At 37.4% G+C, this 72089-nt stretch overlaps 1 long non-coding RNA gene across 1 annotated transcript; it reads right to left on the bottom strand.

Annotated features, from left to right (window-relative positions):
* Positions 1–14119: 14119 nt before the first annotated feature.
* Positions 14120–45965, bottom strand: LOC133258103 (uncharacterized). The gene is made up of 3 exons (XR_009739818.1): positions 45890–45965; positions 45456–45544; positions 14120–14920 (listed from the first exon to the last, which is right to left on the bottom strand). It is a non-coding gene; the product is annotated as an uncharacterized LOC133258103 (long non-coding RNA).
* Between the last annotated feature and the right edge of the window lie 26124 nt (positions 45966–72089).

The following is a 72089-nucleotide window of genomic DNA, read 5'->3' as shown; positions in this document are numbered from 1 at the left end:
GCAGATGACACCACCCTTATGGCAGAAAGTGAAGAGGAACTCAAAAGCCTCTTGATGAAAGTGAAAGTGGAGAATGAAAAAGTTGGCTTAAAGCTCAACGTTCAGAAAATGAAGATCATGGCACCTGGTCCCATCACTTCATGGGAAATAGATGGGGAAACAGTGGAAACAGTGTCTGACTTTATTTTTTGGGGCTCCAAAATCACTGCAGATGGTGATTGCAGCCATGAAATTAAAAGACGCTTACTCCTTGGAAGGAAAGTTATGACCAACCTAGATAGCATATTGAAAAGCAGAGACATTACTTTGCCAACAAAGGTCCATCTAGTCAAGGCTATGGTTTTTCCAGTGGTCATGTATGGCTGTGAGAGTTGGACTGTGAAGAAAGCTGAGCACCAAAGAATTGATGTTTTTGAACTGTGGTGTTGGAGAAGGCTCTTTAGAGTCCCTTGGACTGCAAGGAGATCCAGCCAGTCCATCCTAAAGAACATCAGTCCTGGGTGTTCATTGGAAGGACTGGTGCTGAAGCTGAAACTCCAGTACTTTGGCCACCTGATGCAGAGTTGCCTCATTGGAAAAGACTCTGATGCTGGGAGGGATTGGGGGCAGGAGGAGAGGGGACGACAGAGGATGAGATGGCTGGATGGCATCACTGACTTGATGGATGTGAGTCTGAGTGAACTCCGGGAGTTGGTGACGGACAGGGAGCCCTGGCGTGCTGCGATTCATGGGGTTGCAAAGAGTCGGACACAACTGAGTGACTGAACTGAACTGAACTGAACTGTACTTTGCAAGCTACTGTATTTGACGATTAAAAATGCTTTATTTTTGTGTTTGTGTCTTATTATTTAATATGGTTTTTATTATTTTTGTGAAAAGCATTAGAAGCTTATTATAGTACAGTACTATATAGATTGTGTCAGTTGGACTTACGAACAAATGGGGCTTTCACACATGCTCTCGGAATGGAACTTGTTTGTAGGAGGGGAACTTACTGTACAGTATAATGGGGCAGTCCAAGATTCTGTTTTTAATAATGCAGAAATGTAAATATATATATATATATATATATATAAAAGACAGTTTTTCAAACTTAAACTCCACAAATTTTCCCCAGGCATCCAAGTAAACATGCCAAGTTGTGTCTGAGTCCAGAAAATTCACTTTGGTATAATTCTGACCCGTTAGTTCCCTTTTTTTCTCATATAAATGATGCGATTTTGTTCAATCTCTAATGGCAGGCTGACTGTGAGTCAAACAACCATTGTGAAAAGACAGTACTGCCTGCGACAGCTGAGAATCCTGTAGCCCCTACAATGGAGGAGGAGTAAGTGGAAGACAAGTAAGAGGTCACTTCTTTGCTGTTATTGATCTATTTACAAAATCTCAAACGTGCTTTGCTTTTTCTGTGATATCAGTTACTGTCAGAATTACATCCTCTCTTCTTGTACTAAGGTTTACTTTTGCATTAGTACCAAAAATGTTTTTTAGACTTAATTTTGTGCATACTTGCTCTATTGATCTGAATAACCAGTGTAAGCATTTTGCCTCTCCAAATCAAGAATATTAATTTGTGTTATAGAGCTTAATATACGATGTTGCCCAACTAACAATGTCCAAATTCACTGGTGCATTTATTTATTTAGCCTTAAAACTAATTTGAAGAATTAAAATTGGAAAGTTGTGTTAGCTAACCCTCAGTGCTGTTTCTCCTTGACCTTAAAAATAGATTTTTGAAAGGGGTGTACTAGATTAACCATCTGTCAAATACGATAGCCGTTAATGTCATTGTTAGCAATTTTAAAATGCAAATAGTAAAACAGCAACTGAACTTTTCATTTTATTTAACATTAATTGAGGAAAATTTTAATCTAAAAAATCAATGGTCAATTTGGTTATGTGAAAACTTTTAAGTATGTTTGGAATAACTGGTTTTTATGAGTCTACTTTCCAACAATAAATTTAAGGAAGGCTAAATGTGGATCAAGTATTTGCCAGGAAAATTGTGCATTCAAAATTGATGTGATATAAGAATAAAATTCAGAACAGACTCTAAAGGAACATAATTTTTAACTATACATATGGTTTGCAATATATTAGCCAGACCTAGAGACTTTCATTGTGTGTATTCTTCAAAAATTTGGTAAATTTTTATGTCCATTTTTTCTAATAAGATCTCTATGTGACTGCATTTAGTTGCCAGTGATTCAGTCTTACATATTAAATAATTTCGTTAAAGCAATCATGCATATATTTCAGTCTTATTAAATATCTTTACACATCTTAGAAATATCAGTGATAAGTAGTTCAAAATATAAGTGATTTAAACTAATCCAATTTAATGACTCTATGTTTTACCTTACTGAGATTCTTGTTAAGCCTCACATGGCTAGATTTGTTAGTTACATTTAAATCTGTTTCTACAAGGAAGCATCAAAACTACTCCTCTGAGAAAATCAGTAGCATTATTAAGCCGCAGGAAGAGCACTACAGCCTCAGCATTTTGGTGGCAGGTTTAGCCTAATCCACTGATTCCATTTTCAAAATATCAAACGCAGAGAACCATTTGAAAATGTTATTTTCCCTCTGGATCAAAATCTGCATTCTCTGCCCAACTGGATAGTGTATCAAATTGACTGAGCATTGTGCCAACACAAATGCAGCTGTTTAGAAGTGGAAATGTTTACTATGTAGAAACTCCAAACTGTATCCCATAATATGTTTAAGATTAAGTCCACCCAGGGAGAAAAGCCTAGGGCACAAGTCAACTCTGCTTGCCCTCACTCCAGAATCCATCACGGCTTCTTCTCCACTTGGTCTTCATTTCCTCTCTTGCTGCAGTGCCAAGAGACACATCTGACCAAAACACGGGTATTCCAGAGCCTGAGATCAGAGCACGGTGTCTCTGATTACTCCGATTGCTGTGTGTGTGTTGTGCAAATGTCTGAGGACAGAAGCATCGGCAAAAGGACAAACAGAGAAACAGCCCTGGCTAGTCCGTCAGAGCTTACTTGCTTTCACTCTCCACCACCCTGCTCTGCCTTCTATACATTTGAAGTTCATTTTATTTTTATTTAGAGAATACTTTATTAGTTTCTATAATCAAACCCATGTATCTAAGACACTGTGCCCCACCCCCACCCCGTACAAATGGAAAAATTACCTTTAACATTTCTAGACCAATATGGGTTAATCTCTGTGTGATGCCAACCCAAAACAGTACACTGGGGTACTTTTTCTAAACTTGACAGCACAGCTAACGTTTCAAAACATTCAGATTCTATATCTATGAAGCAATCAATAGAAGTATGTTATGCATCAATAGAAGATCCCCTGGAGGAGGGCATGGCAACCCACTCCAGTATTCTTGCCTGGAAAACTCCACGGACAGAGGAGCCTGGTGGGCTACACATCATAGGGTTGCAAAGAGTTGGACATGACTGAAGCGACTTAGCACGCACTCATGCATGCATCAATAGCAGTAACAGTTCTTCCAGGTTCTGCAGTCATTCGAAAAAAAAATACAGAGACATTCAGCACTATATATATATATATATATATATATATATATATATATATATATATCTCAAAGGTAAAAGACAAAACCTGAGGAAACAGCAAAGTTCTCTTACTATGGTGTTACCTCCCAGCATTTTCGTTTTTCAATTAGCTTCTCAATTTTCATCTGGCAAGAACATTCTAGAATAACATCTTTAAACACATATGTGATAAAGCGCAGTTCATTTTAAACTCCTTTTCTCCTACTACAAGTGCTTACTGCCCAGTTAGCTGTAAGTCCTATGCTTGCTTTTGTTGTTAATTCTGACTGACTTAATTTTGATTTTGCCTGATACATCTGATTTACATGTCTGTGTTTCAATAATATGTAGCCTATTTTTTAAATTATTTTATTGGTGAACATGCTAGAGGCAAAGAATTCGCCTGCAATACAGGAGACATAATATGATGTCCATTGGATCCCCAGGTGGGGAAGATCCCCTGGAGGAGGGCCTGGCAACCCGCTCCAGTATTCTGCCTGGAGAATCCCATGGACAGAAGAGACTGGAGGGCTACAGTCCATGGAATCACAAAGTCTTGGACATGGCTGCAGCAACATGGCATGCATGCACAAACATCTTTAATGGGCATTAATCTCACTGTTCTATCTATGTGTAGAGATCTAATCATTACTAAGTTGTAAGGGGGAAAAGATAAAAAGAAATAGCACTTTGCTATCTCCTCTTATTAGTTGAAGTTGTCATAATAGAAGAGCTCATTTCTGTTAGCCTTCAGATATTAAAATTAAACCATCTTGGTCTTCGGTAGAGAATGCCAGGTTTAAAAATCTTCAATGTTTTCTTTAATAAATTGTGGATATTTGATGGCTTAGGAAGTATTTTCTCTTTCTTCTGTTTAATATACTAGAATATTATTCTTCCCGTTCTAGTTTGAAATATACTTAAGTGTGAAATAAATAGTAAGATGTCTTTAAATATCATTAATTTTCTGAAAGTTTTAAAATATTGTTTCCCTTCATTTGTTCGAAGGTTAATTCAAACTAGCAGTAAAAGTTGTGATTGAATATTGATTCTACAAGCAGAATTAAAACCTGAATGCATTTTATTTAGTTTTCATAATTAAAATATAGACAATGAAATTATATAGAGCTATAATTGTACTTCTATAGAAAAATATCTGCCAAATTAAAGGGAAAAAGTAAATGTATCATACTTTCTCTGAGCTAGAAGAACCTCTTGCATGCACTTGCAATTTTTGTCAGTATTAAAAGTCTTGGGGATGAACCAAATTACAATGTGTTCTTAAACTTTAAAAGTTTAAGAAGCTTCGGATTTTTGTTTGTTTAACTTTCACAGCAATGCTATGAGGCAGGCATTATCTTCATGTTAAAAAATTATGAAGCCAACTTCCAACTGCAAGAAAGTGCAATTTATTCCTTTGCATAATATCCCCTAAATGTGTGAGCATCAGTATGCAATTTCTATCTTTGGGGAAAGATCTTTACCCTCAGTCATAGTACAGGCAGAGAGCATGGAGAGGCGAGCTGACTGATGTACTGAGGGGAAGACGCTGAAGCCACATAAGACAAGCCCCAGTTCCTCTAGAAGCAAAAGCAGGACAGTGCTGTTTACTAAAAGTGTACCTAAGGCACTCTTGGGTCATCATAACCACCCTGGGCAGGCAGATGTTTTGCTGTTTCAGTTGCTAAGTAATATCTGACTCTTTGTGACCCCATGGACTATAGTATGCCAGGCTCCTTTGTCCTTCATTGTCTCCCAGAGTTTGTTCAAATTCCTGTCCATTGACTTGGTGATGCTATCTGAGCATCTCATCCTCTGTCACCCACTTCTCCTGCCCTCAGTCTTTCCCAGCATCTTTCCCAAATGTTTTGGCTCTTTGCATTAGCTGGCCAAAGTATTGGAGCTTCAGCTTCAGCATCAGTCCTTCCACAGAATATTCAGTGTTGATTTCCTTTAGGATTAACTGGTTTGGTCACCTTGCGGTCCAAGGGACTCTCAAGAGTCTTCTCCAGCACCACAATTTGAAAGCATCAATTCTTCAGTGCTCAGCCTTCTTTATGGTCCAGCTCTCACATCAGTATTTGACTACTGGAAAAACCATAACATTGACTATAGGGACGTTTGTCAGCAAAGTGATTTCTCTGCTTTTTAACACACTGTCTAGGCAGATGTCTCCCTGGAAGTAGGAAATGGCAACCCGCTCCAGGATTCTTGCCTGGAGAATCCCATGGACAGAGGCACCTGGTGGGCAAGGGTCCATGAGGTCAGTCACACAGAGTCGGACACAACTGAGCGACTAAGCACAGGCAGACATCTACACGTTCACAGAAGCCAGAAGAGCCATTGCTGTACAAATGGTTTGGGTCAGCACTACTGGGGACAGGCAGGCAGTGCGAGGTGGAATTAGGGAAATCCTACGTTCTCAAGGGTGAAATCACCTATGGCCACACTGTTTTCTGAACCCCAACTGCAAGTTATTTCATGGAAATGTTTGAAAGAGCCTTATCTGAAGACATTGAAAGTTCCCAAATGAATTCATTGCTGTCAACTTGATTACTATGTCATTTTTTTTTTTTTTTCTTTTTCATGGCCATACCTTGTGAGTTGTGAAATTAGTTACCTGACCAGAGATTGAGCCCAGGACCCAGGAGTGAAATCCCTAAATCCTAACCACTGGACAACCAGGAAATTCCCACCATGCAATTCTTAGGGGAAAAAAAAGGTGAGATGAGCTGCCGCTGGCTTTTTTCCCCAGGTATTATAATTACATTGATTTAAGTACACATTGTCCTTTTTCAAAAGTATGTTAATTTGTTATCTTGATAAAATAAATCATACAAGAATTAAAATGAGAATCACAAAGATTAGATAATATGCAAATGGACCCATGTCAGGAAGCAGTGAGAGACAGAACATACACTCACACTCAGTATCCCGAAGCTTACACTTCTAGCATAAGACACTGATGCCTGAACTCCTTTTTCTGTACACACAAATGCTAAGGAATAAAAAATTAAAAAATTATTAGATTAAGGGCACAACATTCAAAAGTGCATTTGGCATTTTAAAGGAATAATTGATTCAAAACAAAAAATATGTAAAGACCTAAACACTTGACATTTCAGGAAATTATTTTCAATTTATCACTGAACCTTAATCACAGAAAAATAATCTTCAACTGTTGTCACTTCGTGGAAGGCTAGGAAATAGTTCTGTGTTATTATCAGAAAATAAGCACTATATTTCAGCCAGCAATAAGGCAACGTTATTTATTTATTTTTTAAATTACAAGTATATTTGAAGACATTTTTAGTCTTTGCAATTTTTTTTTCAACTTTGATTCTACAAAGTTGATATGCCAAAACTTAGACGTTCAAAACCACTTAGTGATCCTCTGAAATGAGCTGGATGCTGGGTAGATGCATTTGGGTAGATGCATTTTTTTTTGGCTAATAGATAGACATATAGTCCCAAAGCAATGTATACTTAAGGGAGCATTCTTCCCAGAAGAAATCAGGGAATTGGGAGTTGTCGGGGTGGTGATATCAGATGAGAAATGTGGAAGATGGATTCACCCATGTTGCTGCAGAAGTCAGAGTGTGAAAAGGCAATAAGGATTGTCTGTGTCATGACACCTGGGCACAAGAGATCATGGTGTTTTCAAGCATGGCAAGTAATTCATTTTGGGTAAACCTTGGGGGAAAAGTGATATCACTAAAATAGGCAGAGGCCAGATCATAAAGACTGTTCTTTGTTGGTGCTATTCAGTCACTCAGTCATGACTCTGCGATCCCGTGGAGGTGTAGCATGTGGCAAAGTCCTCTTGGAGACAATAGCCTCACCATAGAGCCCCGGCTGGGCAATCCACAAACTGGAGAACAATCATACCAAAGACTGTTCTAGGATAAGTTTAAAACTCAAGTCACTATTTTTCAGACAATGAATCCATCGAGTTTTGCTTTTGTTTTTTTTAATAAGAAAACAGTGTTAAGAGGAAATATATTGATCAGTATATGGCAACCCACTCCAGTGTTCTTGCCTGAAGAATCCCAGGGATGGCGGAGCCTGTTGGGCTGCCATCTATGGGGCTGCACAGAGTCAGACACAATTGAAGAGACTTAGCAGCAGCATATTGATCAATTTGGAGAGTAAGACTGGAAACATGAAGTGCTGACATTAGATAGGATTAGATAATATGGGCTTCCTAGATGGCACTAGGGGTAAAGAACATGCCTGTCAATGCAAGAGACGTAGGAGACAAGAGACGTAGGAGACACAGGTTCAATCCTCGTGTTGGGAAGATGCCTCGGAGGAGGGCATGGCAACCCACTCCAGTATTCTTGCCACGAGAATCCATGGACAGAGGAGCCTGGAGGGCTATTGTTCATGGGATCGCAAAGAGTCAGGCATGACTGAAGAGACTGAGCACCACAGATAAATATGGATACTCTTTAGTTCAGTAAAATCCTCTTTTAGTCCAAGGAGATAGAGAGAGGAAAGGAAATTGCCCTCAGGGGTCTGGCAACTCAATCTTGTGTACTCTAGTCATATTCTCTGAGGAAGCAAATATTGGCTCTCAAGTGAGGCTTTATGTCTAGTGTGTTTGTGGAATATATTTATGAGTCCACGTATAGGCTTTCAGTCATCTATTCAAAAATATCTACAGGCCATATTCTATATACCACAGTTTATTTATATAGATGGATATGTCCCTTTATTTTGGGTGACTCTTAAATATCTGAGTGAAGGTGGGCAAAAGTATACTCTGAACTCCATCCCTGAGAGAAGGATTAAATTTTCATTTTTATACTACCATGTGTAAATTCATGAGGCTGGGATGAATTTTCTTGGAGAAAAGAAAATAATTAAGGCAAGATTTTTGTTGATGAAGGAGATTAAATGCATATTGTTAAGAAGGGTAAGAAGGTTGAATGGGACACTATACAAAAGACATTTTGAGCTGAAAAATCTTTTGTTTATTAACAACAAATCTATCATTAACATTGCATTCCTAAAGCAAGTAAAAAAGATGATGCATTTTAAACTTAAAACTGAGGCAGATTTTTTAAAATTAAAAATATGATTCATAACTACAATTTGTAATTATAATTTACTTATTTAAGAATACAATGTTATCTCTGAATAATTCTCAAATATTCAAAATGCACCATATTTTAAATCTATGACCATTACTTTGTTCTCAGATATATCTTCACTGGCATGAGTACAGATTACTTCCTTGTGCATATAAATATAATTGAATAGAGAGTCCTGAGTAAAACCTTCTTCCTATTTCTTAACAATAAGCAGTGTTGCTAAGTAAGAGGGAGACACAGTTTGATGCCTTCCTCGACAAACTCCGGGGCACGACTGCTGTATGCCACGGCTTCAGACAATCCCTGCTTTCCTGGAATCACCTCTGGACATCAGTTTCCAAATGGAGACAAGTCCAAAGGATTTCCACGTTCATCTTGCTTCAGTTATTTGTGATCATGATCTAGATTACAAAGTGGTTCATCAAGGAAGGTTTTACAGCAGTCCCCTATGTCAACAGGTTGAAGCTCCACTGGTGAAACGAATGGTGGAAACAGATGGCTGTTTTTCCTAGGGGTGAGGTAGAGGGGATCTTTTTCAGGTGACCCAAGTGGCTGATGACTCTCTTGTTCTCTGGTCTATGAATCCAAGGAGAGAGGCACGGCCCACTGCCCGCAAAGCTAAGCATCTCCAGCGCCACCAGCATAGAGGGGGGGATGCTGACCTATCGAGTGATTTCGCACCTCAGCCAGGAGGGGGCGCAAGTCCTTCTCCCGATACTGAGTTCTGAGCATCCTCCACTCTCAAGGGAAACAGGCAGGTTTTACTCAGTAAAGATCATAAGGGGCAAGCTTTATTTGAGTCTGTCATGCCAGATGAATGGCAAATCAGCATGGGTGATTTGATAGTCCATTCTTCAAAAAGAGATAAAAAGAAATTCAAAGCGAGAAAAATTTTAGGCTTTGTTAAGGAAGAAGTACCCAGAATAATTGTGGTAGCCAGCTTCTCGATTTTTATTTTCTGTCTCTGTCTATATCAGAATCTTTTCTCTGTTGCGGTTGCTGCCTCCATGTCCCTGGGGCACTGAATGTGACACACTCTCCCAAAGATATAAGGCACATTTTCAGGATCTTTAAATGTATTCGTTGCTGTGTGTGTGCTAAGTCACTTAAGTCGTGTCCAACTCTTTGCAGCTCCATGACCTGGGGCCCACCAGGCTCTCTGTCTATGGGATTCTCCAGGAAAGAATATTAGAGTGGGTTGCCGTGCCTTCCTCCAGGGGATCTTCCCCACCCAGGGATAGAAACCGGAAATCCTTTGGACTTGTCTCTTAAATCTCCTGGCAGGTGGGTTCTTTACCACCAGCGCCACCTGGGAAGCCCATTTGTTGCTGACCACAAGCCTACAGTGGTTCTGGAAAACTGGAAGTATTTTCTTTCTTCTCGTCTTTCTCATCAGCCCTTTGGGTGTATACACACTTCCTTGTAGAATCTCACTTAAGGCTGGAAATAGTAGGCAACACACTTCAGTACATATCTTATTTTTATTTTTATCTAGTCCCCAAATCTATGGTCATGAAAAGCCATTTCATGAGTCTAAGATACAACTGATATTATATTATCTACATTTATTTGTCCAGATTGACTACTTGTCTTCGCTTTCAAGTCTTGCCAGCTTTATTTTCCATCAGGTCTCTGTCCCCACATAGAGCAGATATGGCCCGGGAATAAATGACAGAGGGGATAAAAGAGAAAACACTCAAAACAACCCTGAATGAACCAGCTCCAACCACCCCTGAATGATTTACCTTTCCCGGAAAGATTATTAACTTCAGTTACCATAGGTCATATACCCATCCTAGAGGGATGGTTGAGTTGAATGGTCAAGTCGAATGCAGGCTCTCAAAATGAGGTAAGGGAATGAGATGAACTGACAAAAGTTGGGGGATTTCCAAAACGGAGTCTCAACTAAACTCAAGAAGTATTAATAAAACACAATGTAATTGAAAGTATCGGGCTTCCCTGGTGGCTCAGCGGTAGAGAATCTGCCTGCTAATGCAGGAGTCGTGGGTTTAATCTCTGGGTTGAGAAGACCCCCTGGAGAATGAAATAGCAACCCATTCCACTATTCTTGCCTGGGAAATCCCATGGACAGAGCAGCCTGGTGGGCTACAATCCATGGAGTCTCAAACGAGTTGGATACTTAGCATCTTAGCATCTAAACAACAGCAACAGCAACAACAATTGAAAGTATTATAAACATTAAGCATTTCTTAGCTATCACTATGCAGGTTTAAGTTTTCATTTTTATTTTTATATAAACATTTACATATTAGTTTTAATAATATGAATTATTGCCTGGAAAAATGCATTTCAAATTTAATATTTTCAAGAAAGAATTTGTGAAGCTTTTGCATGAAATATAGAACCAGGAAAATAGCCACTTTTCTTTTTTGCGAGCAACTTTTTGGCTACAGGTCTCATGTCACTCTCCTTCCTGACCATATGCAAAGCTGAAGATCGTTAACTTATATTAACTCAGTGCTGTATCGCTAGAAAGACCCTGTATACGTGATAATCATACTATCAGAGAATAAGGAAGATATATGCGTGCTGAGTTGTTTCAGTCGTGTATGACTCGTTGCAGCCCTATGAACTATAGCCCTCCATGCTCCTCTGTCCAAGGGATTCTCCAGGCAAGAACACTGGAGTGGGTTGCCACGCCCTCCTCCAGGGGATCTTCCCAACCCAGGGATCGAACCCATGTCTCTTGTGTCTCCTGCTTTGGCAGGTGATACCACTTAGCACTACCTAGAAAGCCCCAAGGAAGATACACATTCCCACCTTATAATTGTTTACATGATTTTCTTTTTTTCCGTGGGAATCCAAACACTTTAATAAGCAAGCTGAATAGTAATTATATGTGCTGCAGACCTAGGAATTCAGGCATGGGATAAGGCTGAGCAGAGGGAACTAAAAAGAGGGAGCTGTGAGCTGCCATGGACAAGGTGTCATGGAGTGTCATGTATATTGAGTGTATTGAGTGTCATGGAAATAAAAATTCATCCATTTTTCAGTATAGACACTGGCTGGCTCTGTAAGCCATGTGCAATGTCCTGCGGGCATATTAAACAGCAAAGCTTACGCCTAGCTTTGTCCCCTGCACTCACAGAATACTTTAATGAATTGAGTTGAGTGAGCTTAGCAATACTATTTTTTCCTGACAAACATCAGCTATTTTTTTTTTAATGTTTGGAAATAGCAAATCCTTGATTAAAGACCAAGAACATTCCCCCTCCTGATGTTTAAACCCATGCATATTGTAATGTGGAATTAATGTATCATTTCTGATTCATTTAATCTTATCTCATCACAATGTTATAATAACAGTGCTGCTTTACAGGCCAAATTGCTGTTCAGCTTTTAAATTAGGCATTTAAAAGAATCCAAAAATAATATTTTAACCAGGTATAAAAACAACTTGAAATCTGCCTGGTCTAAGCTAGTTGAAAACATGGATTTCGTGATTTCACGTGGGCTCCATACCACACATTCCTCTGTAACTACAGAACATAATCTTGCCAATCAATGCTAGGGGATCTCTCTCAGGGTCTTACCTTTACAACTGGTATAATGCCTGTGCACAGTACAGTCTAATTATTATAAAATTTTGGCTGTTTGAATTGTAAATATTTACACAAATTTTCCCCATAGATAAATTACTGTCTGAGATGTAAGTCCTTGGGACTTTCATTAAATATTTCAGCTATTTGTGGTACATTTCGTAAAATAATTCACTCCAGTATACCCAACATCTCTGGAAAATGGCATACGTTGCTTACTGTTGGGCAGTATTCTACATACTAGCGTGCACAGGAAATTATTCTGTTTTTCAGAAAAGGTCTAAATCGAATGCCTCAAATTGCTGATTTTCTATCTTTGCTTGATAGGTAGGAGAACTAGAGCATGTAATGGATGTCGTTAAAAGTATATTAACATGGAGTATGTTATATGGCAGAAAGAGAAATTTTGAGCTAATCCCAAATGATGTTTTTATCACTGCATGTCAATTAGATTAAACTGCTTTGGTAGGATTTATACAAGGAAAGGAAAGGCCATTGGGTGGCAAAACATGTTTCTGATTCATTATCTATACATCATTCATTATCTATACATCATTCATTCAAACTGGGCAATAAACAAGGTTTTATTGTTTTTCTACAGTGTGTTTGTCAGAGTGCTTCAAAACAGAAATACTAACCACATGTTGGTGATAAGAGAAAGAAAAAGAAAATTAAGACACTCAGTCATGTCCGACTCTTTGCTACCTCATGGACTGTAGCCCACCAGGCTCCTCTGTCCATGGGATTTCCCAAGCAAGAGTTCTGGAGAGACATGCCATTTCCTTCTCCAGGGGATGTTCCCGACCCAGGGACTGAACCCGAGTCAGATGCTGCAGGCAGACGCTTTATCATCTGCAACACCAGGGAAACCCTGTTGGTGGTAGAGATACTCATACAAACACTGAGAATTTTAATTTTTCTCAGAATTGTTCTTGGTATTTTTATGGAATACAGTAGCACACACAAGTTCAATTTATTTTAATCAGTCGAGATTTTTGTATGGATTAGACAAGTGTTCAGAGCAGTTCTGAACTTTAAAAACTAAGCATGTGAAAATGAAGAGCCTCATTTAGGGGATTAAAATTGACTAAATAAATATATCGTCATTTCTAGTAGATAGAAGAAAAACTCAGTAACTCAATCATTCCATATGATCAAGCTGGTAAAGAATTCTGAAACATATCAACAGATATCTGCAAGAGTTTTGCTAACTTTTACTTGAAAAAGTATGTGATAGGTGGGTGGATGTAGAACACCCACATCTATTACCTTGAAAAGTAAAGTGCTTGGAGCATGGATTCCCTGCCATTAGAATTCAACAATTGTGCCAATGCAAGAAATGAAGAAAACAATTTTTAAGAGACATACAGAATAACGGTATGAAGGAAGAAAAAGAAGTATTTACTCAAGTGCAGTTAGTCCAGAAAGCACTGCAGTGAAAATATGATTGTGGGGTCTGTATTCATTCTTTTTCAATGACTTTTACAGTAATATTTTATATTTATGTGGGGAAAAAAGGTGATTGCTGTAACTGCCAGCAGTAGAGACTCAGGCTGGGACCTGAAAAATCAAGCTGGTCTTTCTGCTTCTCACACAGGGCCTAATAATAAAGCTTCTTAGGAATTACTTCATTGACAATTTAGTCCATGATGTGCAAGGAGGTATACAATTCGACTTACTCTCCTGTAACTATATTGACTCTTGAGTTCTTGCAGCAGCAAAAACAGCTTGTTCCTGTGTAGAACAAACAGGCTTATGGCTCAAAATAACACCAATAAGAGATATGTTGAGAATGAAAGTGTCAATTTCATATAGTTTCTTTTCCTCATAAAACTGCACTTATAGTCCATCTGATACATTTTATTTCTCAGTGATACAAAGAAAAATATAAGATTCAATAGAGCATCACTGAGCCCCAGAAAAAGCAGAATAAAAATAAAACCTCAGTCAAAACAAGATAGTTTGAAACTCTTTCTTAGTGGTTCCCCATATTTAAGTTTGTTACCTCAAAAATAGAAATAAAAGGAGAAGGAAAAGTAGGATTTATTGGTTTGGTAAGAATTGAAATGGCATTTTCTTTTCTTGATAACATCATGGGCTCATCCACTTTTTTTTTCTTTGAATTTGAAAATTTAGAGCAAAATTTATACCTGTTTTGAGTATTAAATAAGTGCAACTTATAAAAATTTTAATACTCAGTGATAATATAAATGAAGTGTGTTCCATACTTTCCTTAGAAGGGCATTTTGTTATATGTTTGTTGCAAAAATACTTGCCTTATGTTTTTAAAAACATTAAAAATCTAGAAATGCATCATAATTCAAATAGAAATGCAGATCAATATTTATTGGATAAGGTTAATTAAAGAATCACATGTTATCAACAGAAACCCATAATTTGCATGTCAGATACTGGAAGGATCATGCGTTCAATTATGATTAATCTACATCATATCTGGAATTTTAATTTTTGAAATACTCCTGAATTAGGTAGGTGTCCTAAGCTAACTATCTGCAGTTGTTTTCTCAGTTTCTATTACACCTGCTAAGGAAACCTGCCCATGCTCATTCTAAACACCTGTTTGGTCTCCAGCTGGCTCTGCTGCTCTTGTTTCTCCATCTTTCTCTGTTCCTTGCTCCTCCTCCCCATCTTCCTCCGTCTTCTTCTTCTTCTCTTCCTTCTGCTCCTCCTCATTCTTGTCTGATATTTCCATCTTTTAGCTTTCCTAAAATAAAATAGATCAACAATTTTATTCAGTAACTTTTTGATTGCTAGAACTTACCTTGCCTAGTGGTATAGTGATGCTGCTGCATCTCATCAGTCGTGTCCGACTCTGTGCGACCCCAGAGACGGCAGCCCGCCAGGTTCCTCTGTCCCTGGGATTCTCCAGGCAAGAACACTGGAGTGGGTTGCCATTGCCTTCTCCAATGCATGAAAGTGAAGAGTGAAAGTGAAGTCGCTCAGTCGTGTCCGACTCCTAGCGACCCCATGGACTGCAGCCTACCAGGCTCCTCCGTCCATGGGATTTTCTAGGCAAAAGTACTGGAGTGGGGTGCCATAGTGACAATGCACTATAATAAGCAAAGGTGTAAAGGATGTCATATGTGTAACTTGTATGTGCAGGGTGCTGGGGTGTGTGTGTAGTATGCACTTCATTCTTTCCTTGAGACACATTCTGAAATGCGGATTTGCCTGATGAACATTTTTAGAATTTTTGATGTATGTGGCTAACATTTCAGAAACGCTGTGCCAATGTAGTCTACCAGCATTGTGGGAGTACAGATCTCTGACTGACTTTTCAATTCTCCTCCTGAACCCTCCACCTCCTCTCTCTTAATCTAGCCATGAAAACTCTCATCACGTCCAGTATGTCTTTCAGGTTTGTTTACAGTAGTTTTCGTGAGCACGTTGAATTTGTTATACAAAGTCTTCCTTTGGAGATTCTATGGTATTTAGAATTTTTGTCATTTAAAAAATATTTTTGAATAATCCCTACACTTATTTCAGATTATACATGTACATCAGTTTCCTACGAAATTCATTTTGATATATGTTATGTATTAGGTATTTAACTATGTCATTTCCAAATGATTAACAATTCTTCCATTATCTTTTATTAAATAATCTTTCTCTAATGGCCTTCTTGTCTCACTAGAATCATATTTTAAATTCTTAATTATAATTTAGAGAGCTTCTGACTTCTCTGAAAAATGTGACTACTCTACCTCAGTGGTACTTAATCTTACCAAATCAAATTCTTTTTTGTAATGTTCCCTTACAATTCTGAAATAAAACTTCTATTTAGTATAACCTCCTTCACACATATCTTTTTAAAAAATCAATAAACTGATGCAATTCTAATACAAATGAAAAAAGAGAGACTCATGTTAAAATTGCATATATATTTATATGTCTTTTTTAATGCTTCAGCCCTACTATCATAATGGCCATCGTGAAGTAATTAGAATCTTATATCTACTTGAATAAGAGAAGCATGACAAGTAAAACAACATTTAACTTAATATTGTCAACATTTCCTTTAATATACATGCACACACAGAGTTGATTCTCATCACTGATGTTGGTGTGTGCTATAAAGTTCCTGTGAATGCTGAATTGGTAAATACTAATCTATTGCCACTGAGGGAAATAGGGGGTTAGGTTCCTGTGACCCTCCAAACAGTATCATCAGCCAGGATCCCATTTGTATTCTATAGGCTTGTCAGTTTCCTTGTAAGATGAGCCAGTCTTATCAACTTTGAAAATCTGCTCTTACACATAATTTTTCCTATGTAAACCTTAGTTGGTATATTAAAAATTATTTCACAAACTCCTGGTCTGCCTAAAACTGATCCATAAATACTCTATATTTTTGTTAATGTAATAAACAAAGCATAGTGAACCAACTGCTTTGATCATTCATATTTTCTCACTGTAATTTCATATGTCTGGTATGCATCTGTTTGCTTATTTTATTTCATCCTTGGTAAAGTATCAGTATAGTTACAGCATCTGTAAGAAACTTTTAATAAATATCTTCATGTACTATCTCTATAGATTAGGACAACTCTGATGTATGTGTGCCTGGCTATTCAATTACCACTAAAAAGAAAGCTTTATAAAATGAGTTTTTATTAAAAAATAATTGTAACAAGGATTAAAGACTTTCTAATAACAAATTGCCAAAAATTAGATAGAGGAAAGTTTAATCAATAGACTTGAAAAAAATCTCAACAATAGTTTAAAAAAAAAGTCAATTCTTGAAGAAATGATTCTAAGTAAGGAAACAACATAAGTAAGAAATTAAGGGGGCTCCCTGATAGCTCAGTGGTAAAGAATCTGCCTGTCAAAGCAGTAGGTAAAGTTTGGATCCCTAGTCCAGGAAGATCCCACATGCTGTGGAACGACTAAGCTTGTCGCCACCACTACTGAGCCTGTGCTCCAGAGCCCGGCGGTCACAAGTACTGAGCCCATGTGTCACAAGTACTGAAGCCCGGCGGTCACAAGTACTGAGCCCATGTGTCACAAGTACTGAGCCCATGTGTCACAAGTACTGAAGCCTGGGGGTCACAAGTACTGAGCCCATGTGTCACAAGTACTGAGCCCATGTGTCGCAACTACTGAAGCCCGTGTGGCCTAGAGCCTGCTTGTAAAATAAAGAAATATAAAATGATAAATATCTTCAGGTACTAGCTCTATAGATTAGGGGAAAGAAAAGTTTATAAAATGAGCTTTTATAAAAAAAGAAAAGCCTATGTGTAACAATGAAGCCATAAATATATATATATATATATATATATATATATATATATATATATATACACACTCATTTTTACAAAAGTTAATACAACTGAGGAAGAGTTTGATAGAGAATGATTTTAAGTAAATAAAACTGATGGATTCTGTTTTCACTCCACTTGTAATTTAAAGTACAGAAAACTTTCCTCTGGTAATAGTCAAATAAGTGTATAAATAATGTATAAATTGTTTAAATCTATCTATAAAATGTAAAAGTCATCCTTAGCTGATCAGTCATTTGAAATGAGTTATATTCTGTAAACCATTCACCATAAAAATCACATGCAAAAATAAGGCCATGTTTCAGATAATTGTTAATCAAAATTTATTTGCCACATCTAGATAATTGAATGTAAGATATAAAAGACTGATTTTTTGGTGGGGGAAAGATTATGTGTAGATAATGGACAATAGACGTTTGATGTTTATGAACTTTGTAGAGGATTTAAAAAGGCATTTTGTTAATAGCTAACAAGTCTCAGAAAATCCATCAGCATTGAACACGATAAAGCTGGCTGGAACATATGATAAGATCTTTATGCGCAGGTGGAAGCATTTCATTATAGTTTCTTGCTATCTCAACTCACAGAGAACAAAGCCTGTTGGGCGTGCGCATTGAACCAACCAAATGGAATCAATCAAAAGAGTCACACAGCATCTGCAAACATCAGAGAATACAAACAAAGAGAGCGCAAGAAAATGCATCTCAAGGGCTCTGTTTGTAGAGGTCTGGCCTCTCTCAGATCCAGCCAAGCCCAGTGCAGGAGTTGGAGAGGCTTTGCTTAATGCACTGCCTAATGTCTTGGCTCTTCATACCCGACACACTCCATTACAGAGCATACGTTACACGGCCTGTGTACAGATCACTAGCTAGAACTGAAGCAACAATCAACCCAACAAGCACTCCCAACCCAAACAAACTTAAAAATTAATGCTGCAAAGGGAGAAGTGTGTTCTGAATCTCCATAAACCGGTATCTGTGCCAAATTAAAGGAATTTCAAAGGGGCCATGAAGAAGTATTATAGGAAATAAAAAAGAAAAAACGCTCCTTTGGTGTTTCATATTTTAATGGAGGGAAGAACACTTTCCATCCAAAAGTGCCCTCACCACTGTGTACGAGAGTCACAGGTGTGCCCTCAATCACTTGTTTAATCCCCTGCAAATTGTTGACCTTTACAAAACTGAAAGCAATTCTCTAGTCAGGTGAAGTATAAATAGTGGTGTATGAAACAGCCCCTGATTTCAATGAGTTTGGAGACTTGTAGGGAAATCAAGACACATGCTTAGTGTTAATAATGCAAGGTGAGATCATTACACACGAGTTTTTCAAAGTAGAAAAAACAGAAAGTAGAAAAAAATATCACCTTATCTCTGCACCATTTGTAATTTAGTATTTTGCCCAAGAAACAAAACAAATCAAATCAAAAAATCTAAATTTATGCATGTACCATGTATTATGGGGTAAATTATGATGAGAGAAGATCCCCTAGAGGAGGAAATGGCAACCCACTCAAGTATTTTTGCCTGGAAAATTCCATGGACAGACAAACATGCTGGGGTACAGTCCATGGGGTCACAAATAGTCTGACAAGACTGAGCACCACGCACGCATCAAGAGATCTAAAAATGTAAATGTCTCGAATAATGATGTGTTTGTTCCTTATAGACACACATATTTAGCCAGTATATCTGGTTATATAGTGGTGATGTGTAAATGCTACCAACTGCATAGAAATGCTGGTTATGCATGTATATTCAGGGATGATTTCCTTTAGGATTGACTGGTTTGATCTCCTTGCAGTCCAATGAACTCTCAAGCGTCTCCTCCAGTACCAGAGTTCAAAAGCATCAATTCTTTGGTGCTCACCCTTCTTTATGGTTCAAATCTCATATCTGCCCATGACTACTGACATGTTAGCTATTACTACCCTTGTTCTTATTATGATTATGGGTTGAGCTCTGTATACTGTCATTAATTACTGTATACTTCTCACTGACTTTCTATAGAAAAATAAGTTTCCTTCATTTCAAAATGAGAAAATTGAGGGGTAAAGAAATCAAATGTTTTACTCAGATACATATAGCAAATAAATAAAAGAACTACGATCTGAAGCTGAGTCCAAATTATTTCCAAGCCTCTTATACTAAATTCTATGATTAACTGGTTATTATTATAAATGTCAATATTCAAAGCTCTTTAAATAATTTTTTAAACTTGTATGATCGTGTGTCCTTTACAGCATTTAAAAATATACATATTCATTTGAGGTGTAGAATATATAAGTACAGTTGTTGCCTCATTTAATCATCACACTCACAACCATAACTTATGAACCTGGTGTTGTAATTTCATTTTGTAGATGTGGAATGGATGCTTGGATGAATTGACTTTCCCAAAGTTAAATGGCTTTAGCTGTAAATGAAAATATCAAAAAAAGCTGAAAGTTAGTTTCTTGTTGTCAAACACTTTACTGAAACTTTCCATAAAAGAACTCATGTTACATTCCTAATGAACTTTGTCAAGGATGATTCATATTTTACAGAGAAAAAAAAAACAAGAGTCAAGACTCAAATCTGGATTTGCTTAATGGCAATGCCCTTGCTTTCACAGTCTTGTAGAATCACTTCCTGCTTAAGCCTTTGAACAAGTGTTCAGTTGAGACTCAGGAAGTCCTGCAGCCTAGGCCAGAGGTGAGCTTATTCTTGCTTCCCAGGTAACTCAGTGGTAAAGAATCCGCCTTCCAAAGCAGGAATCATAGGAGACATGGGTTGGAACCCTGGATCGGGAAGATCCCCTGGAGTAGGCCCATTCGTGTGTTCTTGCCTGGGAAAACCCGTGGACAGAGGAGCCTGGCAAGCTACAGTCCCCCCCACAGTGCTGCAAGTAGTCGGACATGACTGAGCGAAAGAGCACGTATGCACACTTCCTGTTTATGTCTTTGAACAAGTGTTCATTTGAGACTCAGAAAGTCCTGCAACATCACCCAGAGGTGAGCTGATTCTTGCTTGGAGAATTTTAGGAACAGGTATTAACCTCCAGCTTCTTAAGTCGTAAACTAACTTCAGTGTGGTCCCCGTAGAAAGTCTGATATAGAGCATCTCTCCCTGTTAATGGGCCTTCCAAGAAGAGTCAATTGTCGATGGCTTGCAAAGTACTTAAATGAATTAACTTGCTGTGTGAACTTATTTTCTAATGTCAAGGTGTCCTGGAGGAGGAAATGAGGTAGAAAATGATAATGCTTAACCCTTCCATAAAAGCTGTCATGGTGACATGGGATCCTATCTTAGAGAAATGGTTTGAAGATCGGGGTTTAGAGATTAAGTAAGATAGTGCCACTTACTGTTCATTCTATGAAAATAAAAGGTGATAGATAAGTTTTTACGGGCAAGGGAGAGAAATCAAGAAGAGAGAGGAAAAAAAAAACTTTGCTATATAATTGAAGCATATCAGGATGAATCCTTTTAAGGAAGCGACTTCTTAAATTGGTGAACACTGGCATTAAAAGGATGGCTGCAATCTAAGACCTTTAGTAGGATCATTAATTTTATATTTCATGTTTTCTACTTGACTTATTCATTTTATAAAATTTGCTTAGGCACCATTTAAATGTTAAAAATATTAAAAAATACTGATGGGACTTTATTAGTTAAAATGTTGGAATCATAATGGCCTCTCTGTGTTTTCTTCCCTCTTGTACTAAAATGAAGTAGTTTTTCAGATAAACATCAAAATGGTAAATTACAGTCTCTTTTTTTAGAAGCCTTTTCTCTAACTTCTCTGTGTACCCTGCCTCAATTTCTATTAAATCAAGCCCACTTTCTCTAAAGGCAGAGTTTGCTAAAAGCACTCAGAGCAGGACCAACTTATAAAATGAAAGGAACTATTCATTACGTTCAAGTGTAAGTTTGAATAGCATTCAGAAAATGCACTAAATTGGGGTGAAAAGTCCACATACACATAGCTAACAGCTCATCTTCACGTTAGCAAAAAAGACTTTATGTTCTTTTTGGTGGGGGGTGCATGCCACCAGTTCTCTCTCAAGTGTAATGAATCATGTGTATCCAAGTAGACTTTAAAATTTAAGTAAGACAGTCTTAGAAAAACAAGTATAACACACTTTATAGGAACATTGACATATTATGTGGTGGTAAGCATACAAATCAAAAGGCAAAAAATGTTAAAGAACTAAATAGGAACTCAAAACCCATAGAAGTATCTGTTTTGAAGCAAATTCATTATGTACTGTCAATACGTTATAGCCATCCCATATATAGAAACCTTCAAGTTGCAAACTCTACAGAATGACAATGTGGAGCTCACTGCTGCTGCTGCTGCTGCTAAGTCGCTTCAGTCACGTCCAACTCTGTTGGGATTCTCTAGGCAAGAACACTGGAGTGGGTTGCCATTTCCTCCAATGCATGAAAGTGAAAAGTGAAAGTGAAGTCATTCAGTCGTATCTGACTCTTAGCGATCCCAAGGACTGTAGCCCACCAGGCTCCTCTGTCCATGGGATTTTCCAGGCAAGAGTACTGGAGTGAGCTGCCGTTTCCTTCTCCAGGGTAGTTCCTGGAGAAAAATATCCTCAAAACCAGCTCTCCTGCATTTTAGGCAGATTCCTTACCGACTGAGCCACGAGGGAAGACCATGTCAATGTTTAAGACATCAGTTCAGTTCAGTTGCTCAGTCATGTCTGACTCTTCACAACCCCATGAATCGCAGCACACCAGGTCTCCCTTTCCATCACCAACTCCCTGAGTTCACTCAGACTCATGTCCATCGAATCAGTGATGCCATCTAGCCATCTCATACTCTGTCATCCCCTTCTCCTCCTGCCCCCAATCCCTCCCAGCGTGAGTCTTTTCAAATGAGTCAACTCTTCTCATGAGGTGGGCAAAGTATTGGAGTTTCAGCTTTAGCATCAGTCCTTCCAATGAACACCCAGGACTGATCTCCTTCAGAATGGACTGGTTGGATCTCCTTGCAGTCCAAGGGACTCTCAAGAGTCTTCTCAACCACCACAGTTCAAAAGCATCAATTCTTTGGCGCTCAGCTTTCTTCACAGTCCAACTCTCACATCCATACATGACCACAGGAAAAACCATAGCCTTGACTAAACGGACCTTTGTTGACAAAGTAATGTATCTGCTTTTGAATATGCTGTCTAGGTTGGTCATAACTTTCTTTCCAAGGAGTAAGTGTCTTTTAATTTCATGGCTGCAATCACCATCTGCAGTAGTTACATTTAGAAAAAAAATATGCAGTGTTTAATGGGACCTATTTATATTTGTTTGTTGTTTATATGAAATTCAAATTTGATGGGATGTCATGTATTTATGAAGTAAAGTGAAAGTCACTCAGTGGGCGTCCGACTTTTTGCAACCCCATGGCCTATACAGTCCTTGGAATTCTCCAGGCCAGAATACTGGAGTGGGGAGCCTTTCCCTTCTCCAGCGGATCTTCCCAACCGAGGGATTGAACCCAGGTCTCCTGTGCTGGCAGGCAGATTCTTTAGCACCAGCGCCACCTGGGAAGTCCAATTTTGTTGGACTAGGAATAAATTGGACTTACCAACATGCTCTCAGAATGGAACTCATTCACATATAGGAGACTTACTATAGAAGGAAACCGAGTCAACGTCAATTTTGAGCAATTTCTTGGAGGGAGAGGGAGAGCAGACGTTTTGAGTGTGTTTTTGAGCCCAAGGAACACGTTCATGTGCCCACGATTGTCCTCCCTTCCGATGCCAGTCGTATTTCTGATGTCTCTGGGCTGTGCAGTATTCCACGTGTGCATGATTATAGATACATCTCAGCTGTTTTCTGCATCATGGAGATGACAAGAGACATCATCTCCAATTGCTCTAACCCTTGAGCTTTGAGGAAATCAAACCAGTCAATTCTAATGGAAATCAACCCTGAATATCAGTTCCTTCCAAAGAACTGATGCTGAAGTTGAAGCTCCAATACTTTGGCCACCTGATGCAAAGAGCAAATCATTGGAAAAGACCTTGATGCTGGGAAAGATTGAAGGCAAAAGGAGAAGGAGGCAGCAGAGGACAAGATGGGTAGACAGCATCACCAACTTGGTGGACACGAATCTGAGCAAACTTCAGGAGATAGCGAAGGACAAAGAAGCCTGGCATGCTGCAGTCTATGGGGTTGCAAAAGAATCGGGCATGACTGAGCAACTGAACAACAGCAAACAGCTAGTATAAGCACATTTCTCTGTACTAGCTCTGATTGCAACTCGTCCCTCCCTCTTGGTAAAGTACATCAGAATGAAAATGAAGTGATAATTTGGTAAGGATAACCACACATTTACTGGAAATATTTTAAAATGTTAGAAGGAGGTTGATTCTTAGTAGAAATAATTTATTGTTACTGCAATAAGATTGTGGCTCACTCATATGCCAGGCCATGGAAGTTGTGACCAGAGAACTGATTTAAGGACACAAGAAAGATAAAGGCTGTCAATGTCCCCTTATCCCTGCCTTCAGATGAAAACCTTAACTCTAGACTTGAATCAGGGTTAGTCTTTGACTGATAAAGGGATCCTGGCTTTAAGATAATCTACAACTCAAACAAATTTGGTATAAAGAGCCATGTGTTAACACTAATTTGCATTCATCCTTATGGATAAAAGTCAACAACCATAGGTCATAATAGAAAATTTTTAAACATTCATTATTTTTTCTTAAGAAAAAGTGGACTACAAGTGTCATGATAACAAGGAAGAAAATATTTATCGAATGGTCTTCCTGCTCCAATCAAACCATAATCTGGGAAGAGCTGATTATTTCATTAAGCATCTCCTTAAAAGAAAGTCTGCACAGACTTAGAGAACAAACTTATGCTTACTGGTGGTGGTGGGGGGGGGTGGTGGTTGGGGGAAGTGATAGCTATGGAGTTTGGGGTGGACATATACACACTGCTCTATTTAAAATGGATAACCAACAAGCACCTACTGTAGAGCACAGGGAACTCTGATCAGTGTCATGTGGCAGCCTGGATGGAAGGGGAGTTAGGGGGAGAATGGATGGCTGTATATGTCTGGCTGAGTTCCTTTGCTGCTCACCTGGAACTATCTCAACATTGTAAATTAGCTGTATTCCAGTACAAAATAAAAAGTTTAAAATTTCAAAAACAGAACAAAAAGAAAATAAAAGAAAGACAGACTGTACCAGAGCAGAGCCAAATCACCAGGAAGATGGAGGAATTTAAGATAGGAAAGTGTAGCAAATAAATCTAGGCAGCAGAAATGACATATTTTAATATTAAGTGTCTATGGAAAAGTTTAATTTTATGCTGACTTGTTTATATATATATATATATATGTATGTATGTATGTATATATGATCAAGGTCTTCAGGATAGAACACTACTGAATTTCCCAGTGCAATTAATATAATATTACAGATTACTTCTAAGAAGGTCATAAATTTTGGAAATACTTAAAAGCAGGTTATTTTTCATTCATGATTTATTATTTGAAAAGTTATTCACATAATATATCTAAGGAAAAAAGCATCTCCAAGATTTAAACAAAGATTTTTGATAACTGAGTAAGACTATTTCAGTCGTTGGTATGAAGACACAGCTCTTTAAAATATGTCAGACATATTTTGGTTTATAAAGAGCTACCATGTTTTGGGGCTTCCCTGATAGCTCGGTTGGTAAAGAACCCACCTGCAATGCAGGAGACCCGGGTTCAATTCCTGTGTTGGGAAGATCCGCTGGAGAAGGGAAAGGCTACCCACTCCAGTATTCTGGCCTGGAGAATCTGATGGACTGTATAGATCATGGGATCTCAAAGAGTTGGACACGACTGAGCAACTTTCATGTCCACCTTGTGTTTTATTTGCATTAAAATATTTAAGCATATGACTATTTTCAGGGACATAGTTTTTACACAATGTTCTGATGGACAGGCACAATTATAGTTTAGCCCCTAGGTAAACTATTATTCACCTGCTACTCACCCTAGGTTATTATTCACAGCCTTTATTGACTGAAAGCTTACAGTTTTTTCTCTCCTAGTTCTCAGTAGTATAGTAAATAAATGGAAATCCCTTCTTTGCCCCATGATTTCCTTCTGTTTTATAATCTCGTGGCTATGAAGCTTTCAAGTATAAAAAGGATCTATTTCTTTAGTAGCTATTGTACTATTTATGACCATTCATTCACTATTCAACTCTGAAAATACTGAATTTAAGGTCAACTCATTTGCTATTAATAGACTGGTTTTGACAAAACTGATTCGTATGTTCTGAAAACTATTTCCATAAAATATATGAAGAGGTATTTCATTGTGTGTAAGTTTTTGGTTGTTTTGTGTTTTGTGCTTTGTTTTTATCAATAGCAGACATCTTGAAAGAAATTGGAAAATGCAATGTTTGAGGAAATAAAATTTTAAATCAGAGAAAAGTAGAATATTTATAATTTAAATTATTCAGAATTATCTTTCCAAATGGATTAGGTTTATTTTAAATAAAAGAAAAATAAAAACTTTAACCAGTTCTTTCCAATCACTTTTGTTTGTGGACAAACTTACAGGTAAATTTGTTACCTGGAACATTTTTTCTTTACCAAAAATTATATATATATATATATATATATATATCACACAGATAAGAATAAGACTAAATATTCTATTAATTTATCCATTAAAGCTAATAGCTATGAAGATTGGAATTTCTTAAAAACTTTTAAAATGAAATTAAAAAAATTTTTTTTGCTTTTCTGTACAGGCTAATTTTGCCTTTTCTAGGGCTTCCCTGATGGTTCAGTTGGTAAAGAATCCGCCTGCAATGCGGGAGATCAGGATTTGATCCCTGGGTTGGGAAGATCCCCTGGAGAAGGAAAAAGCTAGCTACTAGAGTATTCTGGCCCGGAGAATTCCACAGACATATAGTCCCTGGGGTCACAAAGAGTCTGACACGACTGAGCGACTTTCACTTCCAACACTGCTTTTAAGATCAGTTTTCAACCCTGCTCTTCATTTACATTTGCTCACTAAAGCCACAGGTCCCCAGATGGCAGTTCCTTCATGTACATCACTTTTAGAGAAATTCCATGCCCTTTAAAGCTGCACATGATACATATCTAACTCCTTCCCATTAATTTCTTTTCAAATGAATAACTGAAGGCAGAGTATCATTTCATAACTGTATTTATAACTTATTTTTATGTAAGTCTTGGAGTTCTTCAATCTCAACCCATGTGTTAATCTTTTCTAATTTCATAGTATTAGAACGTAGTTGCTGTGTTCTAGGGAGAAGGCAGTGGCACCCCACTCTAGTACTCTTGCCTGGAAAATCCCATGGATGGAGGAGCCTGGTGGGCTGCAGTCCATGGGGTCGCTGTGAGTCGGACACGACTGAGCGACTTCACTTTTACTTTCCACTTTCATGCATTGGAGAAGGAAAGGGCAACCCACTCCAGTGTTCTTGCCTGGAGAATCCCATGGACGGAGAAGCCTGGTGGGCTGCAGTCCATGGGGTCGCAGAGTTGGACATGACTGAAGCGACTTAGCAGCAGCAGCTGTGTTCTAAGAAGCACAGGGTTGATATAAGTTTCCTTGAGCTGACAGTGGGATCTGCACAGGCATGGAAGTATAGATTTGTGAATGAACAGATAAAGAAATGGGTGAAACTGTTTGGATTTAACCAGAGAAATTTTATTTACACAGAAAACAGAAATGATCTTCTAAAAGTGATCTTAAAGAAGGTTTAATCTAGTTCACAGTGAAATCTCTTAAATCGAAATCAGATTTCTATCTCAATGACCGTTTGTCTCCTTGGTTTGCTGTTCTTTGAAATGTCAGATCAAATTTCTTAGAAGGTGTTTGTTTGTTTGCTGTGAGTCAAAGTGCTTTTCCTGAGCGCCCTTTGTCAATATCTTGTTTTGGCGGACAGCTGTGCCCCCTTATCTGGGAGGGCATGTTGCCCAAGACCCCCCGTGGATGACTGAAGCCAGGGATAGCACCAAACCCTATATATACTGTGCCTTTTTCCTATACATACATATCTAGGATAAATTTATAAATTGTGCACTGTAAGAAATTAATACTAAGAACCAATTATAAAACAGAGCAATTTTAACAATATACTGTAATTAAAGTTATATGAATGCAAACTATATTACTGTCCAAATTTACAGCTTTGTTCATCTTAACTAACCCTCATCAAGCACTGTGGCAATAAATTTTGCAGTTTGAATGGGATAGCAAAACAAGCACAAAGTTTTTTTCCTTCTTCACAATTTCATAGATACAAGTTTTATTCTTACTGTAGATCTTAGCATTAGCAACCACAATATACCTTTTTTTTTTCCCTTTGGGTAGTCTAGGACTTTCACCTCTTTACTTACAATAAGCACTTTATGGCTTCTCATTGGCATATCTGAATTGCCAGCATCACTGCTCTTGCCCTTTGGGGCCATTATTAGGTAAAATAAGGGTCCCTTGAACACGAGCATTGCAACATTTAATCTGATGATTCAGCAGCTACTAAGCTACTACTAGTAAGGATGTGCTGGATAAAGAGATGTTTGACATTCTAGGCAGAAGGGAGCAGGTCAAGTCGGATTTGATCACCTTACTTAGAATGGCTTACAATTTTAAATTTATGAATTATTTCTTGAATTTTTCATTTAATATTTTCAAATTGCAGTTGACTATGAGTAACTGAAATTGCAAAAAGTGATACTATGGGTTGGTGGGGGGGGTGGCGGTTGGTGTGATTGTACTTGCTTAATTCCAAGTATCTAAACCTATATTCTAATCACCACATGTTATCTTAACTGTCAAATGTATTATTGATTGTTGAGAAATATCTTGCCTGAAGAATGACTCCCATTCTTCACTTTGATAGAAATAAAACTTTTTTTTCTGCTAAAATAACAAGATCTGACATATTAATCGTATCTTTAAGTATCAACTAATACAAAGAATAATTTGAACCCTGAACTGCTTCTGCGTAATTATAAAATTAAACATAAAATTTGGAAAGTAAAATAATATTAGTTTTTATTTTCTAAATCCCATTTGCTTGCTACAGTGGTGGAAATAAAGTCACTCAAATGCAAGAAGAAGCAGTCTTTAAGTGAATACAGCTTCTGAATCTGAAAAGCCAGGTTCCAATCCAGTATCACTGTTTTACCATCAGTATGACCTCAATCAAGTTACTTGACTTCAACTCATTAATCTCTAAAACAGTCTGAAAATTTTCTTCCTCTGAGGTTGTGAAAATCAAGTGGAATAATGGAGCACAATCTCTGTCTGGAGTTAGAATACATGAAGAACATGAAAAATATTTTTATAAGACAGTATTTGACAAGAACCAGAGTTAAAATGTAAATATATCATGGGTAACATTAACAGTCATGAACATGGTAAACTGTATTTGTTTAGCATGGTTCTACCTTGGAACACAGACGTACTGAGGACAGAAGCTGTTGATTTTTGATAGTATCCTTGAGGGTCGGTGAAGGGAGGACAAATAAGCCCCATGAGTTATTTGACTTGAGGTCTTGTCAGGAGACCCCCCTTGCATTTCTGGAACCTGAAAAGGAGACACACAGATTTCAACAACTTCTCCTGTGGGATACTGCAGTTTGGTGAGGGCAGGCCTACTGTGACATAGTCATACACTAATATACTTCATTAAAAAGGGTCACCCCCAAGGTAAAACTTTGAATGTTAGAGAGAATAAATCTAAGATTATCATCAATAGTAAAAAAAAAGGAACAGGTATCCTATAGAAACATGATTCTTACAGAAAAGGAACAGACACTCACTCCATAAAAAGCATGTCTTGCCCCATTAAAGACTATATTGATTTGTTGTTATTTAGTCGCTACATCATGTCCAACTCTTTTGAGATCCCTTGGACTGTAGCCCACCAGGATTCTCTGTCCTTGAGATTTCCCAGGCATGAATACTGGAGTGGATTTTGTTTCTTTCTCCAGGGGATCTTCCTGACCCAGGGATCAAACCCAGGCCTTCTACACTAGCAGACGAGTTGTTTACCACTGAGCCATGTGGGAAGCCCGTACTTAAAGCCAAATCAGATGTTAGTTCAGTAACGGTAGTAGGACACACTTCAAATATTTTTCAAAGGGCTAATATGAACTGCCATACAACCCAGCAATCCCACTGCTGGGCATACACACCAAGGAAACCAGAATTGAAAGAGACACGTGTACCCCAATGTTCATCACAGCACTGTTTACAAAAACTAGGACATGGAAGCAACCTAGATGTCCATCAGCAGATGAATGGATAAGAAAGCTGTGGTACATATACACAATGGAAGAATACTCAGGTATTAAAAAAGAACACATTTGAATCAGTTCTAATGAGGTGGAAGAAACTGGAGCCTATTATACAGAGTGAAATAAGTCAGAAAGAAAAACACCAATATAGTATACTAACGCTTATATATGGAATTTAGAAAGATGGGAACAATGACCCTATATGTGAGACAGCAAAAGAGACACAGATATAAAGAACAGACTTTTGGGCTCTGTGGGAGAAGGCGAGGGTGGGATGATTTGAGAGAATAGCATTGAATCATGTATATTATCATATGTGAAATAGATCGCCAGTCCAGGTTCAATGCATGAGACAGGGCGCTCAGGGCTGGTGCACTGGGATGATCCTGAGGGATGGGATGGGGAGGGAGGTGGGAGCGGGGGTTAGGATGGGGAACACGTGTACACCCATGGCTGATTCATGTCAGTGTATGGCAAAAACCACCACAATATTGTAAAGTAATTAGCCTCCAATTAAAAGAAATACATTGATTTACAAAAAAAGGGCTGCTGCTGGTGCTGCTGCTAAGTTGCTTCAGTCGAGTCTGATTCTGTGCGACCCCATAGACAGCAGCCCACCAGGCTCCGCCATCCCTGGGATTCTCCAGGCAAGAACACTGGAGTGGGTTGCCATTTCCTTCTCCAATGCATTAAAGTGAAAAGTGAAAGTGAAGTCGCTCAGTAGTGTCCGACTCTTAGCGACCCCATGAACTGCGGCCCACCAGGCTCCTCCATCCATGAGATTTTCCAGGCAAGAGTACTGGAGTGGGATGCCATTGCCTTCTCCAAAAAAGCCTGCTGCTGCTGCTGCTGCTAAGTCGCGTCAGTCGTGTTCGACTCTGTGCGACCCCAGAGACGGCAGCTCACCAGGCTCCCCCGTCCCTGGGATTCTCCAGGAAAGAACACTGGATTGGGTTGCCATTTCCTTCTCCAATGCATGAAAGTGAAAAGTGAAAGTGAAGTCGCTCAGTCGTGTCCGACTCCTAGCGACCCCATGGACTGCAGCCCACCAGGCTCCTCCATCCATGGGATTGATTTTCCAGGCAACAGTACTGGAGTGGGGTGCCATTGCCTTCTCTGACAAAAAAGGCTAATATGTATTAAAATATAGTAGCCTTTTTCATCTTTATGGCTTCTTTAATTACTCTTTTTTAATTGAATGTGTCTAAGATGTATTGCATGAATGATGCTGTGAGATACTCCACTCCAAACAGATGCTGTTTCACACAGAGATAGTCATGATCACCAACTGACTATAAAAGCTCAGAGGACACTTGAAAGAGCACAGAATTGCTTTTCCATTTTAGGAAAAATTTAGTAGGATTGTGGAATATTTTTTGCTAAATCAATATCAAATCCACACCTCACATCATATGAAAACAGCACCCACTCTAAAAACATAGGCTTTGTATAAAGCAGCTTTTATGTATGCGATTCACTACTTTTTTCAAGATTGAACCAATACAAACAGAACTTCATGAACAAAACTCACTTTTTTCATAATGCAAAATATCTCATAGAGTTTTTTGCTTTGATAATTTGTTGAAATCATAATATTTTCTATTTGGATTAAATAAAATATACTATTATTTTAATTTCATCTAAGTTTTTTAAATACAGATATTAGAAAGTTTAAAATTAAACAAATTCTTATTTGTTGAATATCTTTTTACGTGAATGTGTGTGGAAGTCTTATCAAATTCCTTTTCTCTTTTATGATCTAATCTTTCTTGCATTAATCAGTTAATGTGCTGTTACATGGATAGAGTGTTCTAAGGGTCAGCCATCCTTACTCTTGAATGCCTCGACCCAACATAATCATATGTTTTTAATCTATAACACAGGATTGGTCCAATAATATTTTACTTATATCTAAATGACTGCCAACTGATATGACTAGTGTGTAACTTTTCCCTCTTGTTCTGTCCTTCCTGGGTATTGGTGTGAAGGTAACACTAGCCTAATACAGTGAAAAGCTAGCCTGACAAATCTTATGAATAGATATTTTGCTCAAGATAAAATTTGTTAAGTGATCATAGAATCATTAATATTTTCTAATTTTACTTGTATCAGTTTTGATAATGTAAACTCTTGTAGTTAGCATTTTTTTCTTCTACATTATTTAAGTGACTTGTCCTTTCAGGAATTTCTCAATCTAGAATTAGCTAATATCCTATAACAAATCATAATGGAAAATAATTTATGTAAAAGTTAATGTGTATTTATGTATAACTGAATCAATTTGCTGTACAGCAGTAATTAACACATTGTAAATCAGTTATACTACAATATAATAAAATATGTTTAAATAATTTTAGTATGTGACTTTTTGCTAGAAAAATTTTCTCTTTAACACCTTCTATGAATAACAATGGAAAAGAAATGCAAAAAAGCAAAATGGCTGTCTGGGGAGGCCTAACAAATAGCTGTGAAAAGAAGAGAAGCGAAAAACAAATGAGAAAAGGAAAGATATAAACATTTGAATGCAGAGTTCCAAAGAATAGCAATAAGAGATAAGAAAGCCTTCTTCAGCGATCAATGCAAAGAAATAGAGGAAAACAACAGAATGGGAAACACTAGGGATCTCTTCAAGAAAATCAGAGACACCAAAGGAATATTTCATGCAAAGATGGGCTCGATAAAGACAGAAATGGTATGGACCTAACAGAAGCAGAAGATATTAAGAAGAGATGGCAAGAATACACAGAAGAACTGTACAAAAAGATCTTCACGACCCAGATAATCACGATGGTGTGATCACTGACCTAGAGCCAGACATCCTGGAATGTGAAGTCAAGTGGGCCTTAGAAAGCATCACTACGAACAAAGCTAGTGGAGGTGATGGAATTCCAGTTGAGCTATTCCGAATCCTGAAAGATGATGCTGTGAAAGTGCTGCACTCAATATGCCAGCAAATTTGGAAAACTCAGCAGTGGCCACAGGACTGGCAAAGGTCAGTTTTCATTCCAATCCCAAAGAAAGGCAATGCCAAAGAATGCTCAAACTACCAAACAATTGCACTCATCTCACACGCTAGTGAAGTAATGCTCAAAATTCTCCAAGCCAGGCTTCAGCAATACATGAACCGTGAACTTCCAGATGTTCAAGCTGGTTTTAGAAAAGGCAGAGGAACCAGAGATCGAATTGCCAACATCCGCTGGATCATGGAAAAAGCAAGAGAGTTCCAGAAAAGCATCCATTTCTGCTTTGTTGACTATGCCAAAGCCTTTGACTGTGTGGATCACAATAAACTGTGCAAAATTCTGAAAGAGATGGGAATACCAGACCACCTGACCTGCCTCTTGAGAAATCTGTATGCAGGTCAGGAAGCAACAGTTAGAACTGGACATGGAACAACAGACTGGTTCCAAACAGAAAAGGAGTTCTTCAAGGCTGTATATTGTCACCATGTTTATTTAACTTCTATGCAGAGTACCTCATGAGAAGGTACTCTTCTGATACTCATCTGGTACTCTGATGAATAACAATTAAACTAAACTTTCAAATTCTTTTGTTTTTGTTATTTTTCAATTGTATTTTTTAGTATGTGTCATTAAATCTTCAGTTCAGTTCAGTTCAGTCGCTCAGTCGTGTCCGACTCTTTGCGACCCTATGAATCTCAGCACGCCAGGCCTCCCTTTCCATCACCAACTCCCGGAGTTCACTCAAACTCATGTCCATCAAGTCAGTGATGCCATCCAGCCATCTCATCCTCTGTCGTCCCCTTCTCCTCCTGCCCCCAATCCCTCCCAGCATCAGAGTCTTTTCCAATGAGTCAACTCTTCGCAGGAGGTGGCCCAAGTACTGGAGTTTCAGCTTTAGCATCATTCCTTCCAAAGAAATCCCAGGGCTCATCTCCTTCAGAATGGACTGGTTAGATCTCCTTGCAGTCCAAGGGACTCTCAAGAGTCTTCTCAACCACCACAGTTCAAAAGCATCAATTCTTCGGCACTCAGCCTTCTTCACAGTCCAACTCTCACATCCATACATGACCACAGGCAAAACCATAGCCTTGACTAGACGAACCTTTGTTGGCAAAGTAATGTCTCTGCTTTTGAATATGCTCTCTAGGTTGGTCATAACTTTCCTTCCAAGGAGTAAGCGTCTTTTAATTTCATGGCTGCAGTCACCATCTGCAGTGATTTTGGAGCCCAAGAAAATAAAGTCCGACACTGTTTCCACTGTTTCCCCATCTATTTGCCATGAAGTGATGGGACCAGATGCCATGATCTTCGTTTTCTGAATGTTGAGCTTTAAGCCACCTTTTTCCCTCTCCTCTTTCACTTTTGTCAAGAGGCTTTTTAGTTCCTCTTCACTTTCTGCCAAAAGGGTGGTGTCATTGATCATAATGTTGTGTATTTAAAATTTCCACCATGTAAGATATCTTCAGAAGGACTGAAGCTGAAGCTCCAATACTTTGACCTGGTGCAAACAGCCAACTCATTGGGAAAGCCCCTGATGCTGGGAAAGACTGAAGGCAAAAGGAGAAGAGGATGGGACAGGATGAGATAGGTGGATGGCATCACTGACTCAGTGGACATGTCTGAGCAAACTCTGGGAGAAAGTGAAGGACAGGGAGGCCTGGCCTGCTGTAGTCCACGAGGTTACAGAGTCAGACGTGATTTAGAGACCGAACAACAACAACAAATGTATCTTAGTAAACTCCTCTTACTTATAATAATATCACTGTGGTTAGAGCTGTGGTGAATATTTTTTTTATATGCCTAAACAATACAGTCTTCACAAAGGTTCCCTGACCTCATTTTATCTTTATATTTCAGATAAACATTCTAATTCCCAGACTTGGTCATCATTGTATTTGCTATTATCTTATTAAGTCAGTGTCTAACATTGCCTTAATTTTTTTAATTGGTAGAGTGATTTGATTCCAACTTTTTTTACTAATATTAATATTGCATATATAATGTTTATATGCAGCAATGGAAAAATCTACTATATATTTCTACTACTAATTCTCATATTTTTCCACTAACTTTTTTTCCTGTGGATATGTTCTCTTCCTGTATTTGCTGATGACTTATTACTGGAGAAATATCTGTGGTAGTTTTGTCAGTTTTTGTCGTGTTAAACATTTTTATGCTAATTGCTCTCCTCAACACTTCCTGGACCGTGCATGTATTATACATTCCACATCCAACGTCAAGTCTTGGATAATATATTTTTGAGAAGGGTATTTTATTTTATATCATCTTTTGTGCCTAGAACAGAAAAGACATGTTCCTCCTGATAAGTTGGCAGAACTTTCTTAGAGGCTAATTCATTAATTTATTCCATTGTATTTAGTGACCACCTCAATTTTCCTACTTTACGGGCTAAAGATTTTTCTGTATTTTGTTTGTTCCCCAAACCTTTGAATATTTAAACATCCTGAGAATGGCCAAACAGAGACCCATCTTAACACTCTTTTTTTACAGTTACCTTTTCATCTTTACCCTTTGGGAATTTCCCCCACTTTTTGTGTGTGCCATTTCAGTTAATCCTTTATAAGATCATGTATCACAGTTTACCCAGCATTTTCAGATGTTTTATTATTATATAAAACATGTTTCTTTGCAAGAACTTTACTTTCCCGATCCTCATTCAATTTACTCATTTAAAATCCAGCACCATGGCATCTGTTTTCTCTAACGCTTTCTAAAATGGCTCCCATGCTGATTAATTTTCCCTGTCAACCTGACTAGACTAACAGGTACCCAGGTATTTGGTCAATCATGTCAAGATGTCACTGTAAGGATATTTTAAGATGAGATTAACATTTAAATCAATAAACTTTGAGAAAACAGATTATTCTCCAAGATGTGGGTCGACCTCATCTAATCACTTGAAGATCTTAAGAAAAACACTGATCTTCCCCAGAGAAAGATCAAATTCTGCCAGCAAACAGTAACATCTGTTCTTCCCTGGGTCTCTAGGCTCATGGTTTACCTCATCGATTTTGGACTTGCCAGCCTCCACAATAATGTAAGTCAGCTCCTTAAAATCATTCAGTCTCTCTGTGTACACACACACACACACACACACACACATACACACGGATACACCTGCCAATGCAGGAGATGAGGAAGATGCAGATTCGATCCCTGAGTTGGAAAGATCTCTTGGAGAAATAAATGGCAACCCACTCCAGTAATCTTGCTTGGGAAATCCCATAGACAGAAAAGCCTGGCCTGCTACAGACCACGGGGTCACAAACAAATCAGACATGACTAAGCAACTGAGCACTCATGCAGATGTGTACAGTATATATGTCTATATGCACTGATTCAGCTTTCCTGCCTCAAATTTGTAAAATCATAAAGTGAATGTGGAAAATACCTATGACTCTATATGCTGTTTTAACAATATTTTTTAATCTCTCAGCATACTTCCTTAGGTCATAAAATTCCAGAGTTGAAGATTCAATCAAACGTTCAGGCCACTTGTCTCAATTCCACCTCCTTGATTTTGAAGCACTGTATCTGCACTGCCCAAACTGCTTCATCTCTCAATTTTGCTGAATTTTTCCATTCTCATTAGCATACATATTTTCAACTAGATGGTGTTTATTACATTTTTTGAAAGGACTTCAATTGTCAAGCAAGGGAGGGTGGGGTGTTTCACCTAGTCCTATCTGATATGCTTACCACCAGATTGAAGTCTGTGTACAAAAATGTGGTCAAAAATCTAATCTAATTTGGCTAAATCTTCAAAAAGCTACTGAAAAAAGCATAGCGATGGTACTAATAACATAGAAAGTAAATGTATTCTGTTCTCAAATACACGTCAGTGAATCACTGGATGCATTTTTCTGCATCCATTTTACTTTCCTTTGTTCAAAAATGCTCTCACTTGTACTTACGGCAATGGTATCCATATCTTTGGGATAGCTGTTAATGAATATGGAGTCTAACACAAGTTTGGGTCCCCTTTTAGTGTTAAATTTTGTGATAATCATAATGTATAAATGCCATTTTAATTTATTTTTAGGTGTAACTCTATTTTCCATGACAAATACGTGTATTATGTAAACCACAAAATATTAACTTGACTTATTTTTTTTCAGTTTTAAGATTTAAGCAATCTGACAGTTTTCCCTTAAACTGAGTAACATAAAAGGAAGATTTTTTTTGCAATAATTTAACTTTAGTAAATGGAAGCTTTTTTTGTTAATAATTTAACTTTCTTTCTTGTGCTTAAATTCTTACCTGTGATTCTTTTGTACCAAATGCTATTTATAAAGCTGGTGTATTGGTTACCATTAACAAGCTACAATGGTTAATTTTTTCCCTAATTCATACCTGGGGGTTAAAGATTTCAAATTAAATTAGTCATGATCTAAAAGTAATTAAAAGTCATATCCATTTCCAAAGGTTGTCTCATCTTTCATTGCTGACTTCTTAAAGAAAACGGTAAATGCTCTAACAGCTTGGGTTAAATATCTTTTATAAAATCTGACAATTGTTTAGCTAAACCAAGTTCTTCCCCTGGCAATAATCAAACTCCATTTAGACTGTTTAAGCAGCTGAACTGCAGAGATAAATGTAGAAAGACCCCCACATGAGCTAACCTTGTCTTTAAAATGAACAGAGAAGAAATCCCAGGCAGGATTCATTATTTGTAAAATCATCTAATGCCAAGATTACTTATTTTCTAACTGGTTTTTATTTCTGCTGCATAAGAAAGAATCTTAATTTCTATTCCAAGAGTTATCCAACACCCTGTGATCTCTCCATGTTTCCACAAAGATTGAAAACAGGAAGAAATAAATAAAATCCAATATCACTTGATTGTTTCTTCCTTCTTGAAGAAGCACATGGATAAAAGTCATGGACATTGGTGTCAGTGAAACACTGAGGGAGAAAATCCTTCTCAATGTATATGGTTAATTCCTTTGTGTGTGTGTGTGTTTGTGTGTGTGTGTGTGCTTCTTCCAAATACAGCAGAGCTTTACATTGTAATCCAGAGACGGGGAACAGTACATCATATTTGAAAACTAATTACAGGACAGTGGAGAGCTCTGTTTTTTCTCACTGTTTCTTTGTACCTGATGCATCTCCTATCAGGATGCTTCCATAAGCCTCTTATCCTTATTCATCAGAGAGCAGATAGAATTAAAACCACAATCACAGAAAACTAATCAAACTGGTCACATAGACCACAGCCTTGTCTAAATCAGTGAAACTATGAGCCATGCCATGTGGGGTCACCATAGATGGACAGGTCATGGTGGAGAGTTCTGACAAAATGTGGTCCACTGGAGAAGGGAATGGCAAACCACTTCAGTATTCCTGCCTTGAGAACCCCATGAACAGTATGAAAAGACAAAAAGATAGGACACTGAAAGATGAACTCCCCAGGTGGGTAGGTGCCCAATATACTACTGGAGATCGGTGGACAAATAACTCCAGAAAGACTGAAGAGACAGAGCCAAAGTTAAAACAACGCCCACTTGTGGATGTCACTGGTGACAGAAGCAAGGTCCGATGCTGTAAAGAGCAATATTGCATAGGAACCTGGAATGTTAGGTCCATAACCTCAGAAATGCAGATGACACCACCCTTACGGCAGGAAGCAAAGAAGAGTTAAAGAGCCTTTTGATGAAAGTGAAAGAGGAGAGTCAAAAAGTTGGCTTAAAACTCACTTTCAGAAAACTAAGTTCATAGCATCCGGCCCCATCACTTCATGGCAAATAAATGGGGAAACAGTGGAAACAGTGTCAGACTTTATTTTTGGGGCTCCGAAATCAGTGCAGATGGTGACTGCAGCCATGAAATTAAAAGACACTTGCTCCTTGGAAGAAAATCTATGACCAACCTAGACAGCATATTCAAAAGCAGAGGCAACAAATGTCCGTCTAGTCAAAGCCATGGTTTTTCCAGTAGTCATGTATGGATGTGAGTGTTGAACTATAAAGAAAGCTGAGCACCAAAGAATAGATGCTTTTGAACTGTGTTGTTAGAGAAGACTCTTGAGAGTTCTGTGGACTGCAAGGAGCTACAACCAATCCATCCTAAAAGAAATCAGTCCTGAATATTCATTGGAAGGACTGATGCTGAAGCTGAAACTCTAATACTTTGGCCACCTGATAGGAAGAACTGACTCACTGGAAAAGACTCTGATGCTGGGCAAGATTGAAGGCAGGAGGAGAAGGAGATGACAGAGGATGAGATGGTTGGCTGGCATTACTGACTTGATGGGCATGAGTTTGAGGAAGCTCTGGGAGTTGGTGATAGACAGGGAAGTCTGGCTTGCTGCAGTCCATGGAATCACAAAGAGTCGGACATGACGAGCAACTGAACTGAACTGAGCTCTAAGAATTTGTCAAATTTTCACTGACTCTACACAGCCCAGAATAGTTGATCCTTCTTTTCCTTGAAGGGATTTAGTGAATCCTAAAGTTTTATTTTAAAAAATAATTTGGAGATAGCCAGTTATGTTTATCAATTCAAACTTATCTATGAAATATTTGTCCTGGGCTTCATTCTAAGAGTATCCTACATATGCAATTTAACATTGCACCTTCTTAAGATTGTAAAGAATCATAAGATGTCAGAGCACAAAGACACCACAGTGAATTATTTAATTTCAACTCCTAAAATGAAGGAGTCAGGGCTAGCCAACAGAAGAGCTGGGATAAAGCAGGATAGGCCTTCAAAAAACAATCCTTGAATGAACCAACATATGACCTTGTAAATGAATCTGTAAATGAGTCTGTGTATGTGTGTGAAAGTTATTCAGTTGTGTCCTATTCTTTACAACCCCATGGACTGTAGCCCACCAAGCTCCTCTGTCTATAGAATTCTCCTGGCAAGAATACTGGAGTGGGTAGCCATTCCCTTCTCCAGGGGATCTTCTTGACCCAGGCACTAAACCTGGGTCTCCTGCTGCCGCTGCTGCTGCTGCTGCTAAGTCGCTTCAGTTGTGTCCGATTCTGTGCGACCCCATAGACGGCAGCCCACCAGGCTCCCCGGTCCCTGGGATTCTCCAGGCAAGAACACTGGAGTGGGTTGCCATTTCCTTCTCCAATGCATGAAAGTGAAAAGTGAAAGTGAAGTCACTCAGTCGTGTCTGAGTCTTTGTGACCCCATGAACTGCAGCCTACCAGGCCCCTCCGTCCAGAGGATTCTCCAGGCAAGAGTATATTATATACTGGCTTCCTTTGTTTTCTATATCTTAATTTCCCTTCTATAGAGGTCATGTTCATTTCAACCTGCATTCTTCAGCAGAAAATGATCATTAAGAAATGTTGAATTAAAATCTATAAATTGATTATAGTCAACAAATTAAGCTTCTAAAGTATATTTAATGTACTGACTTTTAAAAAATATTTTAATATTTAACTCTTCATTGCTAGTGTGTGCTAGAAATATAGATATCTTTGGTGGAAATACTGATTTTGCTTGTTCACATGTCCTTTCATTTTTGAAAGCCTTTTCTTAAAGCAGCATAATTTTCACTACTGTTTCTAATATGAGATCATATAGAAAAAATATTTATATGCATTTTTGAAATTTTATAACACATATTTTCCAAATGTCACATCTACAGTCTATTAAAAAACAAACAAACAAACAGGAAGAGCTGTTTTATTTTGGAAGAGGTAGGGCCTATTATTTAAAGACAGCATAGAACTATTACTGTCTGAGGAGCTTTCTCTTCAAACGAACATTAACCAATGCCTTATGTCTTATGTCTCATCATTTTAAAGTCTTATTTTAAAGTGTTTTGCTTATTAAAGTTCAGATGAAATGCAGGTAAGTGTACTATACCCATTAATACACATTGATATCACTCCAAATAGTTTTAATACTACTAGTCAAGCTACTCTCATCATTTACTGAAAACATATAAGCAGGCACTGGTCATAGTGCTTCATATGTGATATCGTACTTAATCATCACAGATATCGTATTTAATCATACATCCTAGGAAGCAAGTATTACTTTTATCTCAACTCTCCAGATGAAGAAATTTGAGCCCCAGAGAGATTAAGTAAACTTGCCAGATGTCACACAGCTGCCTAGACGAAGAGTTAAGATTCAAATCTTGGCCGTTTGGTGCAGCTCTCTTATCATTGTGTTAGGTAGAGTTTGATCTGCAACGTAGAATCACTATGAGGGAATACAGTTTAAAGAACACATTGTAATAACTAGCTTTTATTATGTTATGGAAACCAGTTAAACAGTCTATGCTATGGTTGTGACTTCTGCAACTAGTATTGGATCTGAAATCAAGAGGCCCAAGAGGAGGAAGGCACAGTGGAAGGGAATTAAAGGAGAGAGAGGCAAAACTGCAACCCAAGTCTGCCTCTCTGCCTCCAGCCTTCCAGGTGAGCATGTCTCACACAATTACCAGGGGTCCTTCATAAGGAGCTGTAGGCACATGCTTATCCAGGAGTTGGAAGACTGAGGGAAGACATCAGAGTTCTCAGAGAACCAACAGGATAGAAATAGATACAGCTAAAGAAATATATTTGTTATAGGGGTTGACTCGTGTGATTGCAGAGACAGACAAGTCTAGGATCTGTGTTTGCAAGGTGGAGAACAAGGGAAGCCAGAGGGCTAATTCAGTCCCAGTGTGAAGGCCTGAGAACTAGAGAACCAAGGGTGTGTGTCTAAGGCCAAGTTCAAAGGCTTAAGAATGAGGGTGGGGAGGTGATGGCGTAAGTCTCAGTCAAGTCTGAAGGCCTGAGAACTGAGAAACCAGTGTCTGAGGGCAGGAGAAGACAGGTATCTCAACTCAAGCAAAAGAGCAATTTCTCCCTTCCTCTGCTTTTGTTCTATCTGAGCCCTCAATGGACCAGATGAGGCACCCCTGCATTGCTAAGGGTGATCTTTACTCATTCTATCAATTCAAATGTTTGTTTTCATCCAACCTTCAAAGCCTGACACAAACTAGCTTCAGCTTGTTGTCATTTCTTTGACCTCATCCTCTTAACTACTGTCTTCCCTGACTTCCTTTTTTTTTTTCTCCCGCATATTGTTGTTGTGGCTGGTCAGTTGCTAAGCTGTGTCCAACTCTTTGTGACTCACGGGCTGTAGCACCCAGGCTTCCCTGTCCTTCACTAACTCCTGGAATTTGCTCAAGTTCATGTCCATTGACTCGGTGATGCCATCCAACCATCTCATCCTTTGTCGCCCACTTCTCCTTCTGTCCTCAATCTTTCTCAGCGTCAGAGTCTTTTCCCATGAGTCAGTTAGTTCTTCACATCAAGTGGCCAAAGGATTGGGGCTTCAACTTTAGCATAGTCTTTCCAATGAATATTCAGGGTTGGTTTCTTCTGGGATTGATTAGGTTGATCTCCTTGCTGTCTGTCCAAGGGACTCTCAAGAGGCTACTCCAGCACCACAATTTGAAAGCATCAATCCTTTAGCCCTCAGCCTTCTTTATAGTACAAATCTCACATCTGTACATGACTAGTGGAAAAACCATAATTTTAACTATATGCACATTTGTCGGCAAAGTGATGCCTCTGCTTTTTAATACACTGTCTAGGTTTGTCACAGCTTTTCTTCCAAGGAACAAGCATCTTTTAATTTCATGGCTGCAGTCAACATTTGCAGTGGTTTTGGAGCCCAAGAAAATAAAAGCTGCCACTGTTTCCACTTTTCCTCCATCTATTTGCAATGAAGTGATGGAATTAGATGCCAGGATCTTAGTTTTATCAATGTTGAGTTTTCAGCAGGCTTTTTCACCCTCCTCTTTCACCCTCATCAAGAGACCCCTTAATTGATATTTGCTTTCTTTTTTTTTTTTTCACATCACCTAGGCCAGACCACAGCTTTGTGAGTTCTCCAGACAATTATAGCCTCAGGGCCTTTGTCTGCACTTTTTTCTTTGCCTGGAACCCACTTCCCATGGATACATACATAGAACCACCTTCACTCCCTTCATGTTTCCAAACACATTCTGCCTCATAGCATGAGTTAATAGCCAATATTCAGTATTAATTTACATCTTCCCTCATGGTTAATTGTCTCTTCCTAATGATAGCAATTTCTTTCTGTACTTAATATTTTATTCCTAATCTGGATGGTTCTTGACAAATATTATCCACTCCTATAAATATTTAATGAATAAATGAACAAATAAAGAAATGAAAGAAATAAGTCTCAGAGGTTTTCAAATGGGAAATCCTTGCAGTAGTTGGATTTCTCTAAATTGTAGACAACCATTTTCTTCAATTGCAATAAAAAAGGAAATGGAGAGGTGAGTTACTGATGCATAACTGATGAGTTACTGATGAGTTACTGTTTTAGTTTTTAAAATGACTTTTAAAGAAGGCAATGGTAAACATATAGAATGACACTTTCTCATTACCTTGAAGCCTACCATCTTCTTTGAATAATTTCTACATCACAGTATTTCTAGGTATGTTTTTAAAATATCCCATAAATTATAATTGTGAAAATAATTCCTGTCCATGAAACGTTTAGATAAATCCTCTTCATTTAATGAGCTGACTGCATCTGTGTATTACAGTTGAACCTCATATTTGCTTGACTAGAGAGCTCAGATATTGATTTTGCCCTGTTTAATAGTTAAATCTCTAGTTACTTCAGAGACTACTTACTTACCTTCATGATATCCACCCTTGGAGAAAAGAGATCAATAAGGCACTCCTGTCTGTGATCCTCAGAGTTGAATTTCTGCCATTTTCCCCAAAGGACACACATATCTGGAATTCATTTCCTCTTCATTACAACAAAGCTAAGGTCCTTGGCCTTTGGGGAACTACTCAATATTAATTTGTTTAGTTAAGCTTTTACCTAACTGATGAGGTGGAAAGAGTAATTGAATTGGTAGCAAATTCTAATACATATTCATATTGCTGTACTTCTGAACATAGTCATACATTTCCACCACAGCTTCATTTTATTATTTAGATTTTACAATGATGACTACTCAGTATTTCCTTAAAATCTACCGTGAATGTATTTCTCATTTCTGAAATTCTATTTTTCAAACATCCTGGGCAGATTTTACAAGGCACAGCTAGGTTATTAAGCTTTCTGCTGTGTTATGCATTTAAATCCATCATGGGGTATTTTATACATTTACATTAGTAAAGAAAGAATCTGATGGGACATAATTTTTCTATAAAATAATAGCCATGCTGTCCTGAAAACCTAGTGTTACTATGGTTCTTCACTATATTTAAAAATACAACAGGAACCAAAGTGATATTTATTTCAGTAGAAGACTACTAAACATGGGGCCTTCCATGGTCAAACATGATTTCATTCGAAAAATTATTTATTAGACGTATAGGAAAGCCAGTTGCATTATGACTTACCTGTTAAGTGAATAGAATTGGAAAACAGTTGACTATAAGTTTTTTTTTTTTTTTAACGAATCGCCAGTCCAGGTTGGATGCAGGATACAGGAAGCCTGGGGCTGGTGCACTGAGATGACCCAGAGGGATGGTATGGGGAGGGAGGTGGGAGGGGGCTTCAGGATGGGGAACACGTGTACACCCGTGGCGGATGCATGTTGATGTATGGCAAAACCAATACAATATTTTAAAGTAAAAAAAAAATAATAATAATAAAAATATTAAAAAATATTTTTTTTAGATTTCACAGAGTAAATTTGTATTTGATTAGGTTACTAAAATATGCAGTTTTATAACTGTTATAGAAAAATTCTACTTGGCTGTGTTTCCAGTAAAAAATTCTGCAAATATTTTCCCAAGATACTTCAAAATAAACACTTCAAAGTAAATCTTTATGTGTTTTAAACACTTGAATTGAACACTCAGATTGAAGCTTTCAATTTATCTGATACAATGATGCTTTGTGAATAATGACATTCCCCCAAACTTTCTGTTTATAATCCAGAAAAGCCCAAAGACTTATACCACTTCCCTGACTAAGTTCCAGAATAAAGAGCCTGGAATTCTCACAGCAATGAGTCCACTCATGATACCAACATACTTTGTGGACGTCATGGAATTGCATTCAACTTATTGAGTCATCATTTCCCTATTGCTTTCCTCAATTTTATAGTTCAAGTAGAAACATAACAGAAGTATAGAAAAATTATAAAGGTATATTTATTTGACTTAATATGAATAGCAAAAGACTTATCTTGCAATAAAGTCCTACTAAATCCCGTCTGTGTGCTGCGGTCCATGCAGTCACAAAGTTGGACACATACGAGCAACTCAACAACAAACCTAAAGTCAAAACTAATAAATTCCTGCTCAGATGTTAAAAAAAAAAAAAAAGCTTTGACATATGTGCAATGTCTATGTGATGATATTTTCTTTTGCCAATTTTTGACAGAAAAATTATGCCCAGAATTTTGAAAATCTTCCATGGAGTTCACGTGCCCCTAATAAATTGTTGTTCAGTTGCTAAGTTATGTTCCACTCTTTGTGAGCCCAAGGACTGCAGTGCTCTAGGCTTCCCTGTCCTTCTCCATCTCCCAGAGTTTGCTCAAACTCCTGTCTGTTGAGTCGATGATGCCATCCAATCATCTCATCCCCTGTTGTCCCCTTCTCCTCTTGCCCTAAAAATTAATGACAGATCACTGGGCAGCCTAGTTGAGTACATGACAGGATTGTTGCTGTTGTTCAATTGCTAACTCGTGTCCCACTGTTTGCGACCCCATGGACTGTAGCACACCAGGACTCCCTATCCCTCACCATCTCCCGGAGTTCGCCGAAGTTCATGTCCACTGAATCAGTGATGCCATCAACCATCTCATCCTCTGTCGCCCCCTTCTCCTCCTGCCCTAAGAAATAATGACAGAGAATTGGGCAGGTCTAGTAGAGTACATGACTGGATAGTGTTTACTTAAACTGGAACATTTCTGTGTCCCATTTACCCCCAAGCTGAATAAGCCATAACACAATGGGCACCGACCAGTTCTCACAGGAGCTCAGAGTCTGCCATCTGCGTGACAGCTGAAAGTGGCCAAGTCTCGCTTTGTTGTGGCTGTATGCTGTTAGGCCACAGTTAATAACTGAGAATCCGGGTTGAAAGGAAGGACGGGCCCCTGGGATGTCATTCTCTTTATCGCGTCTGTGGAACTGCGCCCGAGCCCTCACCAGGTTTTCTGGGACTGACCCGTGTGTACCTTCTGTTGGTGCCGCTTCCCACTGGGTTAGTGATGTGCTTCTCTGCCCAGGAGGCCTGCATGCTCAATGCTCTTTGTGAAGCTGACACCAGGGCACACAAGGGCTTTTGTTGTACTGTTGGTGGCAGGCGGGGGTGGGGGGATGCTGACCATCTCAGTTAAACTCAGAGAAGCAGGAGAGACAGACAACTTATTGCATATTCTCCTGATTCAGATGATGCTTAAAGGTGATTCTATTCCCAGGGAAGGCAAAGGTCCCTACTTGGTTATGATCAGGATGGAATCCTTTTTATACAATATGAGCCTGGTGACTTCAGATGACTCCTGAAGTAAGAACAGCCCTGCCTTGATTAACCAATGGGAAATGAAGATTTACATCATTGATCATGCTTCTTGTCTTTTATCATGAGAAATAAGCAGCATTTGCCCAATTTTTCTAGTTATCCTAGACAGGGAAAAAAATAATACCATAGTGGTAATTGATCACATATTTTAGAAAAATTTAGAAAGCATTAATGACTATTTGAAAATGTCCCTTGGCATTATTCACTATTCTATGCTCCCCTCCCACAAAAATAGATTTAAGGAAAACAAGAGTATCTTCAAAAGGGCTCTCCCCGTTATTTTGTTTTTAATTCTTTGTAAATGTCTTTAACCATAATAGGATAATATTTGACTGCATATTTTAATATTATGATGCATTGCAGTGCAAATATGAACACAAAGCAGACAACACTCATGAGATTTGCAGTTACACAAAATACAGTCGAATGAACACTATCGCTTGTAAAAATCTGAATATGAGACTAAGTATCTGAGCAAATATTGATGTGTCCTTGATATTTTGAGTGTTCAGTTTTATTTGTAAAATAACTATATCACCATGAATGCCCTGTTTAATACATGGAACAGAAGTCAACAAATACAAGATTTATAATATAATTCAGGAAGTAAAATTTAAAATTACATTAATATTAATGCTCAATCATTTCTCTTATTATTGATCCTCTAGTTTTCAGAAAGTTTATTCTAGGTCAACTATCAGTCTACTTATTTGGGGTTATGCCAAGGCTGTATGATCTGTGCACAATGCTTTAGAACTTCATTAAAGATATTTTAAAATGCTTGAAGAAGTAATGTGTATTGATTGTGAAGCTTATGTTTTTATATCAATACTTTACTCAGACTGGTTCCTTAGATACAGAGTGGATAACTGAATTGTCCCTCCTGGATATTAAATTGAATGGTTGCATTAGGCATAACTCGGACCTGGGACTGTGAATTATTTGGTGACTGCTTCCATCTCCTTGTTTCAGCTTGGGGCTGTGTAATACGTAGTTAAGTTTTATATTATTTAAGGCTCAGTGAGACTTCCCAGGTGGCACAGTTGTAAAGAACCAGCCTGCCAAGGCAGGAGCTGTAGGAGGCACAGGTTTGATCCCTGGGTCCAGAAAATACCCTAAAGGAGGAAATGGCAACCCACGCCAGTACTCTTGCCTGGAGAATCCCATGGACAGAGGAGACTGGCAGGCTACGGTCCATAGGCTGTAAAGACTTGGACACAACTGAGCACGCATTTGGGGCTCAGGATATATCAGTACCTTCTGTGTAATGTGTAACCTCAGTCCAAGAAGACTTTTAAGTGTTTGGATTTTCATGTAAAAATTGGATGTTTCTTCATTGATATATTTAGGATTCTATGCAGATGTTTCTTTCTGGGGAATGGGGATTGAGTTAAGATAACATTGTACATTTTCTTAAGGGGGAAAAAAAACAAACATTAGAGTTTATTTTTTTAATTTTTATTTATTAAAAAATTTTTGGGGGGCCATGCCATGCGGCATGTGTGATCTTGGCTTCGTGATTAGGGATTGGACTGAGTCTTAACTGCTGGGCTGCCAGAGAAGTCAGAAAATATTTAGTTTCTACCAAAGACTATTTCAATCTATCATGGTTCTCTATAATGTTTCCACTGTGTTACAGGTATAGTTTGGAAATATCCCATGTTTATCTAAAAGACATGATCCAATAAAAACAATTCTTTGAGAAAATTACCATTTTGTCGTTGTTGTTTTTCAGCCACTCGGTTGTGTCTAACTCTTTGCGACCCCATGCACTGCAGCATGCCAGACTTCCCTGTCCTTCACCATCTCCCAGAGCTTGCTCAGACTCATCCATCGAGTTGCTGATGCCATCCAACCATTTCAGACTCTGTCACCTCCTTCATTTCCTGCCTTCCTTCTTTCCCAGCATCAGAGTCCTTGCCAGTGAGTTGGCTCTTCACATCAGGTGGCCAAAGTATTGAAGTTTCAGCTTCAGAATCAGTCTTTCCAATGAATATTCAAGACTGATTTCCTTTAGGATGTATGAGTTGGATCTCTTTGCAGTCCAAGGGACTCTCAAAAGCCTTCTCTAACACCACAGTTCAAAAGCTTCAATTCTTCAGTGCTCAGCCTTCTTAATGGTCCAGCTTTCACATCTCTATGTGATTACTGGGAAAATCATAGCTTTGACTATAGGGACCTTTGTTAGCAAAGTAATGTCTCTGCTTTTTAATATGTTTGTCATCCACTTAAGGACATTTTCTTCATTTTAAATATATCCATAGCAAAATTATTTTTAAACTTATTTTCAAATAATTAAAGATTACTAATGAACTATATGATAATAAAAGTGTAGTTAGAAAATTTGTTATGTAGGATATTTAGTAAATATATTGAGTAATTCATATAATATGAAATTAATTTGGAGAAATTGAGTCATAATCACTAAGATTATGAGTGATAAACAATACTACAATTATCTCCTAAAGAAAGTATGCTTTCTATGATATATAAATTATTATAATAACTTGAAATTGCTTCAATTATTTTTTCAAATAGGTATCAGCATCAGTGTGTATGTATAAATATGTATAACATGTATATATTAATTATTTATAAATATATAATTTTATATGTAATTATTACATATAGAAATATTTCTATATTACTTTTTATATATACATGCTATCTTATATATGTATTTATAAAATGTATATGTTTATAAACTATTATTTACATATGATCCAAAGTTCTTAAATTATCTGCATGATTAAATTTAATCTTTGTAACTTTACTTGAATAAATTTATTAAAAATTATTCTTATGATTTAGAGTTTTTATCATCTTGGTTATTAATAAATTATTATCCTGTTATTTTTAATTGATGTCTCTTTGAGAAATTTTACTAACTGGTTAGTAATTTCCTCAATTTTAAATGGTAATTTTCTCATAAAATTAAAGCTAGAAAAAGAGAGTAAAGAAAGAAATTTCAAGTAATATTCAAAATCTTTCAAACAATGAACACAAGACAACATTTATTTGGTTGAATTAAGTCATTATGCTTTAATTTACCTCAGATCATTCCCTTGATTCTCCAATTTTTTTCTTGTGAAGTGATGGCCTTCCCTTTACATAGATGGAAATGAAAGTCTTTTGTTGTGTTAGGACTTTTGAAGTAAGTATTAGTTTTACTGTATTAATGTACAACCTCATAACTTCTAAATTTTACTTTACCATTTATAATATATTACTATTTTTAAAAATCACTACAAAAATGACAAATATGCTATCAATAGTATAGTCAAGACTGCCTTATCAGTGCAGTAATTTGTACTTAATTATGACTGATCAGAAGACCTTAGAAAGAATTCATTTCTTTGTTTGTTCAATAAATTACATTCTTTCTAACAGATTAGACTAGAAGGAGCAAAAATATGCCCCCTCAAATAATTCTGAGTTTTAGAGAAATGCTTTCCCTTTTCCTAAGAATGTGTTTCTAGAGAAATAAAGCAAATCTAAACTTTCAGAATAATTAATAAGTGCCAATAAATATGTTCTCAAAAAAATTCACTGTTTTAAAAAGAACTTTCAAATAAGTATACATTTATAATCATTAACATTAGCAATTTATGCACATGCAGATCAAAACCTGTGATCAATCCACCTATGATAATGTATGTGTGGCATTTTTTACAGAAATATTTAATAGTTTTGTTGTGGAATTGGTATATATTTCCTAAAACCTAGGAAAAGTCACACTGAGCTTTAAAATAATAAGCAAATGAGATTTCTAGGTGAGCTTCGGAAACAAAAAAAAAAATTTTTTAAAGCAAGTCAAAATTTGTCCTGCTATTTTCCAAAAGGATAAGACTCATCTGCAAATGAGATGATCTAGGATGTTATCTTAACCAGCCTTCATACTCATATGGCTATGCCCTATTGCTGTTCATCTTATTACATTTGAACACAAATGAATATCCTTTCCGTGTAGAAGCAAAAAAGAGGGATCCAAAGATATCACAACATCCTAGAAAGAGATTTTAACTGTGGCCATAATGGGAGATATGCCTAATCCAGAGCATTTCCATTTGAAAGAGAAATGACTAATAATTGATTGGCCTGGATCCAAAGTCACAGTGGGGTTCAAAAAGCTGGTAAGTGGCCTCATAAAAATAGAAGCTGTATCAACCAATTGAATTTAATTATATATGAAGGTGATGATTGAACTAAACTGCCTGTAATTGAAGTCCAATTACTCAGCTGGTCTCCCATAAAATTAATTCATCTGAAAGTTTGCCATTGTCCTGTGCTCCAGGTCTGTGGCTAGTTTAATTAGTTAACACTGAGGAATCCTGAAACAGTAAATTATTTTTTCTTTATTGCCAATTACTGGTTAACGAAAATTATGTATTAAATATTAACATCTACTTTCAGTACAAATAGGAAAGAGCAGGAGGAAGACACTTTTGATTTCTACCTCAAAGAGGCTGAAGCATAGGAAAGCAAAGTTGTGTATCAGATGGATGTAAGAGAAATCTGAACTTTACAACATAAAATATGTTGCCTGGAGAACACGTGTATACCTGTGACAGATACATGTTGATGTATGGCAAAACCAATGCAATATTGTAAAGTAATTAACCTCCAATTAAAATAAATAAATTTATATTTAAAAAATTAAAAAAAAATATGTTGCCTTAGCACAAACTTAATGTAAAAAATTAAGTTCAATATCAATGGGAAAAATTTACAGGCAGATCATATTACTGAAGAAACCCTCTTTGGGGCTTTAAATTACTTCGAGCAATATTTGATAATGTTTTAGAAGAGTTTTAAAATGATATTGGCTGACTCCTGAGGTTTGATAAAGTAATCTATATTAGATTTCTTACAATTATCAGAATTGCATATTAAGTTAATCACTGAGCAGTGGAAATGATTGAAAACATTGATCTAATGGCTTAAATACTTATGCCTAATTATTGTTCTTTTTAATATAACAAAATGAAATATATCACCAATTGGGCAGAGAGCACAGACACCATTCCAAAGCTTTCCCCTATTGATGTCATGTAGATATAGCTCATTTCTACTTAATAGTCTCCATCACATCGTACTTTAATTTAGAAAGAATCACAATTCACAATATTTTATTCTTTAATCCTGTGTCCAATAACTACTTCAAAATGGAACCTAAAGTGAGAATATTTAATAATAAAAGTCAATTGAAAAATGGTGATTTATATATGACAGATATCACAAGAAGAGAATTAGTATGGTCAAATCAAAAGGAAAATAATCTCCTTAAGAGATACAATGGAGTAAGCATTACAGTTCTCTCCAAATACATCGCTTCTTTTGTAGGAAAATGAAAAAATTAGCTTGCATCAAGTTTTAAAAACATAGTTTTACATATTTTTCCTCCAAAAATATAGAAGTCTTTATGGCAAGGTAAGGTTGTGATTAATTATAACACTATAAATTTTAAGACATGATTTTAAGTGTTGAATCAGACTTGTTCAGTTTTATTCAGATGTGTCTCTTCCAAGTTGTAACATTTACAACAAATAGTTCTCTTACTGCATCATGTGATTCACGTAAGAATTGTTAATTTTCTGCATTTCTTCCAAAAATAATATCAAAAGGAACAATTACCTTTTAAAACCCTCATATCCAATCCAAAATGCCAAGATAAAATTACATTTTTACAAGAAAACTGAACTGAATCCTTTTAAAAAGAAATGTGCCTTAGCAAGAGAAGCAAGATATAAAATGATCCTGAAAATAGTGTCTCTCTTTGCAGGATTTCACTGAGGCTTTAAAAAGGAAATGCTTTATTTAACATATGAGTAATTATGTCAAGTTAACTGGGTTCTACCAATTTCATAGCATGTTAGCAAATTCTTGATATAGCTGAGTTATTTTCTTGTATTCTATGCTATTATAACTTCATGGTTATTGTTCAGTCGCTAAGTTGTGTCCGACTCTCTTGCAACCCCATGACTGTAGCTCACCAGGCTTCTCTATCCATGGGATTCTCCAGCCAAGAATATGGAGTGGATTGCCATTTCCTTCTCCGAGGGATCTTCCCCACCCAGGGATCAAACCCATGTCTCCTGCATAGGCAGGCAGTTTCTTTACCACTGAGCCACCAGCATGACATCTGTATATTCTGAGAGAATTCAGATTTGCCAAAGACTATTAACGTGGTCCACATCTGTATTTAGCCACATCTGTGATTATTTGCATCCATTTGCAGAAAACATCACAGCAAATGTCAAACAAATATGCCTTCCAAATCAAGACAAACAGATTATTTCAGCTTTAAAATAGAGATATTTGCCAAACTATTTGTTTTTAATACATCCAGAGATAAGACAAGACTGGAAGGAGTCTTAAGTTTTTCTTTGTGTATAAGGGTTTTAGGCAACTTTGCCCACCAGGAGGTTGCCTAGCATTACTAAGGGAGAAAAAGCAATATTGAAGTCTTCCCCATGGAGCACAGTGGCAGGGGTACATACTGGCTCTCAAATGCCACTGAACAGCCTCGGCAGGAAATATAAGCACTAATGCAGGCTCTTTTGTTAGGGCTCTGAGCGCTCTCTATTAAAAGAAGTAAACACACTCTATGCAAAAAGTGGAGATTCTCTCAATTTACACAAATGATACATTTAAGAGGAAATAACCCATAATGAGAATGATGTGTCTCGGGTCTCCTACTTTTCCAGTAGCTTTTCTCAATGCAATAGCTTGGTTTTATGACAATATCCACTTGGCTGAAATAAACATAGAAAGCGTTATTATTTTTAACTTATTACAATACGTTATGAGAAAGGGGTTCCTATTTTAAGGCACCTTTGACCTGTATTTCTAAGATTACTGTAATAATTGTCTGCCTCCTGCCTCATTTTACATCATCAGACTCTAAATGGGACCTACACGTTCTCTGTGCTGTACTTATCAGATCTGTCCGAGTGTTTGGTCACTGGGCATGCACACACGAGCACACATATGCAGGTACTTGCACACCCATGGAAAGGCGGGCCAGCAAGGAAGAAAATGTTGTCTTAGAAGAGCACAGCTTTCTCCAAATAAGGGCTGTGATAGGCCCATAGTTTTCCTAAGTCCCCTAGGGTCCTAACTTTAAGGAGGTAGGCAAGATTCCTATATATGACTTAAAGGAACGGATAAATGTTCCCTTATGGTGATGATCTGAATTGTTCACTGTTTACTAAGCGTCAGACAGAATCAAGTCTCTCATCTGTATTGAGCTTTCAGAAGGTATGTCTCTGGCAAGGCAGAGGATATTAGGAAAAGCACCCTGATCAAGAAAAGCACGTCGTAGCAGCGGGGCAGTGACTAAATCTAAATGTTGCTGGGGTTCCAAAAATCACGCGAGACTCGTGAGGGCTCTGATTATATTTTTCCTCATAAAGAAAAAGTAGCTTTCCCCCACTCTTGTCTTAAGTTATCTTACAGAGAAAGATGGGAAATGATGCTGGTTCTGTTCTGACAGGCCTTTGCTTCTGAACAGTAGGATTCTTTTTCACATCAAACCCCAAGTAGCATAAGACTTATATATCCTGGGGTAGCCAATCTGTAGAATCTTGACTTGAGAAAGTCAGAACTGGAAACAAAACTGCTGGGAAGGCGATGCCTGGTCGCTCAGCTCCTGAAATAAATTCTCAAGGCTCTGCAGAAACAAATCTGCAAATTGATTTTCTTCCTTTGTGGCCACATGGTCATAGCATGGAGGTCTTCCCACTCAGCCCGAGGATATCATCTTCCTCCTTCACTTTTGAAATGTGTGTGCATATTTTCTTTTTAATGAAAACAAATTTAAAAAACAATAAATGAAGTCTACAAAAGACACACATTTATAATGAAAATAATACTAAGTGAAAATGTAAGGCGGAAAATTGCAGTGAAAAAAAAAACTGCTTAATTTTCTCCTGTTACATTTCTGACATTTGGAGGTACTTTTATTCCATTGTAAATGTATAGGGAAAAGCTTATTGTTTCTAGGTAACTTGTGTTTAAAACTGGGGTAAGGACCAGATCGTCTTGGATAATTAGGATAGATATCTAGGTAATGAGTGTCATCATCATGGGGAATCAGAGGTGTACTCAGAAGCCTTCCATTCACTCAGAGATTTATGTCTCCACTAACAAAAGTTGTGAACACTCATTATCAAACACTGTGCCACGTACTCTCTGCGGTCCTGATATGAGAGCCCTACGAATTGATTAACATCATTTGTCAGTGTTTAAATGCATATGTGTGTGCCAGAAATACTGATGGAGCATCTATCATCTGGGGAATTTAAGATGAGCAAGGGCGACAATATGATAGGTAGATGAGCATTGTATCTGTGTTACTGGTACTTCGCTTCTCTGCCAATTACATCTACTGTGTGTGGGCATAACATGCATGCCATCAGCAGAAGACTGACATACTCCTGTTAGAGTAGCAGAAAGCGTGCCCTCTCCACCCACGACCCTCAGAAAACTGCCGAGAATGTCTGTCCCCGGTTTCCTGGGAGAAAATCGAGACTGAGGCTAAATGTGAATATCTCTGGAAACAAGACAGTGATGGTCCTAATTTTTCTCACGTTGTATATGATTGCATACCATTTGCGCTCTTTAAAATTACATCTAATGGAAAACCTTTTAGTTGTACAGTCCTCTGTAGGGTGCTCAGAGGAAATTTCAGACAAGACCGATGATAAATGCGCAGGTAATCAAATAGTGGGAACCTGTTTTGTGTCTTTCCCTCATCAAGATGCATAATTTTTAGAGCTGCATGAACCTACCAGTTTTCATTTTCCATCCTTTCACTTCAAAACTTGGGTTCTGCAATACTTCAAAAGTTTAATCTCATGCGAATAGCTCCACCAGCACAGAGACTGAACAGTGACTATAATCATGTGCTTTTGCGATTTCTCACTAACTCTGCTCATGGAACACACCTCAATAAGCTCCTGAATATTTATTTTGATCAATTAGTTGAGGTGGAGCAATATTTCAAAAGCAATTGGGTTCAAATTACCAAAGGATTTTTATTGTCAGTTTCAAGTTCGTCATCTATCCCCAATTTACTGATGTTTCCACAATGTATTATTTACTCCTTACAGATGTACACAGAATTCTTTAACTCTATACATAATTTTTCTTCTTTTACTTTCTCCATGGTGGTAAAGAGTGAGTGAGTTTCCACACTTGACATTTGCGTTCTCTAATCCTATTGAAATTAGACCCAGGTTCCCATTTTCCTTTGGTGGTTAATAAATCTCTATGAAGAAAATGGCAGCCCACTCCAGTATTCTTGCCTGGAGAATCCCAGAGACAGAGGGGTCTGGCAGGCTACAGTCCATGGGGTAGCAGTCAGACCTGAATGAACACACCCATGAGGTTATAGGCGGAGTGTCAAGAAGTAACAGCCTACACACTTCCTTGCACATTTCTTTTCATGATATTATGGTTCTTCAAAGACTTGCCCTGAGTGACATGATAACACGTTCCTTTTGGTGAATCACATTACAGTGTAGTATTTTTGAAGAAAAAGAGGGGGGGGGGCAACAAAGAATACAGTAAGTCCCTCACATGCAAACAAGTTCCATTCTGAGAACAGGCGTGTAAGTCCAGTAAAAATAGCTTGATGCTGATGCTAAGTCACTTCAGTCTTAGGTACCCAACTAACACAGTTGGCTGTATGGTACTGTACTGTAATATGCTTACAATACTTTTCACAGAAATAATACATAAAGAACAATCCAAAAATAAAGGAGACATTTTTCATCTTACAGTAGAGTACTGTGAAAAGTATAGTAGTACAGTGCAACAGCTGGCACACAGGGGCTGGCATCGAGTGACCTGGCAAGAAGAGTTACTGAGTGCAGGAGGAAGAGGTGGTGGGGAGTGGTGGAGCTGAAGGATCATCTCCAGTAGGACACACCAGCTGTACCATTGCTGCTTTTGCACCGGTATCCTCGGTTCAGTTCAGTCGCTCATTCATGTCCGATTCTTTGAGACCCCATGGACTAAGCACTGCAGGCTTCTGTGTCCATCACCAACTCCCGGAGTTTACCCAAACTCACGTCCTTTGAGTGGGTGATGCCATCCAACCATCTCATCCTCTGTCGTCCCCTTCTTCCACCTTCAATCTTTCCCAGCATCAGGGTCTTTTCCAATGAGTCAGTTCTTCCCATCAGGTGGCCAAAGTATCAGAGTTTCAGCTTCAGTATCAGACTGGAGGAGGAAGAGGTGGTAGGAAGTGGTAGAATGGAAGGCTCATCTTCAATAGGAGATACCAGCTATATCGTTGCTGCTTTTGCACTTGGTATCCTAGGCTTGAAATAAAGCTACCATACTCTAAACAGTATAATACAGCAAAGTTCACAAAAGCACAAACAGTTGCCAAGGCTGCACATATGTGACAGCATACAATAGACATGAGAACTGACTTAAGTGATCAGACATGCAAATGCATGGTTGCGTCTTTGAAAGTTTGTAACTCGAAGGTTCAAATGTAGGGGACTCACTACAGCGTGAACTAGGCAAGGAGAGGCTCAACACAGTCTTACAGATTTCAGTCACCCGGTGTGCTATCTAATGTATTCTAAGAGTTAAAGAGTCTAGCCACACTCCCCTCTTCTGATCTGGCCTTCTCTGCTTGATTTATTTGCCACCATGATGTTTTACACATGCTACCGAAGTTTTTAACAAGTCTCCTGGCTTCCCATTATCTCCATATAATCTGTCCTTTATTTTTATTAATAGTCATTACTTCACAATCTAATCGAAATCATAGCCCTGCTGTAAAATGGCATGGGATATTATGAGATGTAAAAAGAAAAAACTATATAATACAAGTATTTTTGTACTTTATTCTCAGAAAAAATCAAGCGTCTTTATTTCACAGACGCTTCAGGCAAAATTCTTCAGACTACATTTTGCATATGTTTGCACTTTCTAAAATCTTAAGTGTTATCCAAATCATTTTTATGATGTACAATAAAAAACCAGTGAATGGATTTACTTTAAAAAATGTCAAAGAGCAGGAATTCTACTCTATGGACAATATAATATGGTTTTAAAGGTTATATCTGTAGTCAAATATTTGGGATAGTGTTAATGCCACACTAAAATAAGTGTGGCTCAGTGTTAAAGAATCTGCCTGCAGTGCAGGAGATATGGGTTCGGTCCCTGAGTTGGGAAGATCACGGGGAGAAGGAAATGGCAACTCTCTCCAGTATCCTCATCTGGAAATCCCACAGACAGAGGAGCCTGGCAGGCCACAGTTCATGGGGTTGCAAAGAGTAGACACAACTGAGCTACTAAACAAAAACAAGGGTACCAATGTAATTAAAATTGTTTTTAAGAAAGAATGACAAACTCATAAGAACACATTGGATTTCTGAAGTATGAAATTCCTTTGTTCCAAAGATTTCTGAATGCTGTTCTTCCTTTAATTTGTTAGACAATACACCTTTATAGAATTTCTTGTTTATACATTATACTTATTTTATGTTTATGAAAAAGTCTTCATTATACATTAAATTTTGATTATATATTAAACAATCTCTCAAAACATTTGTATCTCCTACAGAATCAAGTACCATGTAATACAAAAGGCAATTCCTTAAATTCTGTTTTCGTTTCAATGACTGCATCTTTTTTTCCCCTCTAAATACAGTAGTTGGTTTTTTATTATTAGTTCTTTGTGACTTTTATCCCTTTAATCATTTTGAATTAGTTATGCAATATACTCCTTCTCATTATTTTTTACCTCCACTTATAGGAATCAAAATATTCTATTACACCTTGTAATTAAGCCTCTTTAGTATACTTCTTCCTGCAATTTCATTTTCCTTTGGTAGGAGGGGGGTTGTATTTTTTTCCCAAAGAGCATTGTGTACCAGTTGTCTTATATTGTCCAAGCGTCTTTTGTTGCTGTTGCTGTTGTTTTTGCCTGTGCTACAGAGGATTTCTCTGCTCATGTTGATTTCTTGGTTTACAGTTGCAGCAGGAGTATGTGAAATAGAATCATGGAGCAGCAGGTCTTGGGTTGTCATTTGTTTGTAATTGGCTGTTACTGTTATTGTTCTTGTTTTCTCTAATCATGATTCTAGGCAGAAAGTGAGCATCTTTGCAAGCTTTTCTAGGCTGATGGGCAGAACTTTTCTAAGCACAAGGATTCTCACAGATTTCAGGCTCTGAAAAAGAATCCCTACCATGAAGTATCTGAGCCCTCATTTCCCAGGTCTTGACACCCAATGGCTAGGGGTGGCATCAATTCCAGTTTATTAATCTAACCTTAAGCTCCATACGTGTTTCTAAGAGTGAATGTAATTTTCCTATTAATTTGGCAAATATATTTTTAATGCATTATTTCCATGGGTTTTTAATTGGCCAGAAGGGGAGGTAGTCAATGCTAGTTTACATAAACATATACTTTTATGTTAAACTTTCTCTAAGTTATAGTAGGATTATAGTATTCAGAGGTAGAAAAATTTGCACCTATGGAAATTAGGCTTTTCCAGAGTTTCAATAATTGCAGGTTAAAAAACAATCTTTATGATTATAAAAATTATCTGATATTACAAATATTTTTGTTGACTATCTTTTTACATTGGATCTGTTAATTGTGATCCTACTGTATCTCATCACAATCTAACCTTCTACACTTTGCAGCTGAGTTCTGATAAAGTAGTTCAGAATCTGACACAAAGCTTTACTGTATGTTTCAAAGACTTACAAGTGTCTTGGGAAGTATATAATTTTAACTAATATTTAAGATATTTCCATAAAATTCCCTGATGATTTCTTATATAGAAGAATACCAGCCTTTAGAAAGAACATGAATAAATACATATATAATACATTATTATAGTAAATAAATTTATAAATAAATTCAGTACTTGGATATTAAAATAATACATCATTTAAAACCACTTCTATAAAATGCTTAAAAAGGAAATCTTATCTCCAAACTTGTACAATACTGTTATAAATTAATACCTTTAAAAAGCCACTCACTCATAAAATAAGTAGATTGTTTTCTTTAAAAATTATATTGTCTCTGGATATAGCTGATATATTATCAACTTAAAAAAAAAAGATAAATTTGCCCTCTAAGCTAATGAAGTAGTATTTCCACTTTATGTCACTAAATGCCTTAGGCCATATCCTGAACTTTTCAACCATATGTTCATCTTGACCAAGATCTGGTACACACTGAGGGTTTCTGAAATATTTGTGTGCCCTCTCGATTCTCAGCAGAGACAAACTCTCAGACAAAATCTCATTTGCTTAGCAATATTAGGAGAATTTGTACAGAGTAAGTTATTAAGCAAAATCTTAATAAAATTTATACTGAAATAACAGTTGTCATGAAAAATAGTCTCTTTCAAGCGAGTGACATAACAACTTTTATTTATCCTTCACTTTTGAGAAAATATCAGGCGAATTATGATTTGGAAGACACTCATAAAAATGAGTTGGGAGATCATTAGCCCAAGATCTAAACGTATTTCAAATATACTTTAATATATGATGTGAATAATTTATTATTTAAATATGTATGTTTTCAGCTGTTTGCCATTTGACATGTTTTATATTGTCCTTGACGTTGAAAATTTTATGATTAACATGATCAACATTAGGCAAACATTACTAAATGGAAAATAGCTTTCTAAGTATAACCACTGGCTGTAGAATCTCACTGCCACAATGGTTATGATATGTTTATGTATACAATACTACTTTTATAAACCTGCAAAACTTTAGGCTCCTAATGGGTGCTGAAAAAATTGACTGTTGAAACATTCTGAGGTTGAACAGTATACAGTACAAAATTTCTCTTAGTTTATCAAGTAGCATGGTGACAAGCCCCAGGGCCTGATCCAGCCACGTTAAGCCAGAAGCACACAGAATATGGAGTATGAAGTAGTGGAAATTCTATTTAACCAGTATAGTTGATACCAGATACCTCTTGAAACCAGAGGAGTCTAAAAAGTGAGAACAGGACAAAAGCTAATGCAACTAAGTTATAATAATTGACTCTGAATTAAAGTTGGGTAGGAGAAGAAACTGAAGACATGAGGGAGGTGAGAAGCATTGAAACAATGGTGGATCCTATTAGGTTTGAAATATATGAAGAATCATCATGCAATTTTCTGAGCTCTCAGTGAACAGAGGAATTAAAATCTGTGAGGGAGGTTCAAGAGGGATGGGACATATGTATACCTATGGTTGATTCCTGCTGATGTTTGACAGAAAACAGCAAAAATTTATAAAGAAATTTAAAAATTAATAAATTTACTTATGAAATTAAATACATTTTCAATTAAAAATGAGATGAATATATTAGGTGAATTAAATTTATTTAATCATATTTAAATTATAATTTATCTGTTAGAAATTTATAATTATTAATAAAATTTAAAAATAATAAAAATAAATAAATATAAATAAAATATTTATTTAAATAATCTAAATAAATTTCAATTCAATTCAGTTCAGTTCAGTTGCTCAGTCATGTCCGACTCTTTGTGACCCCATGAATCTCAGCACACTGGTCCATCGCCATCTTCTGGAGTTCAATTAAAAATAAATAAATTTTTGAAAAAGATGATGGAGAGTTGGTAATGGTAATGACACGATCTAAGGCAGAACAATTTAAGTATTTTTTTAAAAAACACTTATGAAATACTGTATCCTACCAGGGGGAAACAGTGGAAACAGTGGCTGACTTTATTTTTCTGAGCTCCAAAATCACTGCAATTGGTGATTGCAGACATGAAATTAAAAGATGTTTACTCCTTGGGAGGAAAGTTATGACCAACCTAGACAGCACATTAAAAAGCAGAGACATTACTTTGTCAACAAAGGTCCATCTAGTCAAGGCTATGGTTTTTCCAGTGGTCATGTATGGATGTGGGAGTTGGACTATAAAGAAAACTGAGCTCAAAGAATTGATGCCTTTGAACTGTGGTGTTGGAGGAGACTCTTGAGAGTTCATTGCACTGCAAGGAGGTCCAACCAGTCCATTCTGAAGGAGATCAGTCCTGGGTGTTCATTGGAGGGACTGATGTTGAAGCTGAAACTCCAATACTTTGGCCACCTCATGCGAAGATCTGACTCATTTGAAAAGACCCTGATGCTGGGGAAGATTGAGGGCAGGAGGTGAAGGGGATGACAGAGGATGAGATGGTTGGATGGCATCACCGACTCAATGGACATGGGTTTGAGTGGACTCGGGATGTTGGTGATGGGCAGGGAGGCATGGCATGCTGTGGTTCACGAGGTCCCGAAGAGTTGGACATGACTGAGTGACTGAACTGAGCCATTCCCACATAAAAATATTATTTGCTCTAGTAAAACTAAAATCTTTTCATTTTCACCACCCATTGATCACACTATCCTTTTCCTCCTTATTCTGGGCTTCTTGTTGCCTCATATTTCAGAATCCTGCTAGTTTTACCTCTCCTACATGAGCTACTTCTTTGTGACACTAGTGATAACCTAGCTCCCACATTTAATCAGTTATTTTACTAATATTAATACAAACCTTTGTAAGTTTCAAAGTGATTTTCCTATAAATTAACTAACATGAGCTTTACTTACAATTATGAATTTACTTATGATATGTTGTTGTTCAGTTGCTAAGTTGCATCACCAAGGAAGCCCCAGATACTAAAGCCTTTAAGTATCACATTGAATGTAATTAATTAATGTGTTTCTTACTTTACTACTTCCCTGGTGGCTCAAACAGTAAGGAATCTGCCTGCAGTGCAGGAGACCTGGGTTCAATCTCTGGATCGGGAAGATCCCCTGGAGAAGGAAATGGCTAACTAGTCCAGTATTCTTGCCTGGAGAACTTCAGGGACAGAGTCTGGCAGTCTGCAGTCCTTGGGGTCGCAAACAGCTGGACACAACTAAGTGGCTAACACACACACTAAACCTTTACACAAGCACGCCGCACTGCTTCTGTTACTTCCATCATGGGACTCGGCAAAGCTTGGTTAGGACACTTGAATTCGTTTGTCACTGTTCCGCGCGTCTCGTTGGCAAATGCTATCTCTTCCTTAGGTTCTAGCAATTGGATAGAAAACTTCTCAGTGTCACATTTGTTTTGTCTGGTTTTAGTCATTATGCTGTTGACTAATGACTGGAGTTCTGGAGGCGATGTAGCTATGGACAGTGGCTTTGCTGCTCAACATCTGCTCAGGCTCACGTAACTGGTGTGATTCTGTCTCTTCTGTATGTCTACATGGCCCAATATTTATTAGCAGAACTTTTTTCTAGGTAAACATAAAAGTAAATGAAATCCAAATATCCCTTAGTAAATCATAAAACTTAAAAAAGCATTCTGTAGCATGCTTAGGTTAATATAGAAGTGCTTAATCATTGTTTTTGTGCTTCTAATTACAATACATAAATACTATTATAATTGTACAAATATTACAGGCTCAAATATAATTAGCTCACATTCTGAATTAACTCTTTCTTAATTGTATATTATTGTCTATAGAATTTTATTTCCAATTTTGTATTTTACTCAAAAAAAAATCAATGAATGTAGGAAAGGAAGGAAAAATTATGTGTGCAATACAATCAGATTTTTAATTTTAAAAGACTAAAAAATTATGAATTTAAGAGGTTTCTTGAATAGTGAACCTATACTTTTCCAGCCAGTAGTCATATAATCCCTTTGCTATGGAACATAAAATGAAAGATTGCACTTATTAAACTCTTTTTCTTCTATCCTTGACTGTGTTCTGTCTTAAAATTTAGCCATATGGTATAGCATCTGTTGAAAAATATACTTATCTTTCTTGGATTCTGGTTTCAGTTATAATTAATTTGTCCTTCAAGACACCATTTTACCTGATACAGATAAATATAATTTCTTATAGCCCAAAATACAGAAAATAAGCAATAAGAATGTGTTGAAAAGTCAGTTATGATGGCTTTCACTTGCAGTTAGTATACAGAAATCCCAAGAACTGTTGTTCTGACCATCATTCCAAGAACAAGATAATTAAGTTGGCTTATATATATATACATAGGGCTTCCCTTGTGGCTCAGACAGTAAAGCGTCTGCCTACAATGCGGGAGACCTGGGTTTGATCCCTGGGTTGGGAAGTTCCCCTGGTGCAGAGAATGGCGACCAACTCCAGTATTCCTGTTCTTGCTTGGGAAATTCCATGGACAGAGGAGTCTGGAAGGTTATAGTCCATGGGGTTGCAAAGAGTTGGACATGACTGAGCATACATACAACAACAACAACACACACACGCACACAGACACACACACACACACACACACACGCGTATGTATTCTTCTATTTGTTTAACTCATCAGAGAGAAGCAAGCACAGGAAATCTGAATGAACCTTCCCAGGTGGCTAGTGATAAAGAACTTGCCTACCTATGCAGGAAATGTTAGAGATGTGAGTTTAATCCCTGGGTTGGGAAGATGCCCTGGGGGAGGTCATGGTAACCCTCTCCAGTATACCCCTCTCCAGTATACCCCTCTCCAGTGTCTCTTGCCTTGAGAACCCCATGAACAGAAGAGCCTTGTGGGCTACAGTCATAGAGCCACAAAGACTTGACTGAAGCGACTTAGCATGGCATGCAGTGAAAAGTCCTTTTTAGACAGGGGAGACCCATTGGTGTTTTCACCACTGCTGGACAAGGAACATGCCATAGATGAGAGGAAGGAGAACCAGAACCTTTGGGGGTACTCAATTAGCAGCCTTGCCAAGACTGGCTTTTGAGATTCATACTCAGAGAAGCTTTAATTCCACCATCAATCCACACTCACACCCAGATCTTACCACTAATCTCTATCAAGTGTACTGGGGCATTTCTCTTAAAAAAAAAAAAAAAAAAAAACTAAGGATGAGTCAGTGTTGCTTAGGGCTCCATCTATGTGTCAAGCTGTACAATGAGCCTTCTTGTAGGGTAGAGGCACTGCAGGGGACATCTTTGAGGACTTTGTTGACAAACATAACTGCAAAGACCATGGTAGGGCATGGAAAACAACCTTCTCAAGGCACAGCAAGTCATGGAGCAAAGAGAACTCTGATGCTGGCGGCCTTATTTTAAAGCAAAGTTTCAACTCCCCTGGTGGCTCAGTCAGTAAAGAATCTGCCTGCAATGCAGGAGACCTGGGTTTGATCCCTCGGTCAGAAGATCCCCTGGAAAAGGAAAAGGCAACTCACTCCATTATTCTTGCTGGGAAATCCCATGGACAGAGGAACGTGGCCGGCCAGAGTCCACGGGACATGAGTCAGTGATGACTGCGTCACGAGCTCTCAAACGGTTTGAAAAGCTGATGGGTGTGATTTGTATCTCAGTGGTGTCTCCAGTTTTGCTGGGCTTCAATTTCAAGCAGTGTTGCAGAGAATGGCCTGATTCTGCCTTCAAAATATTTAAAGCTGTTGGTGAACTGCATCTAAAAATGCTGCAGTGAACTTCTAAACTAGCTCAGCTAGAAAATGAATTGACTCTGTTCCTTCTCTGGGACACCAACAGAAGGGGCCCTGGGGTCTTTTCTGGTATAAATATTTAATACCTTTTTTACTTTTATTGTTCTTTTACCCAAAGTGTTTGGTATGGACCAATTACAAAACAAAATTACAAGACAAGAGAAAAAGCAGGAAATGTGACCAATGACCGGAACAAATCAAAATCAAGTAGTCAATGGAAGCAAAATCTGAGATCACTGAAACATTAAAATAATCATAAAATATTTTAAAGCAAATAAAAAATCTGATGTAAAAAATAAACATGTTTGAACACATGGGAAATTTAAGTGCTGAGACAAAAGCTATAAAAAAGAATCAAAGGCAAGAAATAAAGCTATCTCTATTCACAAATGACATGATTACTTAGGCAAAGATCTTAAGGAATATACATAGAAGATCTTAAGGAGTCTACATAGAAAATAATTCTAGAACTGATAAGTGCAATTACTGGAGTTACCTAAGTGGTATAGAGAATATCCAATGACATTTCTAAATACATAAAGTGAACAATAGGACACTAAGATAAATGACCACTTAGAATAAAAACAATTTTCTTAGGAAAAAATAACAAATGATCTGCACTAAATTTTTTGCACTAAAATTTTAAAATATCCTTGAGAACAGACTCACAAACATTTGAACAATTATTTTTGAAAATGTGCATAGTAATTCAATGGGGAAAAAAAAGGATTGTCTTTTCATCAAATCATGCTGGAACAACTGAACATCCACATGATAAAGAATACCATTCTCCTTATTCCTAAATTGATCTGAGCTGGACCATAGACATAAATGTAAAAGATAAAACTGTAAACACTCTAAAAGAAAACATAGGAGAATATTTTTATGACCTGAGATAGGCAAAGATTTTTTACAAAGTGTGTATGAAGCACAAATCATATAAAAATTGATTAAACTTCTTTAAAATTCATATGTTCTACTTATTAGAAAACGACATGAATATAGGTGAACTATCAACGGAGGGAGTGTACCTGTAAACCTTGTACCCAGATTATATGAAAGTCATATGAAATATATGAAAGAAAATATGGCAGTCCATAATAAAAATGAGCAAAAGACTCAAACAGATACCTCAGAAGAGAAGATACACAAATGGTCAATACACACATCAAGAAATCAACGCTCATCATCTTTAAGATCTGGGAAACGCGAGTTGAAACCAAAATAGAAAATAATTTTAAATTAGCTAGAATAACTAATGTTAAAAAGGTTGAAAAGAATAAACATTAGTGAAGACATGAACACTAGTTATGTGCTTGTAAAATAAATTACAACTTTGGAGAACTGTGTGTGTTTTCACAGCAAGTTATATATCTACCTGTGACCCTAAGACTTCACGACTATGTATTTATCCAAGAAAAACAAGAACATATGTCCTAAAATAAAGCCTGTATAATAATGTACAGGCTAGTGCATATTAGCTCCGAACTAGGAAGAGCCCAAATATTTATCAATTTATAAATGAATATTCAAATTATCCTATATTTTATACAATGAAATACCACTAAGGATTTTTTTAATAGCTACTAATACATCTGAAATCATGGATGATCTCATAAGCATTATATTGAGCAGGAAAAATATATATGTGTATATAGTATGATCCCATTTTCATGGTATCTCAGAACAAGCAAAATCAATCTTGGATGATAGAAATCAGAAAAGATGATAAATCATGAGAGATAGATGGAGAAAAAGCCCAAGATAACTTTTCTAGTTGATGAAATTTTTATCTTCATTGGGGTGGTAATTACATAGAGAATATTCAATTGCCAAAATTCATTGAACATTCTGATTTTTTTAATATATAATGACACCTTAATACAGAAAATATAAAATTTCAATGAAAGTTTTCAATATCTAGGTCAAGCACCATAAGTTTACACATTGCCAATGAATACATATACAAGTTTTCATTTATTTAGTAATGAAAAATCGAAAAATGAGAAACATTCAAGTTGTGTAGTATCAGACTTTAATTTTTAAGCGTGAATACAGTTTGGAATTATTTTTTTGCCCTAGGCACCATCACACAATATTTCATATTTAAGCTACAGTTATCTTAAATGTCTTCTAAGAAACGAACTAAAACAATAGGTAGCAAATCAATAAAAAGGCAGAAATTGATAGAAAAACTTGATACGTTAATTTTTTTACATTTCCAAGCTACAGAATAGAATTTAAGAAATGAAAATCTTAGATGAAAATAGAATTTTAAAAATGACAGCTTTACACACATTTTAAAAACATTTTATTCATGCAATTAAATGTTAATCTGGGTAAAATTGTCATACCTTATGAACGTTTTTAGTCTACTTTGCCCTACCAAACTAATTGACTTAAGAGGCAGCAGAGTGATGAAAAATAAATTGACCACATTAGCTTAATATAAAAATTATATATGAAATTCATAAGAAGACACTTAGAAAACTTCAAAACACTTGTCATTTGTTCCTATTCTCACCAAATGCTTTCTATATAATGCATGTCTTTCATCATTTGTTATAACCTCTACTAAAAGTTCTTACTGTAAACTTACTACACTGAGCCCTCTCTTAAAATTTCAGGATTATCTCTTTGGACATACTTATGGCAATGAAGGCTGATTTACCCTACGTGTCTGCAATAATTTCATAAATTAAATCCCATAAAAAAACCCTGGGTAGCTACACAAAGCAGGTGCACTCAGCTCATTGCTGTCCCCCAAAGAATACACCAACTGCAACATCTTAGAGAAGAAATCTTTACAACATTTTATAAATCTTTTTTATTTATTTTCATTTAAATTATATTTTATTTTTATATTTTTATTGGAATATAGTTGATTTTAAATGTGTTTGTTTCTGTTGTAAAAAAAGTGAATCAGTTATACATATAAATATATCCATTCTTTTAAGATTCTTTTCCCATATATGTCATTACAGAGTGATGAGGCCCCTGTCTATATAGTAGGTCCTTATCAGTTGTCTATTATTCTATTTTATTATTACAGTATAATTTTCTTGCAATGTTTTTAAAGAACCATCCAGACCAGGGACCAACGATATGTATAGGCTTAAATCCCACAAAGCAACAGCCGTCTCCCAATTTCATCTCTGTTATCGACTGCCCTCAGGAATTTAAAAACAAAAATCATAATCTCTCTTCATTTTTAATACTGGGATTGCTTCATCCAAATTCGACAGCTTAGAACAATGTTGAAGAGACCCAGGAGCAGCTGGGAGAAAGTTCAAACACAGGTCAGCAGGCAGCCCAAGTGAGCTAAGATCTCTACATCTTTAGCCTACATTAGAGGAGCCCCAAACACCGATGCCGCGTGATGCGAACTGGCAGGTCTGAGTCCTGGACCCAAACGCCGCGCGGAAACGTGGACAGGGTGTTGCCTTAGAGATATGATGGATTCTGAAAGCCCTGACAAAAGCTTGCAGAAACAAAACGCGAAGAATTCAAGGCTCTCGCCGCCCCCCTGTTCCTCAAAACCTCAAATGAGATGAGGGTCGTAAAATGCCCTTGTACTGAACTCAGTATAGCCTATAAAATTTATACGATTTGTAAAGAGGCCCTTTATACGATAACTCCTCTGATAAGGGCTGGGGGCAGAGAGAACGAGATGGCACGCAAGCAAGCGAAAGGCGGAACAAGGCGCTGATCAGTGAATCGGGCCTGTCAAGAAACGGAGGAAGGGAGTCTTTCTTCTGGGGCTTCACTTTGTGCAACTTGTCACGTCACCTTGTCTGTGTCTTTTCTCAAATGCTAGCGTTTTTACATTATGTTTCATTAAAGCTAACCACTCGAGAATGAAACCTTTTCACCTGACCCAAATTTCATATTAATTCCGCTGTGTGTGTCTGAATGATGCTTAGAGGTCTACTGTTGTCTGACTCCATTATAAAACATCTCTACAGGGGGAAAAAAAAAAAAAAAAAAGGACACTAACAGAAATAACGCTTTCTTGTGTTTTATATGAGCAGAATAGAGAGGTCTCAAGATTAAAGTAATAATTAAAAATATATGTCAAATGTGATGGTAAAATAGTTTGTCTATGCAAGTGTTCCTCAACTGAATATCAAATTTATCTGAGGCTTCTGTTATCCCAGGGAAAAAGAGAAAGCAAAAGTACCATGCTATTTCAAATATCATTAATACTAAAAACACCAGTTATATCAAAAGAGATTAGATTTTGCTAGATCTAAATTCCTAAAGGAATTTGTTACTACAGGTCCTTATATTAGGTACTGTTGGGTTGGCCAAAAAGTTTTTAAACCTGAATGGACTTTTTGACGAAATCAATAATTAATTAGTGGGAAACAGTAGTTTGCAGAGTCGTGAAAGATCGTTTATAGAAAAGCAGAGATTTTCTTAAGCGGGTCTCTTCTTGTGTCTATCTTCCACACTATTTAAAGCTTAGAGGTTTAATGAAGGCCATTCTCTCCAGGTTATACTATGCAATTTTAGGTATATCCGAGATTTTATCCTATTTATGTTGCAGACAGAAAAGGACCCAGATTCTGTAATTAGAAGATATGCAGATGTCAAGTTCAAACATTTGAACTTTGTTGGTGTCTAGTCTCTTTTATTATCTCTTTTTCACTCTTCAAAGCCACCAACTGATAATTTGATTATAATAGAAATGAATTTTTGTAGACTACCAATATTTAATACAAAGTATATTTCTAAAACTCTGGGAGGAAATAGTTTCAAATTAGAAGCTTCAGGCAATTTTGAGTATAATAAGTTTATCTTTGGTGTTTTTGAACTTTATTTGATAAATAATCTTACAGTTTGAGCACACGAGGGTCTTCTCATCTGTTTCCATCAATCAGTATAACAGTGTACCCATTCATTACGCTGTGATCCTTAGTTTTGCTATCCCAAAATCATTCACAATAGTAAAAATTAAACACAAAATTATGTGTAAATGCCTGCATAGAAGGCTGGCATTAGAAATCTTATTTCTAAATCTCAGAAAGTAAGAGTGTATAAACTGTCTTTCTCTGAAGAAAAATGATCTGTATCAAGAATTCACAAGACATATACTCTCGACAGATTAGAATATTTCTAGTAAAACTTTCCTTTTGGACAATACTGAGCTCCTGTCCTACTTAGTCAGTCACAACAATTGAACATTTTTGAATGAAATGGTTGTTGAATTTTGAAAAGAGAGTGCAGACTTAACATGCACTGTGGGCTCTGTGCTTAGCCGTATCCCACTCTTTGCAAGCCCATGGACTGCAGCCAGCTAGGCTCCTCTGTCCGTGGGATTTTTCAGGCAAGATTCCAGGAGTGGGTTCCGATCCAGGGCTTGAACCCGCATCTCTCAGGTCTCCAACTTTGACAGGTGGATTCTTTAACATCACGCCACCTGCTGGAAGGCACAACAGGCACTATAGTACTTATATAATCACTATTATCAATAATTAAAGTATCACAACTAAAATTTTTTCAGGTGAGTTCAGAAGATACTGTCTTAGGCACCATGGTTCTCTGTGCCAATTGATTCAATCTATTTTAATCTTCATTATATCAAATGTTGATTTCTCTCTCATAATTGAAATTTTCACCACAAAGCCTACTGGCAGTATTGACTCATTACATGGTGATTTTATGCTGCTGGGTAACCTCTCTGAGTACCACTGACCCTTGAACAACACGACTTTAAATTGCAAGGGTCCATTTATAAGCAGATTTTTTCCCCAATAAATACAGTGCTGCATTATTTGAGGTTGAGTGAATCCATGGATTTGGAACCCGGATATGCAAGGCCAAATAAGGGACATGAGCATCCAGGGATCTTTGTGTCCCTGAAAGTTGCTCAGTTGTATCAGACTTTTTGTAACCTCATGGACAGTAGGCCACCAGACTCTTCTGTCCCTGGGATTCTCCAGGCAAGAATACTGGAGGGGTGCCATGCCTTTCTCCAGGAGAGCTTCCTGACCCAGTGATCGAACCCCAGTCTCCCACATTACAGGCAGATTCTTTACTCTCTGAGCCACCAGGGAAGCCCAGGTTTCAGAACCAATCCCCTGCGGATACAAAAGGACAACTGTCAATTAAGGCTAGAGGTAAACAGAGGCCCAAGTCAGCGTCCTTACTGATGTGGATCAGAATTCACCGATGTCTGGCGTATTTTTCCTCCTGCAACATCAGATGTGTTTTTGAAACACTCAGCTGTTTCAAACACCTGTACCTGGTCCTATCTAGAAGTTTCTTACTCAAACTACTCAGATCTTGGATCACAAATATATGTTAGTTGTGAAAATTTCCGTTAAATCACTCATTTAAAAAATTAGGCTGAATATCACCTTCAGTTTCGCAAAAGTCAGAGTGTCTTTCTTAATGCGTAATGTCACAGACTCCTCCCAAAGCTCATTACTATTCTCAGAAAGAGTCAAATGAAATAATTAACTTATGTCCTTAGAAGTAATAATGTTCTATAAATATATTTTCTCTTGCAGGGATTGTGAACCATGATCACAGTCATGATCAACGTGAACTAAGCATTGAGAGATTTTGCCTCAGGAGTGGAGTCTGTTTACATTTTGGAAGGACCAAGAAGGTGCATTGTGAAAGTTTGAAGGGGAATAATTGAAAGGAGCTAAGTTAGAAACTCTAAGTCTAGATTTTCAAATTGTCGCGGCATTGGGGAAACACTTTTTTTTCCAAACAGTGAAGACAGTACTAGTGCTGAGACTTCATATTTCATTTTATGTCTTTTAAAATTGAAGGTGGACTGCAAAGTGATTCATTTAAACATACGTGTGTATATATATATATATATATATATATATATATATATATATATATTAATATATACAAAACATATACATATGTGTGTATACATATATTTAGATTATTTTCCATTATAGGTTTTTGGAAGATATTAAATATAGTTCCTGGTGCTATACAGCAGGACTTTGTTGTTCGCCCATTATACACATATGTATATACATACACACACACATATATAGTATTGTGTATCTGGGAGTTTGTATTTTAGAAGGAGTGTGTTTGTTTGTGTGTGTGTGCAAGCATGCATATACATATCTTACTACACAGATACACATGAGGCAAAATAATAAAAAAAATGGCCTGCACACACACACTGATGGAAAACGTCTAACGCGGCCACACTCACTGGACCGCTCTGGGAACCACTGGTCCAGCAGCCCGAGTTGGTCCTTCTGCAGGACCCAGATGCTGACAGCTCTCACAGGCTTCCTGCCAAGCCAGGTAACCTCCAGACGCAACATCTCACACCTGTGGGGACTCAGGAAATGAAGCATGGTGACCTAGTGGGTTTCCAGAAGGGTGGGTTGAGTGT

This window comes from Bos javanicus, chromosome 12, assembly GCF_032452875.1.
Source record: "Bos javanicus breed banteng chromosome 12, ARS-OSU_banteng_1.0, whole genome shotgun sequence".
Taxonomy (NCBI): Eukaryota; Metazoa; Chordata; class Mammalia; order Artiodactyla; family Bovidae; genus Bos; species Bos javanicus.
This window is presented reverse-complemented; position numbering and strand designations above follow the sequence as displayed.